The 69189-nt window shown below is 50.7% G+C and overlaps 12 protein-coding genes across 12 annotated transcripts in view; 7 read left to right on the forward strand and 5 right to left on the reverse strand.

Annotated features, from left to right (window-relative positions):
• BBK36DRAFT_1118502 (hypothetical protein) overlaps positions 1-577 on the reverse strand; it is a gene marked incomplete at both ends in the record, with an annotated part of 1118 nt that extends 541 nt beyond the window's left edge. The window contains 4 exons of the mRNA XM_024890482.1: positions 1-21; positions 89-152; positions 230-334; positions 418-577. The exon at positions 1-21 is cut by the window's left edge and continues 541 nt beyond it. Of these exons, the coding sequence (XP_024749645.1) occupies positions 1-21; positions 89-152; positions 230-334; positions 418-577 (350 nt within the window). The remainder of the gene's footprint in view (positions 22-88; positions 153-229; positions 335-417) is intronic.
• A 2751-nt stretch (positions 578-3328) lies between these two features.
• Positions 3329-5822, reverse strand: BBK36DRAFT_1200739 (hypothetical protein). The gene is made up of 2 exons (XM_024897143.1): positions 5760-5822; positions 3329-5694 (listed from the first exon to the last, which is right to left on the reverse strand). Exons 1-2 carry the CDS (start codon positions 5796-5798, stop codon positions 3370-3372), a joined length of 2364 nt encoding a protein of 787 aa, XP_024749646.1. The 5' UTR covers positions 5799-5822; the 3' UTR covers positions 3329-3369.
• Positions 5823-11938: 6116 nt separating this feature from the next.
• On the forward strand, positions 11939-13837 carry BBK36DRAFT_1168938 (basic-leucine zipper transcription factor; the record flags this gene model as incomplete). The annotated part of the gene is made up of 4 exons (XM_024895244.1): positions 11939-12130; positions 12737-12953; positions 13027-13532; positions 13568-13837. The coding sequence occupies 4 exons, from the start codon at positions 11939-11941 to the stop codon at positions 13835-13837; spliced, it is 1185 nt and encodes a 394-aa protein (XP_024749647.1).
• A 1738-nt stretch (positions 13838-15575) lies between these two features.
• Positions 15576-16838, reverse strand: BBK36DRAFT_1141183 (glycoside hydrolase family 16 protein; the record flags this gene model as incomplete). Its single annotated transcript, XM_024893434.1, has 1 exon — positions 15576-16838. One exon carries the CDS (start codon positions 16836-16838, stop codon positions 15576-15578), a length of 1263 nt encoding a protein of 420 aa, XP_024749648.1.
• Positions 16839-17860: 1022 nt separating this feature from the next.
• Positions 17861-18712, forward strand: BBK36DRAFT_1118673 (hypothetical protein; the record flags this gene model as incomplete). The annotated part of the gene is made up of 1 exon (XM_024890500.1): positions 17861-18712. One exon carries the CDS (start codon positions 17861-17863, stop codon positions 18710-18712), a length of 852 nt encoding a protein of 283 aa, XP_024749649.1.
• Positions 18713-19180: 468 nt separating this feature from the next.
• Positions 19181-21586, reverse strand: BBK36DRAFT_1200759 (hypothetical protein; the record flags this gene model as incomplete). Its single annotated transcript, XM_024897144.1, has 2 exons — positions 19181-21172; positions 21239-21586. 2 exons carry the CDS (start codon positions 21581-21583, stop codon positions 19181-19183), a joined length of 2337 nt encoding a protein of 778 aa, XP_024749650.1.
• A 561-nt stretch (positions 21587-22147) lies between these two features.
• On the forward strand, positions 22148-25478 carry BBK36DRAFT_1135380 (hypothetical protein; the record flags this gene model as incomplete). Its single annotated transcript, XM_024892628.1, is given in 4 exon segments — positions 22148-22219; positions 22232-22433; positions 22498-22609; positions 22687-25478. Coding segments are annotated over 3 exon segments (2910 nt in total), but the record flags the coding sequence as incomplete, so codon positions are not given.
• Positions 25479-27149: 1671 nt separating this feature from the next.
• BBK36DRAFT_1135381 (Xpo1-domain-containing protein) lies at positions 27150-30896 on the reverse strand (the record flags this gene model as incomplete). Its single annotated transcript, XM_024892629.1, has 4 exons — positions 30828-30896; positions 30504-30757; positions 28727-30260; positions 27150-28664 (listed from the first exon to the last, which is right to left on the reverse strand). The coding sequence occupies exons 2-4, from the start codon at positions 30513-30515 to the stop codon at positions 27151-27153; spliced, it is 3060 nt and encodes a 1019-aa protein (XP_024749652.1). The 5' UTR covers positions 30516-30757; positions 30828-30896.
• Positions 30897-40657: 9761 nt separating this feature from the next.
• Positions 40658-41633, forward strand: BBK36DRAFT_1159372 (RTA1-domain-containing protein; the record flags this gene model as incomplete). The annotated part of the gene is made up of 2 exons (XM_024894193.1): positions 40658-40958; positions 41029-41633. The coding sequence occupies 2 exons, from the start codon at positions 40658-40660 to the stop codon at positions 41631-41633; spliced, it is 906 nt and encodes a 301-aa protein (XP_024749653.1).
• Positions 41634-42218: 585 nt separating this feature from the next.
• BBK36DRAFT_1200780 (peptidase M18-like protein) lies at positions 42219-43856 on the forward strand (the record flags this gene model as incomplete). Its single annotated transcript, XM_024897145.1, has 3 exons — positions 42219-42276; positions 42372-42644; positions 42703-43856. 3 exons carry the CDS (start codon positions 42219-42221, stop codon positions 43854-43856), a joined length of 1485 nt encoding a protein of 494 aa, XP_024749654.1.
• A 15286-nt stretch (positions 43857-59142) lies between these two features.
• On the forward strand, positions 59143-61899 carry BBK36DRAFT_1118816 (hypothetical protein; the record flags this gene model as incomplete). The annotated part of the gene is made up of 4 exons (XM_024890519.1): positions 59143-59694; positions 59761-60177; positions 60325-60861; positions 60934-61899. Coding segments are annotated over 4 exons (2472 nt in total), but the record flags the coding sequence as incomplete, so codon positions are not given.
• Positions 61900-64191: 2292 nt separating this feature from the next.
• On the forward strand, positions 64192-66971 carry BBK36DRAFT_1141192 (hypothetical protein; the record flags this gene model as incomplete). Its single annotated transcript, XM_024893435.1, has 7 exons — positions 64192-64270; positions 64528-64840; positions 64891-65100; positions 65150-65204; positions 65280-65673; positions 65728-66655; positions 66689-66971. The coding sequence occupies 7 exons, from the start codon at positions 64192-64194 to the stop codon at positions 66969-66971; spliced, it is 2262 nt and encodes a 753-aa protein (XP_024749656.1).
• Positions 66972-69189: the final 2218 nt, after the last annotated feature.

A 69189-nucleotide genomic window follows, 5' to 3' on the forward strand; every position in this document is an offset into this window, starting at 1 on the left:
GCAGCCTGCTTCTCAGAGCCACTTGAAACAGGAAAATCAGTCAACATGGTACGAACAGATGAGGAGGCAGCCAAGAGCAAACACTTACGAGACGGCACCGGACTTCTGGTAATGTCTGTCGTGCTGCTCACGGGGGAATCGTCCACCACGGCCTTGTCCCAAGTTAGCTCCAGTCTTATAACAAGGCTACAAACCCTTCGACAACAACGTGTCAAGGCAAGTTACTCACCTCCACGGACGCGGGCAGCCTGGCCACCACGAGGACCATCTCGGGGAGCCTCATCGGTGGGACGGTTCTGGTTGCGCTCACGACCAGCGCCGCGATCACGGAAAGCTGCACGACGGCAATCAGCATCAGGACGCTCACAGCAGCCGGACAGCGGCACCGAATCAAACAGCCAAGCAGCGTTCACTTACCGCCCTCGTTTCCGCCGGGGCCACCACGGCGGTTGCCGCCAGTCCTCACAGGGGCCTGGGGGGCCTGAGGCTCGACATTGCGCTTAGTAGTGCGAGGGGTAGCCTTGTCGACGGTCTTAACGGGGACGACGGGCTTCTCCTCGCCGTCGGAGTCGTTGCCTGCAGTGGGTAGGAAACTCGGTCAGTTGGCCTGCGCTTAAAGCTTCCCATCGCGGCGGGGTCCGTTGGAGGGGTGAGGGTCAAAAGGTAAAATTTGCGGGAGGGGCGGCAGTACCAAGGTAGGCGAACCGGTTCTACAACGAGGCGATATATGTCAGCAACCAGCAGCACAAAATTGATATCGAGAGCAGCGGGTATAGAGTAATAAGCAGTAGAAGAAGGAGCGGCGGTCCAGCTTCCGCTCTAACTTTCCAGCGAGCGAAATACTGCGACGGCGACGACGACGACGACGACGACGACGATGCCACCATCATCATGATGGCGTGTCTGTCCCATTGACCAGTGCGAGGCAGAAGCAGCGAGGCTTGTCGACGTGATGCACGTCGTTCGCAGCTCGAAGCCTGGCCGCAGCACCGACGTGGGCCAAGCCGCGAATTGGCACAGAGACGACGGCAGTTCGGGCATTGTTGCTTCTGCGAGGAGGAAGGGCATCAAGGGGAGGGCATACCTGGGAGGCGACCTGCGATGACATGGTCGCTGAAGGGCTGAAGAGTCCTGGCGGCGCTGAGGGTAGAGGGTAGTCGTTGCTACTTGGTGGGGGAAGACGTGAGCTTAAGATCGCATGGCCCTCCTGTCGGACTTGTTGCGGTTTGTCTTCGGGATGGCGAAGGGGAGGAGTAGCACCAGAGGCGAGGTGCAAACCTTGAAGCTTGGGGTGTTGTGCTGCTGGTGCAGTTGAAGAAAAAAATGCACTGGGCTGCACGATGCAGGCCTTGCTTGTTTGGGGGGGCAGTTCCGCTGGCTGCGCTGCTCAATTGCGGGCACTGGAACTGTGTGTGTGTGTGTGTGTGTGCTTCTGTGTGCTCTTTCGCTGAAGCACCGGGGCAGCGCAAGCCCACTCTCTCCCAGACAAGAAAAAAAAAAATACCGAAACTGGCGCTAGTCACCCTCGTTTTTTGGGGGGCTCGCTTAATTCCCGTGAAATATTTTGTGGTGACGCTGTTAGGGCTCCGGGGCGCTGGGCCGTTAGTGCAGCAGGTACCGCGTCGTCACAGCCCGGGGCTACTAACACACAGCTGCTGTAGCCCAGCAAATTCGCAGCAGCAATTGCCCGGCATTGCGCGCCTCTCCGATGAAGCCGGCTTCTGTGTAATTCATCTATTCTGCTCTCCTACAAGGTGACCGTTGGACGAACGAGCTCCAGAGGCGGGAAGTATGCCTCTTGCGTTGCGCCATTGCATTCCCTTGCCGCATCCGGGGGCCTGCTCTGCCGTGGCTCTTGTCGCTGGCGCTACAGGGAGATACAAGCTGAGCTACGACACCGCACTGAGGGCGAGCTACCTTAGGGCTACCGCCCGCTGGAACTTCACTAGGCGCAGAGGTACCGGTACACCGTGCTTGCGCTGCTGAGAGCTCATTCGCCCGCAGCTCATGTGGTCGCAGCAGGCAGCCCAGAGCTGTCTGGTTGCTTGCGTTGAATGGGCCGGCAGCCTCGTGGCCAGCAGGAGGTATCACTGTATCATGACAACGTCATCAGTACGTGCCGTCAACTGCTCAATGTCCAAGTAGTGATGCTCTCCTTGTAAAGTGCTGGACGCTTTCAATGCTGAATGCTGGATTACATAAGGTATTGCGCCTGACCTGCTAGACTGAATGGTGAGTGATGGTGTCGCCATTCTGGGGAAGCTCTCTTGGTGCTCCAGTCCCGATATTAGTCACCATCGAAGTCTTACTAAGCCAACCCTACAGCGACGATATCCTCACCATCTGATGGACCTGTGGACGCCAGGATGTCTCCAATTTGGACAGGATGACGATTCAGTAGTCTTCTGACTTCATATGTGCTAAAAGATGCCATGTACCTTCGCTGAAGGCCCTGGTGTTGGCCCACAGCAAATAGCAACTGAAAAGCAATCTCGATAGCAGAGCCTACGTCTGGAAACCTTGGGTATGAACCCTTCCGCAGAAATGTATCATAATTCCACCCGGCATATACTAGAACAAATGTTAAATGTGAGAATCAAAGCCCGATAACAGGGCAAGATGTGGCCCGGCCAAGGAAGCTTCAAGAGGCTCAAAGGGAATTTGATCCTCTCATCTTGGCCGATTGTGAGGCTTTCTAAATCGCCTCCATTGCACGTCTCTGGGGCATGCAAGCAAACATCGCTAGGAACTCACCCGTACCTCCACCACAAACGCACATCACGGTTTCGTCCGCAGGAATACGCAAGCACAAAGGCGCTACACGATTGACTATCATAGATAAAAGGTAGCTCGGGCATTAACAACAACTGCGTTACTACTTGTACACAAGCCGACATCCCGTCGCCACATCTCAAACAGAAAGAAAGAAAACAGTTTTCCCTGACCACCCCGATTCCTGTCCAGCGCCAAGCCAAGTCTGAGATAGAAAAGACAGAAAACAAAAAGAAAGACAAGTGAACACGGCTCTCATAACAGAGGCCATATATCCAGCCGCATCGGGGCTTGCTAGGTATAAAACATTGTGGGTGAAAGACACCAGTGGTCCGAAAACCCGGAAACCATCATGAATTGTGACATTCCTTCATCATGAGCAAAAGCATCGAACAAAAAGAAGGCCATCTCCAACGCCGAACCAGCAACACAAAGAGAGAGAGCCACCACGTAAACCGGCCTCGAACAAAGCCTGACGAGTTGTACCGATTTGCCAAGGTGGAAAGCAAAGAGAAAAGGGACAAGTTACTGCAGCCGATCGGGAGCATGTCTGATTGGGAGCTCCCCCATTTTCCTTCGTAACGCCCATCTGGTTACCTAACCACGGTTCTTTGGGCGGGCGAGCATGTTGAGGCGGCTCATGCTCAGCGTTGGTCTCTTCTTGGAAGGCGACGCCGAGCTGACTTTCCGGTTGATGGGGCGAGCTCCAGGCGTTTGGCCAACGGTGCGAATCACACTGGGCTTCTTCGTGGTGGCACTGGGAGTTGTGGCGAGAAGACGAGGTGCCAGCAGAGCCTCTCCCTCCGGAACGTGGCTACTCTTGGCCTTCTTTCCGGCACGATCAGCTGCCTCCTTATCCGCATCTCCTTCATCCGTGCCGGCGCGATGACGCTTCTTGTTGGCCATGCCGTGAGGAACCCCGGGGAGCATTTTGGGCGGAGACGGTGCCGTGTTCTCCTTGTTCGGGTGGGAGCTCGGAGAGACGGGATCCGGAAAGGCGCCGGGCATCTCTGATGCAGGCTTGATCGAGTTGCGCACATGACGCACGCTCGACTGGCCAGGAGAAGCACCAAATCCAGACGGCGATGGGTTCCCAAACTTGATTGTGTGATCGCTGCGGAACGTAAACTTGCCTGGAACGGAAGGGGTGGGGGATTCGACGCTCTCTGGCTTCGACTCGAGAAGATGCTTGTAGCTGGACAAGTCGGGATATGTTATGTCGCCTGAAGACTTTGATGCTGCTAAAACTTCCTCGGCTGGAGAATAGACCAGAGCCCTCTTAGTAGTGGTCGACTTGAGAGGCGAAGGCGTGTCTGGGTCAAAGACGGTTCGCGTAACTTCCGGCGTGAATGTCACATGCTTGGCAAGCTTCCTCACAGGCTGAGTGGCTGCGAGCCGCGTAATGTTCAGATTGGAGAAGCGAGTCGGAGCTGGCGGTGTCTGTGCAGTGGTAGGAACAGGCTGCGGGATGGCACTCTTTGCCTTGGGCGAGAATGGGCTGCCTCCAAACACAGACCGCATCAGCGATCGCTTCATGGCCGAGTTGCTTAGGCCTGCATCAACATTGTCGGTTTCTTCGGGCTCCTTGGCTTCCTGGAGCTTGGCTTCCTTGAGCTCCTTGGTCTCCTTGAGCTCCTTGGCTTCTTTGAGGCCCTTGAACTCCGTGAGGTCCTTGACCGCTCTGATGGATGCCTTGAGTTCCTTGAGCCCCTTGGGCTCATTGGAATCCTTGACGACTCTGACGGACTCCTTGGGCTCCTTGGGCTCCTTGGTTTCTCCCTGGTCTTTGGAGACTGATTTCGATGGCGGTGCAGCAGTACCAGAAGCCTTGGGTTTTCCGGGGCTCGCGAGGAAATCAAAGACCGACTTCCTTGGGCTCACTAGGCGGGAAATACTAGGCCGACCGATTCTGGAAGCAGTAGGTCTCTTGGGGCTGGGCATCGGGCGAGGAATCGATGTGCTTTCTTGAGCCGCCGGTCGAGCTGTCGAAGCATCGTCGTCTGCGGTCTTTTTGAGTCTCTTGGCAGGGAGCGAAGGCTGCTCGTCCTTTGCAGGGCTTTGAGGTTCCTGGACAGAAGCCTTGGCTGCCGCCCTCCTGGCAGAGAAACGTCCAAAGCTGTCCGCCTCCGAAGCGCGCTTCCTCGGTACAGTAGATGGCGCCTCCTTTTGCAGTTTTGAGGGACTCGGCTTCGCATTTTTCTGAGGCGTGTCGAGGTTGGTCTTGGAGTGAGATCGCTTGACGCCAGATTTGACGGGGCTGAATCTTCCGTTCTGCGCTCTCCAAGCCGAGGCATGGCCTTCAATAGAGTCCATCTTCTTGAACTCAGCCATATGGGCCGCGCTAAACCTTCCGGACTTGCCCTTGGGCTTGGCAATCGTGCGGCCATTGGCGTCGGTTGCGGCGGACGAGGGATCGTTTGCCCTCTGAGCGATGAGATCAGCCTTGTATTCGGCCGCCTTCTCCTTGAGGCCCTCCAGGACGCGTAGGGCTTCGGGCCCCAGTCCCAATTGGTTGGCATCGATGCCGTGAGGGACACGGAGGGTGAATGCAGAAGATGGCACGCCGCCAACTTTGGACGGGGTGGATTGAAGGCCTGCTCCATGGGAGCTGTCGCGTCTCTTGGCGACGTCGATATCGGTAAAGCCCAGTCTAAGAGCGGATGACGGTTCGGCAGTGGTGGGATGGAATTTGCTGGGGTGCATCTCTGTGCTGGGAGGCTTCATGGCGTGGGTCGCGGGCGTTGCGGGCGGCGCAAAATCGCTCAGCTTCTTGGGAGTCGTTCTGCTGCCGCTGGCGGGCTCGACACGTCCAGCCGCTTCTGGGAGCTCTGGCTCAACATGCTTGTTCCTCTTCTTGCGCTCCGGCTCAACATGTTGGACAACGTTGAGGGAATCCTCCTCAACAAGCAGCTCCGGCTTGACCTGTTCCAGCATTGTTAGGCCACGACAGCTTTGCAGAGCGTGTCGAAGGTGCGAAAACTCCTCACCTTAGCAAGCCGCGCCGAGCGGCGGGGAGGCGCAGACATGGTCTGGAAGGGCGCTCGATTCTGATTTAAAGACTGCAGGGTAATTTGGTATTGGTAGCGGTACTCGTTGGCCGACGCAGCTGCTGGATGAAGTGTCTCGAAAGCGCAGACAAGGAATGTCGTGATGCGATCTTGCCTGGTAGGTGGTGGGTGATGGTATGAAAACAAACGGCACCAAGGCACGAGGGGGTTTGTTTACTTTCTCATGGCCCAAGCTCCGAAGGGAAAGGGCACGAAGTGGAGCTGACAGTGTGTAGTACAGTTTTCATGCGCGGAACGGCCTCTCAATTGACACGGTATGCTGATGCTCTGGCAAATGATGGCCAGATAACATGATTTGAAGCTCTCCGGCCCTTGTATGTTTTGCTGGCTGCGCATCCTTTACTTGAGGTCATCAACTGCTAGATCAGACCATTCTTCTGTCTGTACGAGATACATAGAAGCCCAGATTTCGCACGGGCGAAATCGTGTATCTTACAGCTGATGACGTCTAAAGCTACCTCATTGATGCTGGCTGCTTTCATAAGCATGCGAGCGCTACCCGATTAGGCGCAACCTAGGCAACGGGGACCCTTGGGCTACAGCGCAAGCTTCCCATCCTCATGAGAAAGAACTGGAAGAAAGAGAAAAAGAATGCCAGAGCATATCCCCTCTGCGAGACAATGAGAATTTCAGTTCAGCAGTAGCAAAATAATCAAAAAGACCATGTGCGGAAGGAGTCAATAGACCTTCCTGGAGCAAAGGGGTAGGGGGCTTGAGATTGATCTCCTAATCACTCTCCCCAGATCAGCTCCATTTCACCCTCGACCACATGACATTCGCCATGGCAGAAATGTCTGAAGGGAGACGGTATTCATTCACGACAACGCCGTTGGGAGAAGCAGACGTCTTTGGCCGCCGTCGAAATGCACCACACAACACACAGCCGCACGCCAAGTCCCAAGCTCTCTCCCTCTAGGACTTGTCAACCCTCTCCATCCAGCGACTCACCCAATCACATCCCCAACCTCCCTTGCCAAGGGATCACAAATACCAGTCACCAAGTTCACCTCTCCAACAAATGGCAGCAGCAGCAACGACGTCGAAATCCTGCATGTGCGGAGTCCTCCGTCCTCCGACCCGAAAATCGGAGCGGCCTGCGCCTGAGGTGTGCGCCGCTAGAATCTTTCCAGAAGTCGGGGCGGCCTGGAAGTCGCCCAACCCGTGATGACGAGAATGACACCATCGAGGTCGGTACAGTAGAGGTTCCAGTTGGAGCGCCGTGACATCCGCCGTACCCGATGCTTACCTACTTGTCACCGACTGACTAGATTTGTATGCTCCGGTATTAGGGCCATCACAAAGGTTAGGGCAGTGGTGTAGTATATCCAAGTTTAGCACCCAAGAGGGTCATCGGCGAAGGAGAGGGATCTGGGTGGGATGCAGTAGAAAATCCCGTCCTTGTGCGGACGGGCTGTGAGGGTGGCGTCAAGTTGCCCGCCAAGAGTAAGAACCAGTCTGCATGATCTTCGTGCCATGCGCATCGATGATGGCCGAAGAAGTTGAACAGACGTCAAGTTGGTCTACCGTTTTTCTTGTTATTTTGGATGGGCGGTGAGATTGTAAACTCGTTTCGTCCTGAGTTCTTCTTGATTTTCATGTATATGCCAAATGCGGTTGGGAGAAACTCTCATGGTCTTTCCAGCTTTGTGTCACCATTGAAGCTGAGATGATTGCTGCACCTGGCTGCCATGAGTTGAGTTGTCTGGAACAGGAACAGCTCGCCGCTTTACCATTAACTCATACTGTATTTGGGTCGCTGGTTTCATCGCCTGACACCATCATTATATCACGTTCAAACCATGATGGGAAATCGATTCGCACTGGACAAATTCTCATCCACACTCAACAATTTCATCACGCCGGACAACGTTCTCACACAATGGCTCTGTGATTTCTTGCGTTAGCGGCGAACGCCTTCCTGGAGCTAGCCCCGACATCCGAGAGACAATCTTGCCCAATGGGGATGCTGATTGGCACATCTCCGAGGAAGCTGGGGAAGACGGGTGGTGGCGCTTCGAGTTGGCAGGACTTTTGGCTCTTTGGGACCTGGGTTGCTGGGGAGGGCCCGACGGTTGGGGAGCTGAAGTTCCATGGGATGGGCATGGCATATGTGGCGCTGACGGCATGTTTGAACGTGCAAAGAGCCCCGTACAGTATTGCTGTATGTGTTCTTGCAAGCGAGGAGAAGTCTTGGCTTTGTGGGTTGCCGTTTGGATGCAACGACGGGAACGAAGTAGTAATACGACTGGAAGCATTTCGAAGCATTGGGGAGGGTAAGAGAAGATGACGGCCCGGGCCAGAGTCGCTTTCCTCCTTGGGCATCGACTCGGAGTGAAATGCATTTGGAATCAGCTATTAAAACTGCTGGCTTCGGCAGGTTGAGACGATCCAGACAAAGACATTCATATCAGCATCCCCTCTGCTTTCGCCCGCTGCCGAGATCACGCGGAGGCTTATAAGCTTTCAAGGGCAAGTTGAGGACTCCCCGGAAAGCCACCTCGTGCACCACATGACTGCGCTATGTCCACCGTCGTCTCATCATGAATCACGGTGAAAGGTCCCGAGGCGATCGCGATGCTGTTCAGCGCCCGTTCCGAGCTGAGGACGCCTCGAATGCTCCATAGCCCGTCCAGGCAGCCCCAATTGCGGAGTTTGCTTGCATGTTGAGCGATGGTTGGCTGAAGGATGGTCTCGTGTCAGGGGAACACTGCATACTTTCCTGCCCCCGTAGTTTGATGTCGTGGAGTCCCCAGAATGGGGTCGAAAGAAAAGGGGATTGAGCGATCGACTGCTTGGTGGGAAACTAGAACCACGACGGCACCAATTGGCCGGTATGGAGAGAACAAGACGCCTCGACCGGACCTCCGGCACAGGGACGCATGCAGACTCGCGCAGCTTGGTATGTAGATATGTGCATAGTACTCTTATATCATATCATCGCTGGCAATGCGGTTGCGGGACAACGCACGGCGGACCCCGACACCGCGCGTCACAAGTCTGTATCCGTGCATTCGTTATTGGAGAGAGCCTCGATCAGGGGCGGAATCATGGCCACATGAGTTGGCAATGGATGACGGAACGAGAAGGTGTCGGATCTGCAGCATGGCAATCGTCGGCAAAGGCCAAATGGGCTGCATGTCTCGGCTGGATGGTGGACTTTTGGCTGATCAGGTTGCTAGCAGTGCGGCTCGCTCCTCGTCCTAGCACCATGTCCTACCCAGGTACGAACAATCAAGGCAAGACACTCACAATGACATCGAGATGTGAGTGACTGACTGTTCGCCAAGGGCGTGGTGAGACCCAGGTTAAGCTTAAAACCAAGGAGACGAGCTCTGCTGTGCAAGTCAGTCGGTTTCAGCGCAGCGAGGCACGAGAGTGGCATCCATGTTACCCCAGGGCAGCCAATGCCGGGATACAGAACATGGTTGCCTGAGCACTTGGCTTCTCTCTGCTTTTTGAGAACCTCGAACCTGAAGCCAGATGCGTCCGTGGTTGTGCAAAGACAGAACCTGAACGCTTGAGATTTGCAGCTAACGAGGCCAGTTGGGGGCCAATATCATTAGCTGCGAATAGTATCACTTCGTAGCGTTGATCAATTCGTAGCAGCTACTACTACTACAGTAGCGGGTAAGGTAGCCTCGCCATGGACATCGAAGCACAACGACATGCGTTCACCCTGAAGCCGATCTCGTCGCCGGTCTCGTTTCCGCGGCAGCGTCGCAGTCCCGCCAAGTCGTCCTGGGGTCCTGTCGCCAGCCGGCAGTAGATCCGCGGTTCTTTCTGTGATGGTGGTGATTCAACGCAGCTGCTGATCAATGTCCTGTCACTTCATTTGCGTTCTTTGCTGCCATCTAGCACGATTAGCACCTTGATTAGCACGGATTGGTAGTCAATTCGCTTCTTCAATCTTGTGCTCTGCATGCAAGCCATGCTAATATTCGCTCATCCGTGCCGTGCTAGTGGGCGACGAGGCTTGCGGCTGGCTGGAGGTGAGTTGAGAAAGCTGCAGCAAAGGAGACGGGCCGGCGTTACCCCTGGCAGAGAAGAATTGCAAGCACCCAAGGTTGATGCTAGCAGCAGATGCTCCGTCGATGCCACTGCTAGCCGCCCCGGGTTGCGGCATGGCTGGGTGAGATTGAAGGCGCTGCTGGTGGATATTGGAGATGGGGAACGGGTCTGACCGGTGAAGAAGGAGAAGCTCCCCGAGGGGAGGAAAAGGGCGGAAAGCGTTCCTTCCAAGCCTTTGTATAGAGTAATACGGAGTAAAGTACTTCGCATGACGATTTCCGTGGTTCTCGTGCTTTCCGTCTTCGTATGTACTCCGTATGAAGAAGAGACAGACAAGGCCGACAGAGGGCGGCTCCCAGGCGGGGATCCACAAAGGAGCCAAGGCCCTGACTTTTGGCTTCGCGGCCGATGAAAAATTTCATCTGCAAGCCGTGGTGGAGAGACGCAGGTGGAGCGCCATGAAAAGCGCACGATGGCCATTCCCACCTGCTGTCCGTCCCCGGGGCCCCTAGCCAGTTTGCCAGTCGCTAGCAGTTCTAGCCCGAGCGACCACCTGACGCGTCGGCTGGGGAAGGGCCTCGAGACTGGTGACTGGATCGAGGCGAAAGGCCAACCGGTCGGTGCTCGCAGCCCACAGCACACCCACTCGCAGGGACGCCGTCGACACACGGTTGGCCGAATGGACATGCGAGGGCGCAGCCTCTTGAGTTTCTTGGTCGGGAGGGGTGGGAAGAGGAGAGAGGGGAGAGACTGTGCGAGGAGAGGGAGAGAAGAGAATCGAGTCTGGGATGCCGGTGGCCGTCCTCATCGAGGTGTATCGCCAGGTTTGTGACGGATGCTGTCAAACCGGCTGCTGCTCACGAATTCGCCCTCGGTGCGTCGGGTCGCATCTGCCCTGCCCTGCCCTGCCCGGCCATGGATCGTTTCCGCTGTTTCTGGTCCTCGTCCTTGAGATGCCGGTGCGGGCCTGCGCTCGCTCTGGTGCCACGGGCGACAGCGCTAGAGCAGCCAGATGCACGCCCAGCGCGGCGACAAGAAGTTGCGCGGCTCACGTCTCACAGGTACCCGCGCAAAGAGCTGCAGGCCCCGGCCCCATCGCCCTCGTACCGGCTGCTCGTCTTTTTCTTTCTTCTTCTTCGGCCTATGCCTTGTCTGGCCAGGCCAGCGCCGAGCTCGCTCGCTCGCCCATCGCCCATCGCTCCACCCCTCGCGCTGGGTCGTCGGCCGACCCTGCAGAGTCCAATCGCCAGTCTTGAGAGTGGCACTGGGTTGACGAGCCAAAGAAGACCAGACAGACAGATCCAAGCCGAATCAGCTGGGACCCCGTTTTCCCGCGAAGCCAGCCAAGCCAGGCTCGACCGTACCGTGCCAGGCCCTACTCCGTACGAGTACCCAGCCCAGCCCAGCCTCAACGCACCGCACCCATCAAAGTGGCTAGTACCGTGCCTTTGCCAGTAGAAATCCATCATAAAGAGACGGGGGCCAGCTCCAGCGCAAATGTCGCCGCCGGAGCGCTGCTGGCTCCCCTCTTTGCGCAATTCCCATTACATAAAAGAAGTCCCGGGCGTCCTTTTCCCACCAGCTTCCCACAGGTTCTGTCCAGTATCTTCGAACTGACCCTCCCGGAGCCTGGCCTGCACATTCAGGTTACTATCTTTCTGGAAGCTCGGGGCGACGGTCCCTTATCTCTCGCTGCGCTGCGATTTTTGTTTTTCTTACGTTTCCCCTCGGCCGCCCATAGGCGCTACAGACGCGCTGCCGAACGCCTATCTCTGCCGTCGACTTTTTGCGCCCAGAAGGACCCTGCAATTGCATTCGCCCGCCTGGGACTCGTTGATAACAGCCTCCTGCTGGGCGAACCAGAGCCCACGACGGTCCTGTCGGCTGGCCATCCCTCGCGATAGCCTTGCCGCCGCTCGCGCTTGTTGATTGCGAACACCAGGCGTCCCACCCGCGAACCACGTCACCGGGACGCTGAGCTGGGTGTCCTTTGGCGGTTTTGTCCTCTTGAGACCAACTGGGGCGCTTGCCGCAGCGCGGCTGTCGTCTCTACGGGCCCCCGCGCCGTCACCCAAGGCATGGCCGACATCATGTCCATCGACAACAAGCCGCCGACCCAGAACCCGGGGCCGAACCCTCACCACCGCGACGAGAGCGAGGACTCGACCGGTTCCACCCCGGAGAGGGAGCAGGCTCCTCCCATGACCGCCGGCAGCGGCAGCAACATCATCAACGTCTCGCAGGACGGCCAGCAGCCCAAGCGGAAGGGTGGCCGCAAGCCAGTCAGTTGCCCCATCTCCTCTGTCTCTGTCTTTGTCTCTCCATTGTCAACGTCATCTTCACCACACTGCCTATGGCAGACGACGACGACTTACTACCTACCTACCTACCTACCTATGCAAAGTGGTAGTAGCATCACTACTGCCCACCTTACATAGACGGTATCAGCAGTGCTGCTAGTCTCTGTCTTGCATCTCGTCTGTCTTATCTTCCCGGTGCTACCCCTCAGCCTACCTCATACCCCCTCCCCCTTCCATCCTCTGTTCCTCTTCCGAGCCGACGGCCTGCTCCCTATCGAACAATGTTCCCTTCCATTTCCTATCGCAGCTATCATGCTACCTCTCGGATAGCATGCCAGATACCCTCGCCGCTTCACAGATACACCTGCATATCACCCCATATCCAACTACAGCCAGCGATGGCTTCGATGGCGCCTCGTCTAATCAGGCGGCTGCATGGGTGGTCAAGGCGTTCTGCTGCCCTTTTGGGTAATTCGCTGCAGCTCCCGTGTTACCTCACACCTTCAGACAACGTCTTCGGCAAACGTTATCACAACTACAATCGTAACCTGTACTCTTGTGCTGACACGTGCCTCTCTATCCGACCAGATATATGCAACCTCCGAGGAGCGCAAACAACGCAACAGACAAGCCCAAGCCGCCTTCCGCGAACGACGGACCGAATATATCAAGCAGCTCGAGGAGACTATCCGCGTCCATGAGTCCAACTTGCACAACCTGCAGGCGGCGCACCGCACCGCCGCCGAAGAATGCTTGATGCTCCGATACAAGAACTCGCTCCTCGAGCGCATCCTCCTTGAGAAGGGTACGTTGCCGAGCATCTTCAAGTCGCAACTACGTCTACCTTGGCCTCTCAACTGACGCTTTCCGACTTCTAGGCATCGATGTTCAAGCCGAGCTTCAGGCCAAAACCGGCAGCCCCAACCTGGCACCCACTCATATGCCACAGAACCTGGTGCAGCCACCTCCCCTTCAACGTACCATGATGCACCGGCACCACGCGCGCAAGTCTACTTCCAGCATTGCTCCCAAGACCGAACCAGGCACTGGTCTGCCTCCGCCCTTGCAGACTCACAAGACTGCGCCGTCACCAAAGAACCGACCAGCTCCCTCTTCTCACTCCAACTCCCCCAGCATGGCCAGCTCCGCCTTTTCTCCCGCAGCCTCCGACACCATGTCCATGAGAGGGTCTATTTCTGGGATGCCTCGTCAGCAGATGACTCCCATTTCCGTCGCCACTCCGTCGTCGAGACAGCCAATGATGCAACCGGGGTCGCGGGGAGCTATGAACTCTGGCGCATCATTCTATCCGACGCCGTCATTCCAGAACCACATTGAGCAACTTGGTAAGATGGATAGGCCTCGCTGGAGGCGTGTTGATGCGGTATCTTGCTTGAACTGACTCGTTGCCGCATAGAGCAAGAATACGAAGCCGATATGGTCGAAGACTCCGAGATTGAGACGCCCAGTGGCCCGGGCCCATACCCAGGCGGCTTCAACGGGGAACAGCAACCAATGCTCCTTTCGCCGGCCTCCACCGGACCCGGACACCAGGTGACTACGGGTTCTCAGTATCCCTCGATGACGCAGTTGTTGGACCAGCAACCCGACTGGGATCCGTTTGGGCTCAGTGCCAGCATGGCTTTCCCCAACCAGCCGTTTCAGTTTGACCAGACTCACATGAGGTGATCTCTCAATCATAACGGCCTCCGCGCATGCTATCGATGACGGTGGTCATGCGACGGAGGCTCACCTGGTATTGCTTATAGCGGACCCTACACTCCCTCGAAGTCGAGATGAGCTTGGTCTTTCAAGAATGGCTTTGGAGATTACGTCGAGACCGGATGGCCCTTACGATCCACGTCCTACCTGGGTACAGGGACTCCCCAGTATCCAGAGGCGGAGGGTTAACCATCGGTCCCCTTCAGTGGGCTTAGTAGGACGGAGGCGTCCGAAAGGCCGGGATTCTAAACACGAGAAACGAGTCCTCTGCTGCCCCCCTTACTCACTCGATTCTGGGCAGTGCCTAGGTCCGAGTAAGACGGGGCTGTGGAGAAGGCGAATCGAGATGTTACGTAGAGTTATATCTTCGTAACTCCGTCTGCTCGACAAACCCTGGTTGCGCCAAGGATTCTGACCACGGATGACAGCAGTGCACAATTCCCATCTCTTACTCTAAAAGATCATCCAAGACAAGCAATATATCACGATAACCGAGGGAGTGTGCCTTGCATATGGCGAACTGTACGGCTTTGATTTCGGTCTTAGCTTTCAACCACTTATACGATTTTTAACTTGGTCTTTTTGATGTACGAAGTAACGAAGCATCACTTTAGTGGCATGGGCCATGTCTTTGGGCCTTTTTCTGTTCGAGCCCTGTCCGGAGAGGACGACGTGGTGGAGATACCCATTATACCACTGGATTGGTGTTGTTCAGCATATTAGCACAGGGATGGAAAAAAAAAAGTTAATTTTTGTGTTATGATATTGAAAAGTTGTCTTTTATTTCTTTCAACCTGTTATGGAGGCTGTCATTGGAGGTTACGGAAAACAAGAGAGTACAGAAAAACAGCACAACCCCAGCGGGAAGGGAAGCGGGAGAGCTTCCGTGGTTTAACAAGACAAGGGGGGCCCGTGGAAATATGGTAGCATGATCTTGAATAAATATACTGCATGTAAGCTTACTTTGGACGTGTGACGGAGGAGTTGCTGCTGAACGGTTACTCCTCTGTGTGTCGGTGAGCTTTTGAGTCTTTGCTGGGGCATGTTCAGCCATGGGCTTTACTCGATTTGTCTCTTTGGGTGTGAAAAGGGGGGAATATAGGTGAAAATCTAACACCGGAACGTGGCAATGGGATGTATTTTCGTATGAGATCTCGATGATACTGTGCTTGTATGCCTAGCCGTAGACTCACAGGAGGAGGAGGAGGCGCGTGTATGTACAAAGTTGCGGGGATAGTCAGATCTTGGGTAACAAGGAGGGGGCCCAGGTCATCATCCATGAGTTGAAGTATGTAATAGAATTACTACTCCGCGGTCTCGTGCATCGAAATGGGTGTTCCTTATTCACTGGGGGACGAGTGGGTGCCTGGGGGATCCTTGTTGTTTCACGGAAGGACAAGCTTACTTTACATGAAGGGTATAGGTAGTATGTAAGGTTGTGTAGGAACTGGGTTCATTTGTACAAACGATCCCATATCGAGATCAGACTTGATGTAGCTGGGCGAGAGGCCATGTGTATGTATAAGGATGATGATTACTCAAGTTGTTTGTATCATTAACGTAAGTCATGAGATGAAGATTCGTAATCCGCTCCGTACTATGCAAGGACCATTCCAACATCCGTCATTCAAGGACAGCTCAGATTTGTCTCGAGCATCCTCGTACATATCCTCGTACGTCTCATGAAATCATCAAGTCGTTCCCGTCAAGTGACCATAAGCCATACAAGACTCCCAACAAGGAGGGCCCACGCCCATGCAATGTCTCTCACGGCGTCAGCACCGGCCATCCGCGTGGCTGTGCTACTGGTATTCCACAGCATGGTAGCAACTCCCGCTTCCGTAACGTTGTCGATGCTGCAAACGACCTTGCAGCCGCTCTCGTCACTGCTGCTGCTGCTGCTGCGGAGAGACAAGTCGCGCCGCCGGGGCAGTTCGCCATGGGGCCCGGCGTCGCGGCTCCAGAGGAGGCCGTGTGTAGGATCCCGCTCCCGCTTCCGCTGGGAGGCAGAAGAGGTGTTGTAAATCATCTCGATCCACTGGATCTGCAGGTTCGCTTGGTCATACACGCTCATGTTTCCGCTCCAAGTCCCTCCGTCAGACCAGGCGTTGAAATTGATGCCGGCGCCGTCCTGGGGCACCTGGAAGGTGATATTGGCCAGCTGCTGGCCGTTTACATACCAGACGCTGCTATCAGCCGTCCAGTCGAGCCGGTAGACGGCCCATTGGCTCCAGATCATGTCGCCCGGCAGCGTGGCGTTGGTGGTGGCCTCCGGGTTCACCTTGCCGTCGCTGTCGAAGGAGGGCTGGTTCGTGAGCTGGACCCTTTCCCGGGGACCGCGCGTCAAGACTTCAAAGTCCGACTCCTGCAGGCTCGACGAGGCGGTGGCATCGCGATACGTGAACATTGCCGTCACGGCTCCCGGGCTGCCGACTGTTCGGGCGAGCATGCGCAGAGACACGAACTGGTAGTCCGACGTCTTGGTCTGGAAGGCCGCCGCCGACTGAAACTTTGGCTCCCGCTGGGTCCTCAGCGCCAGGAACGTCTGCGAGTCCGCATCGTCGTCGCCGTTCTTCTGGATGTACACGTTGGCTGGGGAGTAGGCCATCAGGACCGTCGCCGCCCCGGACAGGCCCTTTCCCTTGCCCTCGCTATTGCTCCATCCCTGGAGCTGCCAGACGCTCGTCCACTCGTCACTGGAAAAGTACTCGCTCGTTGGCGGGACATAGGTTGCGTTGGTGACATTGGTCACAATCGGCGGGATCCCGGCGTCTTTGGTCAGGTTCCGGAAGTCGAAGAACATGTGGTTGGAGAAGTAGCCGGGCTGTGTGCCATTGGTGAGGAAGCAGTCACAGACGGAGTCATCGCCATTTGGCAGAGGCTGGGGGCTACTGTTTGCGCTCTGGCTGGCGCTGGTACATTGGATGAGGATGGGGATTACGAGTTGTGACAGGGGCGGCCAATGCATGTTGGTGAACCGCTGGAGAGTTCAATATTACTTCCAAACGAGCGCAAAGAAAGGGGAAAAGGGAATGAGAACGGGAGTGGCAGAGACAGAGAGCAAGGCATGTGACAGGCGAGCGATGCTGCTCAGTGCATATACGCAACTCCCAAGAGCTCTCTGCCCTTCTTGACACGTGAAGAGAAGACATGGTGACAAGCGAGAGAAACAGAATGGAAGTGAGCGGAAGACGAAGAGAAGCCGGCAGCAAGGGACGGGGATCGACAATCCACGCTCATTCGCGACCTGGATGCATATTGTGGGCTCTTTGGACTGAGAGATGCAGCTGAGCTGATCACTGTTGGGTCGACAATGGGGACGTTCTCGTATTCTGGCAGCCCCAGCGTCTAAGAACTGCAGATGTAACCTGATGGGACGTCGGAAGAGACCAGGACAGGACAAGACAAGAAGTCAAGGTTGGGCTGTCACTGTCAAGCGACACCAGCGCTAAAATAGCAGCCATCATCTCCACGTTCCGCCTTGGTTTCCGCCGGGATCGCCCACTGTAAAATGAGCTCCCCCAAATCACAGCTCCCGGATTATAGATTTTCCTCCGAAGCTGAACCGAACAGCCCCATCACTCATCCTCCTTTGCTTGCATATCCGTCAAGCTTCCTTCATCCCTACCTCCATCGCATGAATCATTGACTGCCAGCCTCACAGCAAGTTGCGGTGCCAAAGCAACAGCACGGTTGTGATAGCGAGGCGCGCGAGACTGCTTCTACTACTTCTCCGACTCAGGTAATTATTCGCTCGTTGTTCGTTGCAACGCGAAAAGGCGCAATACCTACCAAGAGCGAGCTCGTAGCCGCAGTGCTTCTGCTTCAAGACTGCCTCGTCCCCGCCTGCTAAGCTCTAGGTGCACAAGTATCATGTCGATCATGGCGTTATCAGGATACTCACGTTTGCAGATGAACGCAGGTACAATAGAGCAAGGACAATAAGACGCAAAAAGACGACTGCCTGAGGTGCGCTGTGCTTGAGCCAACATGCCATCGCCAAAGACCACCGCCACAGATGCCACAGTTGAGCAGGCGGCTGAGTCGCCAGCTGCGGTCGCCGACTCTGTTCAGGAAGCGGCGAACGATGAGCGTGCCGAGGACTCGGACGTTGAGGCTGGGGAGGTGACTCAGGAAGACGAGTCTGACGGATCGCGGGACGCCAGCTCTCACGACAAGTCGCCAGAAGAGTCGTCACGAGCCGATGCGACTGCCGCTGGAGAGGCGCCACCGCTGCCGAATGAAGCCGTTCCCGATGGTCCACCCTTGCCAGACGAGCCGGTGCCGCAGCAGCCAGAGGATGACGGATGGGACTGCCAGTGGGATCCGAACAGCCAGGCCTGGTTCTTCTACAACCGCTTCACGGGCAAGAGCCAGTGGGAAAACCCTCGAGTCCCTAGCGCAAATGGCCCTGCGGTAACCTCGCTTGTGGTTGAGCCCCAGCCGCCTTCTCACGAGAAGCCCGTTGCTGGAGGCTACAACCCGGCCATTCACGGCGACTATGATCCGAATGCGTGGTACGCCAAGACCAACGAAGAGGAAGAGGATACCACCGGCTTGGTCGGCGATCCTGCCGCTATATATGCCGCCACGGCGACCTTCAACCGCTTTACTGGACATTTCCAAGCTGGAGAAGGCGCTGAACGCCACTCTGACGAAGCCAAGTCGAAGCGCCAGATGAACGCCTTCTTCGACGTGGACGCCGCGGCAAATGCTCATGGCGGCCGCAGCCTCAAGGCCGAGCGGTCCAACAAGAAGCCTACCAAGAACGAACTAAAGGCCTTCAAAGAGAAGCGTCGCGCCAGGAAGGAAGAGAAACGCCGAGCTTGGCTGCGCGACTGAAGCATCTCCTAGCTGATCAAGGGTTCTGTTCTTCGATTTGGTTTGGCCGTCTTGCATGGCATTCCTCTTCTCGACTTCTCATATACCTAACTTTATACTGGGACATTGACTTTTATCTAACCAAGGGATTTCGGTTGTCAAATATTTCGAACAAAGGACGGCGTTGGAAAGAATATAGGGCGCGCAGGTTTAGGCATATCACCTATTGTTATCTTTGTCCCCTCTCCTTCTTATGTTGATTTGTCGTTGATTTTCTTTTTACATTTCCGTCCTGCATCTGACTCCACTGTGCTGGACGTTTCAACTGGTTGGAGATTTGGTCAGGTTATTCAATTCATTGTAATCGAGAGATAAACAAAAGTGATCATGGTGTAGACTACATCTTACATCTTATGCAGATATATCCAATACACGGCTCGTGCCACTTCTCTACAGCTTGATATTCTTATCCCCGCCCTTGGTACAACTCTACTCTTCTTCTTCTTCATCTTCCTCCTCTTCATCATCATCCAGCTCCATATTCAAGTGCACGCTTCCCTCGTCGTCGTCGCTATCTGACTCTTCTTGCTGTCCACTCTCCTTCTCACCCCCTTTCGTCTGCAGCGCAGTAACCGAGGCCGAGGCCGCGGCGGGTTCCGTCTTTTCGAGCTCCTGTCTCTTGGGGTTGACCGGCACGTCCGGCCCCTCGTGCTTCCTCTTGGGCGGGGAAGCTGCCCTCCCGGTGCTCTTTGAGGCGCGAGGCTCGAAGGGGTTGGGGGCGGTGACGGTGCTCTGAACTGGGAGGTCGATCTTGGTGTTGGATGGGGAGGCTGCTGCTGCTGCTGCTTCCTTCTCCGACGATGGATCTTGCATTTCCTCATCGGATTTCTTCTCCTCCTTTCCTTCTTCCTGCTCGGCCTCCTCCTCCTCCTCTTCATCGATCTGCTGCAATTCAGCGACCTCGCTTAGCGAGGCAAACATTTCGCTTCCGGCGCCCTGGACGCCACTAGTCCGCAGATTGCTGCGCAAAATCTCCAGCCCTTGATCGTGCGGGAACTGCTGCACCAGATGGGGCAAGATGCTGGGATACATCCTGCCGTGCTGGTCCCTGTACGGGTTGAGCACGCTGGCGAGCATGGCGTCGCGGCTGCGCGTCAGGATGGCCGTCTTGTCGAGGTGGCCGCGGAGGGCGGGCTTGAGGTGCGACTGCGGGAGCTGGGCGAGGATGGCGGCGAGAAGGGCGCTGGCGGCGTTCCTGTGGTGCGGTTCCAGGGTCGGGGGTTCGGTTGCGGCGGCGGCGGCGGTGGGTTGGAGGAAGAGGTCTGTGTTGACGGTGGCGGCGCCGTTCTTTGGGCCTTTCTGGGAGGGGGTTGCAGTGGTGGTGGTGGTAGGTTTGTCGGCGGGCTTGAGGAAGCCGGCGTCTTGCTGGAGGTCTCGGCAGCATGCCCCGACGAGGGGGTCCAGCATGTCCACGGCAGGCTTGGATAGTGTTGGCCCGGCAAGCTGGAGGATGGTGTTGAGAGTGGTGTATCCGGCTACGCGGACCGAGGGGATGCTGATGCCCGACTTGAAGACACGGATGAGGTGGTCCAGGATTTCGGGGACCAGGGGTAGCATGTGTCTTTGCAGCCTCTCAAACAGAGCGATGACGAGCTTCATTGCTGCGACGTGGATGTCGGGCATCAAGCTCCATAGTTCCTCCTTTTCTTCTCTGCCAATGGCCGAGTTGGTTTCGACGGCTTGTTCCCAGGTCTGGGACTTGGACAGCCGGGCGATCAGGCAAACTCTCGATACGGTATCGACCAGGCCGCTGATGGGGATGGTAACAGCAGCCTTGGTAGGATAGCTGAGCAGGTCGGCGAGGAAGTGGAAGAGCCCAATCAACCGCTCGGCACCGGCCTCGAGACCGGACCAGGCAGGCAGATTGTCGACAGAGCTGCCTTGGCCATGAGGCTCCCCATCGACGTCGACCTGGGATCGTGAACGACCACTGGTTGCCTCCCACGACTCGTCGACGGCTCGAAGGACCTGGTCGGCGGTGGTGTGGAACTCCTGGATGATTCCGTCGACGAGCTTGGCCCATTCTTCGCCGCCGCTGGACTTGGCCGCAACGAAGTGAAGGGAGGCGACGAGACGCCTAGCAGCTCGCTGTAGAGACACGGGGACGGAGATTTCATCCGAGCAGGTAGGCGCCAGGTAGACGCCGACCGCGGTCCGGATCTGGGAGCTGAAAGGGCGGAACGTCGGCGGGTACAAGGGGATCAGAGTGGAAAATGAGCTGCAGATGGTTTCAACCAAAGTCAAAGGCGCAGAGGTCTGCGCTTCGGCTTTGTGCTTGATGAGCTGAAGGCATGCCGTGCCAAAAGCAGGCAGGAAAGGCGTGGCAACTTCTCGCACGAGGGTCTGATAAGGGTGAACGAGCATGAAAATTTTCGTGAGAGTGACAACAGCCAGTTCTTTGGACGCCGCAGGGTCGCCTTTCTGGGATTGATATTAGCATTTGGACTTTACAATAGCAGAGCATGATAAGGATAGATGAGATTGTACCTGTATAATAGAGAGCAGTCCGCGCACCCAGGCCTCAGAGCCGCGCAGAGTCTCCCAGCCTCCAACGTCGACGGCTGCCTTGATCAGGCCAATGGCGGCGAATCTGCCCTCGCGGCTCCGGCCGTTCAAGTGAGTAGTGATGCTGGTCTTGAGCTTGTGCACAAGCATAGACGTCTGGGAGGCATCGCCTTTGAGCTTGGGATCCTGAGGCGCGGACAGCGCATCGCGGCATCGAAGGACGTGGCGGATGAGGGAAGGGAGAGCATGCGGGAGCTGCGCCGGCGGGACGGAAGTGAGCTTCCGGGTGAGGACGCGGAGGTCCGTTGTTGAAGCTGAGGAGGACATTCTGGCTGAGAGAGACTTGACTGGATATATGCGTGGCCGAGGCTGAGATGACAAGAGTTCTCACGAGATGTCTGTAAAGAGGCGTCGGAAGGGAGAGGACTCGGTGTCGACAAGTGAGAGCTCGGCCCTGCCGAAGGCGACGCTTGCAGTGTAAAACAACGAGCTGATTGAGGGTTGATACCCCAGAAATTATCACCAATTGGTCTTTGTATGCATCACCGCCGTCAATATCTCATTCTTCGTCTTTGCTTGTCGTGGTGAGCTTACTCTAACTTTTTTTTTTTTTTTTTTTTTTGCCCTTTGATGTCAAATCCCGTCCACTTTCCCATACGGGCAAGGTTCAGGTACGTGTAGTGCCTTGTCGGCGACCGTGGGGTTCCGTGTGGCGCCGCTGATTGGCCCACTGGCCCTCGTGTGCCAGGGTCTCGACGCCTGTCCGGCGCAGCAGTGCCTCGTAATAGTGCACGCATTACTGCTGTTCAGCGCTGTAGCTGCACTAATCTTAAGCACTACGTCAAAGGGCCCCAGGCGCTGTGCTGCCACATGCTCCAGCCGCCTCCCTTGGACGTCCATATTTGATTGTTCATCTCTCAACAGCCTCGCCTCGCCCCCCCTTTTCGCGTCATCGCGACTCCGGCGCTTTTTGTGTGTGTGTTTTTGTTTTGGGCGTTCGAGGTGGCTGGCCGTTTAACGCTTGAGCTGTCACTCGTCAGCGGCACAAGCAGCTTCTGTTTCCGCGCGTTGCGTCGAGCTACTGCTTAGGAGCTGAATCACAGCTGCGAGCCACTATTCCCCAGGGTCCCTTCTTTGTCTCCCCCCCTCTTTCTCCTGAGCAGGGCGCACAATGGCTGCTGTAAGAAGAGCTGCAGCTGCAACGATGGCCGACGACTATCTCTAACTCACCGTGCTTTTAGGCAAAGGCGGCTCGCTATGCCGACTCGCTGGACGACGCCCGATGCGAGGGCAACTGGCAAGATGTTCCGGAGCTGGTTCGCAAGGTCCGCAAACACGATCCGGCGCGAGAATGTATGTCCCCTATCCGACGCCCGACGGCTCGACGTGTACACATCGGAAGCTAATTACGGGCACTTGGTTCGTCACAGGCCTCACGTTGACCGCCGAAACGGAATGCGCCATCTCCAAAGTGACCGCCGCCGGCACGCAGCCGTCCGACCTCGACGTTCCCAACCGACTTCCGAGGCTCATGGCCGTTATCGAGTCCGAATCCCGCCCCGAAGAACGATTCCAGGCCCAGGTCTGCGTTGGATGGCTGCATTGGGTGGTCGGCGAGTACTCTTTGGCCCTGGAACGACTGCCCAAGAGCCTCACCGCAGAGATTCCAGACATCGACCCGGCGAATACGGCATCGGAATGGACCAGCGTGTGCGCGCTCAAGGCTGCCTACCTCAGGGCGAACTGCCTGATGCGAGACGGGCTGAGGTTGCCTGCGCTGGCTGCGCTGCAGGAGGGCCTCCCGTCATTGGACCGCGTCTGGAGCGGTCACGGCATCCGCAAGCAGCTGCGATACTGGTCAGAGCTGTTTCTTACGGAGCACTGCATGCTCACCAGTGAGGCACTTCACAACAGCGAAATCTCCCTCGACGACCCCAATTCCATCTCCAGCTTCCGATCTTGGGCGAGATACTGGAAAATCATGTCAGCCCCTGTCACGGGCGGTTTCGGCTTCAAGGGTTCCGTACCCCGGAGGAGGATCTGGAACGAGTACTATCTGGCGTTGTCGCGAATACTGGAGAACGATCTCCCGTATCCGACTGGGCAAGCTGAAAAGATGGTGGACGATATGTCAGCTCGAAGCCAGTTGAGGGTAGAACTCCAGCGAGCAGAGTCGGCTTATCAGGCCCTCCTGCTCGGCGAGACGACCTTTCCCCGAGCCGACGAAGACCGCGTTGAGGTCGAGACGTTTATCAAGCAAGTCATGATGAACTGGTCTATTTTGTGCGGCCGTGGATGGAGTGAGCAGGATCTGGGTCAGGGTGGTCGAGATCTCCTGAGCCGGAGCGTTCTCGAAACCCTGTACAACGCCGCGACAAGGACATACCACTCAACAGCTATCCTCCGGTCTTTGTTCACCGTTCACTTGTCCGTGGCCGAATTCGACCTGGCCTTCAAAGCCCTCGACTCCTACCTGGACATTGTGAAGAAGGGCAAGGCACGAGTGGCCAAGACGGGACACCCTGAGCCGAGCTTGGACGACGACAAGGCTGCTCTGGAAACTTTGTCACAAGGCGTGATGACGCTGTGCACATACGGGCACATGGAGGCCGCCGAAAGGGCCCGGCAGCTGGGCGCTGAGCTGGAGGACTGGCTTTCCAAGCTCCCGCACGTGAATGCGCAAGAGAACGGCACTCCTGTGATCGCGGAGGATAAGGAAGAGAGCCAGGTGCAGCCGGACGCCCCGCCGCCTCAGACCGTGGCTCTCGCGTGGCAAGCCATTGGCCTTGCACATGCTCACTGGTCCCGGGTGACGACCGAAGCTGGGTCAAGGGCTGAGATACAGTCCAAAGCCATCAGATGCCTTCGAAGATCCTTGGCCCCCGAATACGGTCGGTCAAAGGACGTGCGAAGCTTCTTCGCCCTTGGTCTTTTGCTGGCTGAGCGTCGCGAGCTTGCTACAGCTATAGAGCTCGTTAGATCGGCATTGATGGCCGTACACGGGTTTGAAGAGGACTACAACCTGTTTTACGGGCCTTACTGGCAGGAGAGGTCTCTTATCCCCCTGTGGCATCTCCTGGCCCTTCTTTTGAGCGCCCGGCAAGACTACACCATGGCAGCGAGGGCCTGCGAAGGTGCCTTGGAGCAGTTCAAGGACCCAACCGTTCTCTTTGGTAAGGCGGACAGCGGGTTCCGCAGTGAGCACCTCAACGACGCCGAAAAGGCCGCGCCCCCAAGAGGGCTTGTTGATGATATGAGTGATGAGGAGAAGGTGGGAATTTTGGACGTCAAGATGACACAGCTTGCCTTGGTAGAGCTCATGGAAGGGCCGGACGTCGCCGTGAATGCCAGTTATGAACTGCTGACTTTGTTTTCACGATTATTCGGTAGCATCGACGTGCAACAGCCAGCGCTCAAGCCCCCGGTTGTGAGAGAGCCGCCCAAGACTTCGCACACGTTCAAGGGAAGCATCTTTAGATCGCGCGCAGACAGGTCGAGACCGCCCACCAAGCAGATGAGCAACGCAACGCTGGGCGAGAAGACAGCAGCGCCAGATCGGCCTGCGACATCACACACCACTGCCCCTAGCATCGCCCCAACAGTTCAGGTCACGGCAGAAAACGGAACCCGACGGTCACGGAGCGGCAGTCTAGGGGCCCAGACCCAGAGGAGCGAATCTGGAAGGAGAAACAGTTTGAAAAAGAAGACGACTAGAAGCGGCAGTCAGCGGCGTAGGTCGTCGAGCCTGGGCGGCCTCTCGCACCAGGCTACTGTTATCGGAGACGACTCGACGGATCACGACTTCTTTTCAACCGCTGGCAGGCGTCTACAGACTCGGATTACAAATTCCTCCAGGGGAAGGACGCGCTCCTCTATGAATTCCTATCTCTCCACGAATTCCAAGTACGCCGACGATGATCTTTCGGGCGACGTCAGCTTTACCCTACCTCACCTTCTACCGCTGATCAAGTTCCCGAAAGACAAGGAGCGAAACCAGCGGACGGCGATTCTCATCAAAGTGTGGCTGATGATTGCCGGCTTCTATCGCCGAGCAGGGATGCTGGAAGACTGCAAGGGCTCCGTTGCCGAAGCGCAGAAGCTGATCCAGACGCTCGAGAGTGATGTAGCAAAAGACCCGGCCAGCGGGCCAGCAACTACCAGGGCTCCGTCTTGGGGTGAGAAGAAGAGCATAGATGAGCTCTGGGGCGACATTTACTCCGAGGTAAGTTTCTTGATTGCGCGGCTACCTAGTGCAAATGGCTAACATGATATACAAGCTCGGTTTCCTGGCGCTCGCCAAGGAAACGCCATATGCCGCTCGGACTGAATTCGAGTCTGCCTTGGCGTACTACCCCGATCATCCCGCAGCGATCGTGGGACTATCCAACATCCTACTTGACATCTACAGCGAAAAGCTGCTCCCTACGCCGTCAATCCCCCCCTTGGACGGACATGAGATCTTTGATGATGCCGGTAACGCCCCGTCTGGATCTTCGCCAGCCGCCCTCAAAACGCTACCATTTACTCCTCTGGGACTCGTCTCCGACCTGAGTACGATTGAAGCCAATGCTGCCGAGGGCGACGAAAAAGATGCCGCCAAAGCGGGAAGCTCCGGCGACAAGTCTCAAGGTGTGGATGCGCTTCCCCAGCCCTACAAGGCTTTCCGTCTGCCCCTTATCGACCGGCTAGCCGCGCGTGACCGTGCCTTTACGCTGCTGTCGGGACTCACCCGCCTCGGCACCGGCTGGGACTACTCAGACGCGTGGTTCGCGCTCGCGCGCGCCCACGAAGAGAGCGGGCAGGTCGACAAGGCCAGGGAGGTGCTCTGGTGGTGCGTCGAGCTCGAAGAGGCCATGGGGGTGCGTGACTGGCGCAGTCTCGCCGGCGGAGGCTACATAATCTGAGCAAAGCGGAGAGACTGAATTCACACCATTCCAACCTTTTGTCTTCTTTCCCCCCTTATATGCATTTTTTCTTGTTTCTCCTGTCTAGTCGGCTTCTGTGTGTGAAGAGAAGAGGGGGAGGGAAATTGGTTTTCCTACGACGAAAGGTGCGCCGTATCAAAGAAAGAGGAGGAGAAATTTGCAATTACAGGACCGTGGGGGTGGTTTACATACATAACGAAAGGTATACAAAAGAACTTATCATCATTAGAGTCAATCAGGGCACTTTATATTTTTTTTTCCTACTTTTCCTTGTCGCTTTTATTACCACCATTCTTTGTTTGTGCTGTTGTTGTTTGACATGGCCTGAGCGGCGGCAGCACCTTTTGGTTGAACTTCTTTTTTGGTTATCGCTTCCTTTCCATGTCTTGTTGTTTTGAGATATTCTATAGACTTAATTTTGATGGTTGGCTGGTTAGCGAGTTTCTAAGACTTCATCATTCTCCTATTTTCTATCTTATTTCGTGTGATGAAGGTACAAGAGGAATAAGTGTCTTTCTCGTTAACAACCAGCGCGTTTTTACGACGTTTATTACACTATATACGCTACCTAAGTCTTTTCCCTCCCCCTTACCATAACCAACAGAGTCCTACCCGATGGACAGCTCCCCTTTCCCACCCACCGACACACGCGCCTGGAATTCAACAAACGAGGAATCCGTTTCCTCTCATATTTCCCCCCTTTCGTATTTAGAAAACTTTTTCATGCAGATAATGAGAAGAGAAATATAGAAAGAGATAAGTGGTCGTATGATGGGAGGTTTGGTGGTGATGGTGGTGGCGGTGGTGTTGATTCTATGATATGCCCTCGTCGCTCTCTCTTTTACCCTGCCCTGGATATCCATCCTCTACCCCCTTTTGGGCTTCAACCACTACCGGACCGAGCCCCACTATCCCGAATGATGTAGTATATAAATTTTCAATGCTTCCACGTGTATCGTCTGGTCGCTGTTACCGACGGCTTAGCAGCTGCTGGAGGTATGTGGAGAACTGCCTCTTATCAGCCGAGGTGGTCAACGATCGCAGAAAGTCGTCGCCGTTGATGCCCAGGCTGGGAAAGACCTCGCTCTGCATCTGCTGTATGAACATGTCGCCTGTTTTGGTGTATATTGTCTGCTCCAGCGCGGCAATTTCCGTCAAGACTTGCTTCGTCTGTGCGTCGCTCGACGGCTTGAAGTTGGGATTCCGCATGACCTCCCAGCAAGTAGAATGGAACCTCTCCATCATGAAGTGATCGAATCCAGGAATTGCCGGGCTAGGGCTGCCGGTCGGTGCCGTCGGCGTCTTTGAGATGGTAGCAACATCAGGGCCGCCCCAAAGCGAAGAAATTCGACCCATGATGGTAAAGGCCAGGCGGCTGGGGCCGAGGTTTCCGTCCAAAGTCTTTGCCAGCTCGAGAACAGAAGCAATCATGGGCTCAAAGAAACCCTGGTTCGCTTCGCTGATGAGGACACCCTCCAGCCCGTTGTTTAAGATGATTTGGATGAAAGAGAGATACTCTCGCCTAAGCTCTGCCAGCTGTATCTCGTCATCCGTGCCCGAGATGGGCTCTCCCAGACCACCAAAAATTCGCTGGAGAAGAGGCGTCAACAGCATGTTGAGGACGTCGTATATTTCTCCCTTGAATCCAAACACCACTTGATCGAGAAGCCGCAAAAACATGGCCATCTCATCCTTGGATGAACTTTGAGAGAGCAGCCCTTCGATCCACTTCGGAAGCTGTGGGAGCACGGCGGCACCCAGAACGCCCAGCAGTTTCGAAAAGGCAGATCGGCAAGCCGTCCTGATTTCTGCTGACGAGTTGAGTTCCCGAAGCGCAATGAGGATCGCCTCTGCTGCGCGAGAAAACTCATCCGACACGAGCTTGTCCGGCGGCCCATGCTGATTCGTTGCGGCGGTGCCGGGAGTCCAGTCAGAGAAGCCATGGGCAAGGGTACCGAGAGCCAAGACGATGTGATGGATCTGGAGTGTCGCCTGTGCGTCGCCCGCCTTGGCTCGAGGAAGATGGACCTCCATATCCCGGAAGAGGGGATCCATTACCGATCGAGCATACAATGCCTGGTTCTCTGCCGGCGTGCTGTGCGTAGAAGAGATACATCCAATAGCCTCGAAGAGGTAGAGCTGGCTGGTAAAGAGCGCGTCCGCAGAATGGTCAGATTCATCCGAAGACATGTCGTCATCAGCATCCTCTCCGGGCACTTCCGCTTTGATGGGCAGCAGGTCTCCAATCGACTGTATGACGGTTTCGGCGACATTCCCAACGCGAGATCGAAGGTGCTTGATGAACCTGTGGAAGAGATACCAAGACCGGGTCTTGATACGCACATGGTTATGGTGGACGAGGCGCACGAAGTTTTCCAGGACTTGGGGGATATATTGGGAGTGAGACTCGAAGACAACACAGTACCTGACACAGATCTCCATGTATTGAAGGAGGATAGCGGGATGAGAGAAATTGGCGATACCTGAAGTTAAACTTGTCAGCTGGGTGCCCAGGTATAGACTGCTCTTCAAACGTGAAACATACCTGATTCAACCATCTTCTGCATCATCACAACCAGTCTCTCCGACGCTTCAGAAGACGGCTGATTCTTCGTGCCGAGACCTTGGTTCGGTAACGCAAGCTCTCCGAAGAGGTACATCTCATGCAGTGCGAGGTCGAGGTCCCGCCAATCCATCTGTGATCCCGCCTGATCCAGCGTCTGGAACGTGGTGGCCACGAGATTGCTAAGTGTATCCATATAGAGGCTCTGGTCGATGGCAGCAATGGTCTTTTGGAGATACTGCAGCCGCCTCCTCAGCTCTTGGAATTCCGCCTCGTCTGTCTGCTCGTCCTCATTGCCCCATGATGTTGTCTCGTCGTATCGCATTTTCCGAATAATCGCATTGAGAATCGGCGAGAGCATGCCGGAGTATTCTTGGTTGAGCGGACCCAGCTTGCGGAGGAAGGTGAGGAGGTCGGTCAATGATGGGATGACAGTTGAGCACACTTCGTCGTAATCATCGGAGAAGAACCGCAAGAGAAGTGGGAGAAAGCCGTCCAAGTGCTGTTTGGCCCGTGTCCGTGTCTCTTCGCTGGCTTGAGTGTCGTCGAGAGCCCTCACGATATCCGACACTGTGGTATTCACGAGCTTGGCAATGGCCTCGGCAAGATCCGTGTCGTACTGCGGGGTGCCTTTGAGGTCGTTCAGCATGGGGCTGGCAACCAGCTGGCTCACTATATCCTGCAGGCTAAGGAACGAAATCATTTCCATCTTGTCCGCTGATCGCATCTTCTTGCCGCAAATTTCTGTCAGGGTATCGATGGCGGTATCTCGCACTTTGTCCTCGCTGCCAGTCCGCCCGACCACGGGTAGCAGCAGGTTCAGCATGTCCTGGCTGACGACGAGCGATATGTCCATCCAGCTCACCCACTTGCCGATGACTTTCAGGACAAGGTCAATCACGACATCGTTTCCGCTGTATCTGGAAAGCAACTGTTTCCACGACTCGGCGACTTTCTGCATATCCTGGGCCCGCAGCTGGTCTTTGAGCTCGGTATTCCGCTTCGAGTCACTCGTCTGCCGTGAGAGAAGCATATCTGCAATCTCATCGTGCACCGATGACAGGACCCGCAGGTAGAAGAGGACGCCGGCCACGTTGTCGACGTTCTGTGGGAGCCCGGTCAAGTCGAGGAAGTCGTCGAGGAAGCTCTGCCAGCCGTCGCGGTAGAGGAAGACGAAGAGGTATGTCAATGTCTGTGTGAGCTTGTTCTGGAGGTGCGCGGGATCCGGATCTTGCTGAGCCCCGGGGCCATAAGCTTGACGGACATATTGCAGCAGTGTCTGCTTGAGGAAGGCCAGACTGTCGGCATCGAGGCCCTGTGTGTGTACGGCGAAGTTGACCACCTCAAGACACACCATGCGCACGACCTCGGACGTTCGGGGGATTCGAGCAAACAGGTTCGTGCACGCCTGCCATCCTGATGGGTCGGTCCTCAGGTGGTTGAGATACTCGAATGCCTGTTCTTTCACAGACTGGTCGGAGGCGGGATTCGACAGAATCTCGACGGCATTCTCGACCTGAAAGCAGATGAGTGTTAGCTACTATCTAAGCTTCGAGCAGCAAGTGTGGTCATCAGACACCAGAGACACGTGCTCGCCGGAGGGGGAAGCAGAGTCTCCGTTGCTTTTTCCCATTTTTCTTTTCCTCTCGTGATGGCTTCAGCGGGAAATGGCCGATAGCGGGGCACCAGAGCAAGAAAAAAAAACGTAGAGGAAAACAGCAGCCGGGGTCTCGTGTCCGAGACATGCAAACTGACGTACCTGGCTCTCCATGCTTGAAGAATAATATCAAATGTCACAACGAAAAAGAAAAGGGAATTCCAGAAGAGCGTGTTTGCTAAAACGGGGTGCTGCTATAACTCTGGCAGCCTTGTGAATGCAACATGCAGCATGCTTAGACTATTAGGCGGCACGAGGCTACCGCGAAGGCATGCCTGGGTCGAAATGCTTTGTCGTCGTTCGTGTTCTTGATCTATCGCAGAAAAGGTCGAGGTGACGGATGTAAAAGTTTCGAGGATCGATTCGTTGGTGGAGGCGTTGAGGTGGAAGAAAGCCCACAGCTATCAGAGGCCAGCCTTCTACTTTGTTCGTCCGCTCGGACACAGAAATGTGCGTCTTTATTCGCTGTTTCAAAAGTCGGTGCAGGCTGTGGGGTGGTAGATACACATGGAAGAAGTTTGGAGGCGGATGATTTTCGGGCAAAACCTAGCGCTGTGGGCACGGAGTCCGCACTGTCCCTCTTCAGGGCCTTTTGGGCGCATGTTTCACAGTGCGATTTCGACCTCATTCGGTTATCGAGATGGGCACATGAAGCTGTGATAACAGAGGCTTCATCCAGCCTCCGGGATATTGTATTCATACCGAATAGTATAGCCTCTGACGGCTTCTTCCTGTGCTTCCATCTTCAGCAACCCACCAATCCGTCATAACAGTCGAATGATTCCCTGCCTAGGCTATGATACTTGCACCAGCTGTCTTGTGGCCGAGAGCGCTGTAAACTCCCTGCTCACGTGAACACCCAACGCCCAAAAAGTGCAGGCACTGCGGCCCAAGAATGAGATAGGTTCACTGGAGAAACTGGGAATATGAGATTCTGTCAGAATGGATACAGCTGTGAAATCCTCTTGCCACGCGCATGTTCACCGAGGTTGGGATTTACAAAGCGTGTTTTGAGTTGCGTTATCGTGGGTTGCAATATAGGCGATATAAGTCCGAATCGCCTCTTGTACGAAAGATTTCGCAAGCCTCGAACTTCCGCCTTGACATCGTTGCTCGGTACGCGTAAACGGCCATGGATCGAGCAGTGTGACGTAGGCCGATCTGCCTTACCCATCGTTCTGGCTCCAGTGACATCAATAGGGTGGTTGAGTCACGCCATCTCATGAGGCCGACTTTGCAGGACCTGTTGGTCATACCCTAGAGCATGAACAAACATACTGCGTGCCGGTTTCCTACATACAGCTTCGTCAAAGAGCTGAAAAAGTTACCTCAGCATTCCAATGCTGGAATACATCACTCTGGACCTAGTATCTCATACGAGTACTGCGGGTCAATGCCAGTCGAGGTCACATCGTTTGGTCATAAGCCTGCCCATCGAAGCATCGAGCGAGGAAGCTCAACACTCAGTTTCTGGAATCGCCAAAGAACCGAGGAGATCGAGTTTCAAAAGAAGGATTAGACAACGTCATCGAGAGCCTCAACATACAGTTCGCCGTTGATCGACACCAGGAGGCTGAAAACCAGCAATGATATGGACTCGAAGCTCTACGGAGTGGGTGGGACGCCTGGAGCGGAGTCGAGAACGACCGATAGAAACGACGCCACTGGAACGCTGAGCAGCTTCGTCGCTACAGCGGGCGACTTGACCTTTCACAGAACAGGAAGAGAGAAGGTGCGAAAGAGAGCTGTGCTGCTGTAATACTTCGTACTACTCGCTGTGACTCGTGTAACAATGGCGACAAATCATGCCATGCAAATGCGACCAGCCGATGATTTAATCATTTCGTCTCCTGTTTCGTGTCGCCGGCAAAATAAGCTTCATTTCTTGGCTTATAAGAGGATGGTATTGCATCGAGTGCTCGCACACAGGAGTCGGATAGTAGTACTCCGTAAGAGCCACGAGAGCTCGAGGTTGCGGATAGTATGGCTGTGATGCCCTCTTATCCGCTCTCATGGGGAGACACAGACGCACGCACCGGCGTACCTTGAGAGGCCGGTGGAGGGCTGGACGTCATTGAGTCAAGAGAGGGAATGAAGAGGGTGGAAGAGAAAGAGCAGGATATGACGCAGAATGAGGCGAAGCAGCAGCAGCAGCTCAGCGCCTGATCGACAGGAGCCGTTTACGCGCCGCGCAAAGCTGAAATGAGGTGCGTTTGGTGCACACTTGGCAGTGGCACCAGCTTCCGTACTTTCAATATGCACGCGCGAAGCATCACGGACAGCGCCAATGCAGCCACCTGGGTCTATCGGCGGATAAAAGCAGCCAGCCAACGAGCCGACGCGGCGATCTATGGAGAGGGAGTTTAATTGAAGGAAGCTGGCAGGGGAGCACGCGGACAAGACGCATCCTGCGCGTTTTCTTGCCCTCACCGCCATCACTCACTTTGACCAGCTCGCTCCGTCCCTGCAGTAGCATCACGGAGATAGTCATGTTCCCTGTCGATACTCCAGAAAATGGAGCAGTTGCCCGGTGCCAAATCCCAGCTAAACAGCGCCCCCCTCGTCTAATCTAGGAGCAACTTGGAACTTCGGGGCATCTTGACCACCCTCTCAGAACAGAAGCAGGCAACCTGTCTGATGAGTACATAGCATTAGCAGCTCCGTAGCTTCGGGCTAATCAGTGGACAACAAGGTGAAAAGGTAGCATCTTTGCCTCCCCGGCGCTCGGCCGCATAGTTGAGCAGCGAAATGCCGCCGATTCACCTTCTCAGAGCAGTTTGGCCTAGCTCTTTCGACCACGCCAGTTCTCCGCGGCTAATTTGATGGCAGTGTCTTCCCCCCATCTGGTCTCTTTCGGTCCCATTGCAGACGAGACGGCCTTTCTTTGGGTGACTCCACCGAATGCGGGCGGCGACAGAGGAGCAGAAAGATTGGCTCGGATTAAAGAGAATCAGCCACAGAGGGAAGCATCTCCCCAAGATTTGAAAGTGAGATGGGCGGATGGAGGGCGGTTCCTGCATTAGCGCACGCGTAGCGGCAGCCTACAGCCGTACCAAATTTGTAGGTGGCGTTTTGTGTGCTGAGAGGCTGGTTGGCTGGCAAGCTGATCATCGTTTCTGCTGGATTCAGTTGGTGACAGACACACAATCGACTGCTGCCGTATTTGCGGAGTCAACTGGGAGACCACAATGCTGTGGTCATATCGCTGTGACATCCATATTGCGATTATTATGGATACCTCATACCTCAGGCATTCACCTCCAACTGCGAATAGGTACCTGCCTTATCTCCTCTGTTGACGCAGGAAGGAGCATACCTAACAACGTCAACACTAGTACAGGTAGCAACTGCCCGGCCAACTCCGCGTAATCGGACAGCATCGGCTGTCACCGCCTGGGGGGGTTCTCGCCCCTCTTCATCCTTGCCACAGCTCTTCGAGAAACAACAACTTTGCAGCGAAATCATTCCATCCCCTTGGTACCTGTTTGTAAGGTATGAGATATCAGCATGAGGACCGATACGGAGCACGACTACCGACAGTATTCCGCGGATGATGCTAGTCGCGCTGTCTGACGACTCCACCCAGTCAGCAAAGAGACCTGGCCATGCCCTGTCGTGCTGTTACCACTACAACTACTACTAGTAGTAATAGCACTACTGGTAGTAGCACAATTACGGGGAATGAGGCCAATGCAGAGGACCTGAATGGCCTCGTTGGCCCTGTTGCTCGTCCTCTGGTCCTCAGTAACGTGCCAAGTGCGTTGGGCCAACACGGTGCACGTGGGCGAGCTCCCCTCCTTGTCGCTGTTCTGGATCCTGTCGCGACAGGGGCAAAGCAACTGAATCTCCCGGCATCAGATGGTACCTGAGCTTTTTGTTGTTGTTCGGACAGATCTGAGCTTTGTCGGGAAATGGTTGGGTAGACGTTCATAATCCGTAATTCGGGGCATATGCGTTACATGCTCCTAAGATATATGAGTATGGGTAAAATGGAGGTCTACTGACACCAACAGCTGATTCTTCGGGTCTTCCAAACGGACGTGTTTACGAAACATCCTGCCAAGAGTCGAACCAAATTGCACTACACATAGCACTGGCGCTTGAAGGAAATACTACTACGCACATTCTATCCAGTGGCAACTCCATATTGGCGAGAAAGTCCGGGCTGGCGACAACGTCGGAAATCCCCTGCTGCTATAGACATGTCCATTACAGGAAGGTTGGATGGGTCAGCCCGCCGGATACCCTGAGCTTCATCCCGGCAACACTGGGGTCCAGCAGCTGCTATAGACTGCTCGTCCTCTAGATGAGATGTTACCTTGCCCGGCGACACGGACCAGCGAACGCTCGGCACTGCTGCCACTTTGCCATGACGAGAGTGATTGAATGGGATGGCCATGGCTGGCATCAGGATGAATGCTTCACTGCTCAACCATACGTAACAGAGGGAGGGGACCGACTTCGCCAATCTCGTCAACCTCATGCAGGTCCCGGCCCTCTGTCACCTCCTTGCGCATCTCGCTAGGCTCGTCGCAGCCTCGACGGTACTCTCATCAAACGCCGCCCTTTTAGAGCCCACAAAACATATCGGCTTGAGACCGGCAAAGAAAGAGAAACAAAGAACGAAACAGAAGCAGAGGCCCGCCTCGCGAGTCGATCGGTCAAGATCCTCAGCCGTGCCACTTCACCTTGGAGCCGCGTTAGAAAGCGATGCCTGTCCATGGAACGGCGCACAGAATGCTGTATACGAGCTTAGACTATTGGTTCCAGATTAAAATGCAAGCATGATCAGACATGTAACCAGCGGAACGATGAAGCCGGCAACTAGTTGCACATGGTCGACGAGGTACCAACTCGCGTACTCCGTCCTTTGCTGTTCATGGACGGCGTTGCTACCGAAGAGGCTCCAGTCACTAACGAAGGCCAATTTGGAAGGTTGTTGGAATAAGGGATGCATGTGCAGAGTACGATATCATTCATTTGCATGCATGTCTTGGTTGAAATAACAAGGACGGTGAGCAATCTATAGGTCGAGATGAGCGGTTGACATTGACAATCTATCTTCAGATACTCTGTACACCACTGCTACTGCGGCGATTATCAGCCTGATCGTGCTTGTTGGAGTGAGGACGGACAAACTGAAAGGGAGAAGAAGAAAAAGAGGACGAGGACATGCGACTCCTCTCTTCTGTCTCGCATTGACTGGCGCTGTTGCTTCAGCCGTTAATGCCTGAACTGCTCACCAAGAGGATTTGCAGCTCAATTGCCTCGTACGGCAGACTCGCACAAAGAGGCCAAGAGAGACAGCAGGGATTGTGGCCAATAGCGAGGTGGTGTGTTGCCGCTGCAAGCATGCAACATGGTGAGGCCATCGCTCATTCGTGCGTTCAATCAGGGCCGTTTGCCACACGGTACGGAGCGATGTTGTACCTGCAGGAGTCGGAGACTGGGGTTGGCTGGCCTTGAGCCCGGCATGGTTCGTGGGCCCTCCATCTTGCCTCTTTGCGAATTGGCGGATGAAACTGGCGCGACAAGCATCTCCACCTCGACACCCACTTGTGAACCCCCTAGATTGACGTCCGCTCTGGGACGCAATTTCCCGGGGTATCCAACGGATCCAATGGGGCCAATGGATGGATGAACGGGTGCGAGGTCGACGTTGGACGTGAGGGCAAGCCGTCAAGGTCGATATGCGCCCACCATCCAGAGGTGGTGGAGGCGGTAGTAACAGCAGTATTAATATGCGGCCACGCTCGACTCGGAGAGCTTTCTCTTCTTTCTCCTTCTTTTCCTCCTCAGCCCAACAAGCACAATCGCCAGCTCGCTCTTGACTTCGGTCGTCCATTCTTTCAAACAACCAAACAAACGAAGCTTTACGCTTTCATCCACTCTTTCTTTGACCAATCTATACTTCGTTCTTCAAGAACCTTTTACAAAAAACCAAAACAAGACAATCAAGATGCGTTTCACCGTCGCCGCTGCTGTCCTGGCCACCTCGGTCCTCGCCCAGGAGCCCATCTCCACCGACTACACCACCGAGTTGGTCACCATCACGGCCTGCCCTGAGACCGTCACCAACTGCCCGGCCCGCCAGCAGACCACCTCCGTGGCCACCAACACCATCCCCCTGACGACCTCCACCGTCTTCGCCACCTCCGTCCACACCGTCGTCTCGTGCGGCCCTGAGGTGACCAACTGCCCGGCTCACAGCACCGTCCTGTCCACCGAGACGGTTGCCGTCTCCACCACCATCTGCCCGGTCGAGGCCACCCAGACCGCTGTCCCCGTGCCTACCACCCAGGCCTGGACCAACAGCACCGGCGTCTACCCCACCGGCCCTGCTGGCGGTGAGAGCTCTGCTCCCGTCTCCGTCCCCGTCTACAGCATCCCCGCCGTGTCTTCTGCTCCCGTCTACACTGCTCCTGGCGCTCCCGTCACCCCCGTGACCAGCGGCTTTGCTGCCCCTACCGGCCTCGCCCCCGTCAGCTCTGCTGCCCCCGTCTGCCCCGGCAGCTCCGTCGTTGCCGTGACCAAGAGCTACACCACCGTCCTCACCTCGGTTGAGTACCAGACTGTCGCCGTCCCTTGCGCTACCGGCCCTGCTGGTGGTGCCCCCGGTGCCCCCGCTCCCTCTGGCACCGGTGCCGTTCCTCCCCAGCCCTCCGGCCCTGCCGGTAACGGAACGTGAGTATTTGATCTTATACAAACATGACCCAAATCAAGCAGACATGCTAACTATTCATCCAGCACCGGTGTTCCCCCTCCCGTCAGCGGCGCTGCCTCTTTCGCTGGCTCTGCCGTCTTCGCCGCCGTCGCCGGTGTCGCTGCCCTGATCCTCGCTTAAACGTCTCCTTTTCTTCTCTTGAATTAAAGGCCTGCGGGACATGGCAAACGCACACACTCACGACAGGGCGGAAGCCTCCTGAGATCTGGTTTAGACATGTACAGAAGTTTGATCTAGATCTTTATTTTGCAAATAATAACTAGAGCTTTACGGCAACCATCGGGATACCCTCAACGTTTTCGGGAGTGTGTACTTAATATTCTAATTGTACGGGCGTTCGCGGGGACGGATCTCGTCAGACAGCCGACTGCGGGTCTTAGTCCTGGATGTCTTTTTGAACGAAGCATTTTTTGGTCACGAACTGAGATATCACTTTTATAACGACTTTTGTGCTTTTCAGCCTTCTCAAATTTACTCTTTTACACATCCTTCATATTGCGTGCTGTATGTGCTTGGTGATACTATTGCTGTCTTCAATGGTGTGAGGAGTTTTGTCTTCGACCCTGAAATGACCCTGAAATGCGTTCTCTTATTAGCTCAAGTGTTGTATCAAAATCGAGGGTCTTCAGCAGGCAGGCTTTTTACGAATCCACTATCGACGTTGATTATTTCTCATTTCCCGAAGCGCCAGTGGTTTCCTCTTGCGGGTAAGGCTGTGTCTTTTGGTGGGCACGCGCTCATCCACACACACCATATAATCCCTACGGAAGTATGAGAAGTGCGTATTAGCCCTCTTCGGCGGTCTTGCCTGTTCGAGCGGGGGGACCTCGTCGACAATAGCACCGGCTCCGGCTGATGGGATGCTTGGGGTTTTGGTTTCTAGGACAGTTGAGCGGTCATGAGGGCTGTGAACGAGGAGTGAGGATGTGGTTGATGTTAATGATGGGCTGGGATAGGATTGAAAGGATGGTAGTGTGGAGCGGGCATGTGTTTAGATGCCCCTGGTATATAAGCTGTAGCTCCCTTCTTTATATAAGGTAAAATATGTAGTGCTTGCTGAAAAGGGGAAACAGATGCTATTCTGGGCTGCTATTGCTACATACCCAGTATTGCTTGCTTCAAAATTCTGGTTATACATTCGATCTATTCTCTTCAATAAGGGTTCTTGCAACAGCTGGTTCATGGTGCTGAGTAGCCAGCCACTCCTCTCGTCTAAGGGTGAGAAGAAGGACCAGACAACAGTATTAGCTATTTGGTGGATGAAGGAAGCTGGTATACCGTTTAGATGACCTGTGTGGTCTTTCGCGGGTAGATGTGCCGGCGAACTCTTTTGTGGCGAGAATGCGGAGATGGGAGGGCTATCGGTCTTTGTATTGATCCTTTGGCCAAGATTGCGTACCTAGGCAAAGAACGCCAGTCATTGGTTGAGTGAATTTTGTAAGGGCAGTATGAGGAATGGCGAGAGCTTTGATTGAATAAGTCATGGCGACTTCCTGGAGCAGATAGCAAGAGCCAAACTCTCCCCTCATCTAAGGTCGAGTACCAAGTCCTATGAACCGACGAAACTTACTAACAGAGCACACTCGAGGACCTCTTACACGACCTCTGACACCCAGTCCTTACTTTCAATCTAAATTTAGACAAACTCTGGAAGATTTAGCATCATTCCTTCAATCGCACATGAGGCAGTCTTCTCCTCGTCCTCGTCCGAGTACAACTATAGCCAAAACGTCCGCGCTACTCGTCCAAAATTGTACGGCAGGAAACCGACTGTTTGCCTTTCCCTTGATACGCCGGCAATATTGTATTTGAGCGGGTATCGAGCACCTCAACTTAGGTAGCCGTTCGATATCTTGGTGACACCACTGCTCTATCTCTATTACTGCTATGATTGCTATGTTCTCCTCCAATTGCTATACGTTGAAAATGCTTGATAGCTAAACTGGGCTGCTACGTACATGAATTCGCTCGCTTCTGATCTGTCTTGGACGTTTTTGGTCCTCCATTCGAGTTGCATGTTGTTGTGCTCCACAGTCGCCTGAATCTCATGCATGCTGTTGCTTATTATTCCTTCATGTTCAGGATGAAAGTCTTTCGGGCAGTCACCGAATCACGCTCTCTGCAGGAAACCGGAAGAGTCCATCAGCCCTTCACCTTGTCGATCTTACAGTCGGCTGTTCAGCTTGCTTGGTCAGCAAACATCTCCAAGACTCCAAAAAGACCAGAGATGATAATCGTAATACGACAATACGACTGCTCGCCAAGGCACTTCCATCTTATCAAACAAGACATACGCTCCCTCTAGTCGTGCGCCGCAAAGTGAAAACTGCAGTGGCTCAGTGTCTGTCCACGTCAATCCCGTCCCCACCGGCCTTCCCATCCAGCCTATCGGCGTCACCAGGAAAGTGAGGCTGGACAATGCATCTCGAAAGGATCGAGGCTTTATTTCATCGCGCTGACTTATAGTATTCCTTCGCACTCGCTAAACATCCTCCTTCAGGCTCACGCATGTATCCGGTACCCGAACAGCACGAGACGAAACGCAATGCCGCGAGGCTTCGTGCTGACGGGCTCCGCTTTGGCTGTTGCTGACGGAAGCGACCGCGTCACTGTCGGATCCTCTTTATGCCCTGTCACTTTTCTTCCTTTGACTTCAATTCTTTGAGTTTGAGACGAGAAGATGAAAAGCGCGCCTTTGCAATTGTTGAGAAGCGATGAGTCTGTTCTCTACACAAGTGACAAAACTTTCTTGCTAAATAGCAAGATGGCTGATGATTCACCAGGCTGAAGAGGCTCGATGGAAGGAGGGAAGAAGTGCAAGTTCAGCCACCGGGCCATAGCCCCATCGAGGTCCTCCTATGGCGAGACCGAGCACCACGTTTTCGAAGCCGTCTCGAATCCTTCGTCCCCCTTGCTTCATGCTAGGCATAGCACATGGCATCTCCATAATCGCTATTGCTACTGCTGGGAAGTCCCCGTATCCACGTACCTGCTATCTGCTTAGTCCCAAGCAGGCCAAAGCTAAGCCACGAAACAGACGAAGCCGGTCGCTACGGCATGCGTGTCAAGGTGTTCTCCTAAAGAAAACGACAAGATGCCGAGGACTAGCGGCGCCACTTGAGCATGGATGCCCAGGCGCTTTTTGTTGTCTTTCCAGCTCTAGCTTTTGAATTAAGCTTGTCTGGCTCTCAGGGATGACGTTGCATAGGCTGCGGCTGTTCATCTTTGGCAGTTGTTCGGCCGTGTGCTGGAACGAGAGCGAGTGCGGCTGGGGGAGCGATAAAGGGCTATCCACTGGGCATGGATATGGTTGAGATGTTTGGGCTTTGTTCGAATTATGATAAAGAGAGCCTCGCCCCCCTGGGAGTTGACAAGTTGAGAGACCAGGACAAGACGAACGATTTGGCACAAGGATTCTTTGTCGACATATATAATCTCGGGTTCACGAGCAGCAAAACAGCCAAGCCAACCACCTCTCCCATCCTTCCTGTACACAAACACAAGCCAGGAACCAACAGCCAACACCATCGCCATGTCTCAAGACCCGCCCCCTGGCACCATCACTTTTGGTTCCGATACCACGTGCAACCTCCACAACTGCCCTGTGGAATGGAGCATCCTCGGATACCGTCCCTCTCTCGCCGCAAACGTCACCTTTGCCGTCCTGTTTGGCATCGCCGGCATCGTCCACATGTATCTCGGCGTACGGTGGAGGACTTGGGGCTTCACTATCCCAGTCATCATCGGCTGCATTACCGAGATCATTGGATACGTCGGCAGGATTATAATGTGGGACAATCCGTTCTCTTTTAACGGCTTCATCATCCAGATTGGTAAGACACGATACTCATTCTATCCTCGCTGTACCCCTTCTCAAGGCTAACGGGCATTCGTTTCATCCAGTCACTCTTACGATTGCTCCCGTCTTCTACACGGCCTCCATCTACGTGACGCTATCGCAGTCCATCATGTTCCTCGACCCGAACCTCTCCCGCTTCAAGCCCCAGCTGTTCTACTGGATCTTCATCCCCTTCGACATCGTCTGCCTCGTCCTCCAGGCCGCAGGAGGCGCAATGTCCGCCAACGACACCGGCTCCGACCAAGCCGGCGTCGACATCTCCCAGGCAGGCCTCAGCCTCCAAGTCATCGTCCTGGTCGCCTTCATCGTCGCTTTTGGAGACTACATGTTCCGCTACATTCGCTCCGGCCGCGCCTCCAACTGGGGGTGGCGCCTCACTGCCTTCTTCTCCGGCTTGACGACGGCGACGCTGCTCATCTTGGCCCGCTGTGCTTACCGCGTGGCTGAGCTCAAGGACGGGTACGATGGAAGCCTGATCAAGGACCAGGCTACGTTTATTGTGCTGGAGGGTGTTTTTGTCTTTCTGGCGGCCGTTGCGCTTTGTTTTGGGCAGCCGGGTCTGGGACTGAAGCGAGAAGCCGTGGAGGGACGGAAGCTGGAGACGGAGAGCGACTATCTGGAAATTAATCCTCTTGAGCGGCGCGTTTAGCTGGTTGGAGTGGTGACGACGGAGTTGGAATTGGTCAATGACTACATGTAGATGGAATATCCACGGTGTTTCTTGTTATGGTTATGGGATTTCGATAGACGGGCATGCTGGAAAGGGGGCACTGATTTGTCTTTTATATATCCGCTTTTTTTTTTTCCTTTTCTTTTTATTATACAGAGCTATATACATAGATTTCTTGTCTAATTCTTCCCTCTTGAATCTCCCTTTCATTTGTTGTGCTACTGTACTTCATCAACATCAGCATCGTCAACCCCGTCCCATCGGCCCCACCTTTTCGCTTCATGTGCCGAACCCCGGAATTGGAACTTTTGACGTCGAGACGCACCTTCCAATTTGCTGCTCCAGCCCCTCCAGACCCCTCCATTACTCAACCAGAACAGAACAGAGCAGCTTCTCCGCACTCTCAATCTTTCTTCCCTTCTCTTCCTCTTCTTTCATACCACTTCCTGCATGATCCCCCATCGAGCAGCGAGACAGTCAAGGACCGCAATCCAGTCTTTGGCATCATCCAGCAGACTGAGAATCCGCACCGCATCATCGCCGTTTTCAACCACCGCCCTCGTCATGGCGCCCCCGCAAGCTGCCCTCGACTTTGTCGACTTTGTCAATGCTTCTCCCACCCGTACGCTGCATCTCCACCCAATGCTTCCAAGATCTCGGCCCCAAGAATCTGTTCAGCTTTGCCGTCTACAATACTAACATGTCATTCTTTCCCAGCCTACCACGCCGTCAAATCCGCCGCGAGCCTCTTCGAAAAGGCCGGTTTCACCCTGATCAAGGAGCGCGACTCTTGGGCATCAACCCTCCGGCCCGGCGGCAAATACTACCTCACCCGCAACGGCTCGTCCATCGTCGCCTTTGCCATCGGCCGCAAGTGGCGCCCTGGCAACCCCGTCGCCATTGTCGGTGCCCACACGGACTCGCCCTGCTTGAGGGTCAAGCCCGTGTCCAAGAAGACCAATGTCGGATACCTGCAAGTCGGCGTCGAGAGTATTACCGCCCCCAAAATCCCTTTTCTTCCTTTCTTCCTTTACTAACCCAACGTCAGTGTATGGCGGAGGTATCTGGCACTCTTGGTTCGACCGCGACTTGAGTCTCGCTGGTCGCCTGCTAGTGCGTGAGGGTGACAACATCGTCCAGAAGTTGGTCAAGGTTGAGAAGCCCATCCTGCGCATCCCGACGCTCGCCATCCACCTGCACCGCCAATCCAACTTTGATCCCAATACCGAGATTGAAACACTCCCCATTGCGGGCCTCGCCGCCGCCGAGCTGAACAAGAGCAAACCCGCCGAAGAGACCCAGGATGAGACCACGCACGACGGCAAAGACGAGGATTTCAAGCCCCTCAAAGAAATGACGGTGCGCCACCACCCAGCCGTCCTCGACGTGGTTGCCAATGAGGCCGGTGTCGACGTCGCCTCCATCGTCGACTTCGAGCTGGTCCTGTACGACACGCAAAAGTCCGTCATCGGCGGCATCAACGATGAGTTCATCTTCTCGCCGCGCCTAGACAACCTGGGCATGACGTACTGCTCCGTGGAGGGCCTCATCTCCTCCGTCAGCGCCTCTGACGCCCTCGACGATGACTCGACCATCCGCATGACCGTCTGCTTCGACCACGAGGAAATCGGCTCGCAGTCGGCTCAGGGTGCTCACTCAAACCTTCTCCCATCAGTCGTTCGCCGCCTCTCTTCTCTCTCTTTGTCGACCGACGCCGCCAGTGACGGGAGCTACGAGCACGTCCACCACGAGGCCGACAATGCCACGGCCTTTGAGCAGACGCTGTCGCGCTCCTTCCTCATCTCTGCGGACATGGCTCATGCTGTCCATCCCAACTACATTGGAAAATACGAGCCCAACCATCAACCGGCCATCAACGGCGGAACGGTCATCAAGGTCAACGCAAACCAACGCTATGCCACCAACTCTCCCGGCATTGTCCTGCTACAAGAATGCGCCCGGAAGGCCGGCGCTCCCCTTCAGCAGTTCACAGTTCGCAACGATAGTTTGTGCGGATCAACTATAGGACCGGGCTTGGCGGCTAGGCTGGGAATGAGAACGATTGATGTGGGAAATCCGCAGCTTTCTATGCATTCGATTCGCGAGTGTGGAGGAACGGGAGATGTCGGTAATGCTATTAAGCTCTTTGCAGAGTTTTTTAGGATCTATGGCGAGATTGAGCCTAGAATTATAGTAGACTAGCAGAGGCTTACTGTTTTACTATCTAAGTCTGGTTTTAGAAAGCTTTAAGAAATGAGTATTGCTGCGGGGGCTGTATAAAATTGCTAGGGGGGCTGTAGTCTAAGTACCTTACTTCTTTCTCTTATATACTATAGTTTTATAAGACGTTTTCTATACATAATAAAACTAATAAAAATATAAAAAAAATATCTATAAGTTATTTATTAGCTTAAAATACTATATAATTTTTAAAAATATTTTTATTTATTTTTATAAGCTATATAATAGTATTAAAAACCTAGGCTAAGTTTAGGTTTAGTTCTTTATATATTCCTTATATATTTTAAAGTAACTTTTTATATATTCTTATAAAGCATTTTATAAACTATTAATATATACTAAATGCATGCTTATATAACTATATACTAAGTGAGAAACTAGCTTTTAACTTTAGGCTAGATTTTCTAAGCCTTAACTAGGTAAAAATTAAATATTTTAATAAAATATATAATTCTATTTAATAACCTTTTTAAAAAACACTTTTTCTTTTTTATAGTATTTTTCTAAAATTAATTATAGATTTTTAAAGTTAAAAGAGGTTTCTGTGGGTCCTTGTGCATAGACCCTCACTAAGCCACTTTAGGCTAGTTACAGCCCCCCTAGCATTTTTATACAGCCCCCGCAGCAATACTCTAAGAAATTTAATAAAATGAGTATTGCTATCCGGGCACTGATGGATTGCTATCCGGGCACTGGTGGAAGTACCTTGGAATTTTCCTCTAGGTACTATGTTTTTAAACTGCTATATCTATACTAAGAAAAGATAAAAAAATATATATAAAAATACTATTAGCTTAATTATAAGCTATAAAACTTAGTAATATTTTTTATATATTTTTTTATATTTATTTAATAGCTTAAATCCTAAGTAAAAACTTAGACTATTTTAAAGCTAGATTTTATATACTGTAATATCTATAAATTAGGTAACTTTTTATATAGCTATATAGCTTCTTACTTAAATTTCCATATTCTAGAAAGTGCATGCTTATATAACTACTATCTAGTAAAGAAATGCTATTTTAAGAAAACTATAGTTTTTATAGCTAAATATAAGCTAAAAAAGAAAAATATAATAAAATATATATAATTTAACTATATAAAGAAGCTAAAAATTAAATTAGTTTTTTAAATATATTTTTTTAGAATTTTTTATAAATTTTTAAAGTTAAGTGAAATTTCTGTGGGCCCTTACGCACAGACCCCTACTATGCCTACTTAGGCTAGTCTGTAGTGCGTTAGCCAAGGGGCAGGCAGTTAGTTAGGCAGTTAGTCAGTTAGTTAGAGAGACAGGTAGGCTGCTTAGTTAGCTATACCTATATAAGCCTAAACAGCTTATACTAAATACAGATTAGCTTTCTCTTCTTAAACATACCTAATAACTGGTAGTAATTGCACTAGACAGTCCTGCAACCTATTACTATTTTAATAAAAACCCTGGCCTTAAGTCTGCTATGCAGATGCATATTAAGATAAAGGATCCTGTTAATCTTTACTGTTTATTTATTCCCTATATTATTAGTTTCCTTAGCATAGTCTCTAACCAGCTTCTGCAAATTACTAAGCAAATAGCTTTATTCTTACATTTAGGACATTATTATGCAGCAGTACTGATAGATAAGGATATAGTCTTAATTACTTTTATTACTAAGTTAGCTACTCTTATAAATAATAGTGATAAAATAACATTCCTGCTTAACTAGGTTAATAGACGAGGTTTATAATAATAATTTAATAAGGCATTACTACACTAGCAATAACAAGCTATGCTAGAAAGTTTAATAGACTAAGGGTTTAAGAATTAGCTTACTATAGTCTAATCAGGCATAAGCAACCTATGCATTTAGACTCCTATACCCTCCTAGCATATACGGTTTAACCTTTTATTTATTTAACTATTATTAATAACTTTAATATGTCTATTGCCTGTCCTATTATTATTAACGCATCTGCTGCCTGTTTATGCATTATAAGTAGCAACTGCTGCCCTGTTATTTTAATAAATTACTGCGCTAAGCGTAATATTAATATTACCTGCGCTTAATAAAACAGCTACCCTGCTCTGCAGATAATATCTAGCAGTAAGCATAAAGCGCACTGCTAATAATATTTACTATACTAACTATCCCCCTCCCCCTCCTTTACCCTAAACTTAATTATCTTATGTTTATAGGTTAGTTAAAATATAAGTTAATCTTACTATTTATCCTCCTTTAGGCTAAACTCTAGTTTAGACTAACCTATATATAGATATTGCAGGATTAGGTCTTTTTGCAGACAGGGTATATATACTGTTGCTGTTACTAGTACTAATTATAGGCTAATACCCTTAAACTCTAAGCCTAAAGTCTTCCCTTATCTAATTAAATACATCCCCTATTTAGTCTATTTAGTTATTAACTTACGCTTTAATACTAATAGCTAGTTAGGCTTTATCTAGCTAAGGCTAAGGCTAAGGCTAAGGCTAAGGCTAGACTAGCGCAGGCAGTTTGCAGGGTGATATAGGCAGTGCAGCAGTTCCCTTAATTATACTTTTTAATATCTAATTTAATTACCTTTTCAGTCGCTTACTATAAGCCTAAACCTAATCCCTTTAGCCTAATAACGCTGCAGGCAGTATTAAAGACTATTAAAAGATCGCCTATATTAGCTACTTTAATCCTAATGCAGAGGATAATGCCGTTAGTAGTAATGCTATAGTGTAGAATGATATTAAGCAATTTATTAAAAGTATCTAAGATAATATAATAAATAAGGAATAAGTCTGATATATCTATGCTAACCTCCTATAACTATTAAGAGGACCTGCCCTGCACTAGTAAGGCGCTGTCTTATTACTATAGGAAAAAGACCTAATTAAACAGTCTATCAATTTATAGACTTAGGCATTGCTTTATTATTTCTGTCTTAATTAAGTTAAGGCTGTTAACCTATTAGCTAGATCTGCATATACTAATAGCAATTACGCTACTAGCGTAGATATATAAGCCTAGGCTATAAAATTCTTCTAAATAGCTAAAGCAGCTGGCTTTATTACCCTAGTATAATAGCTTAGCTAACTCTATCTCTATATTAGTCCTAGATTGCATAAGTTAGTGGTTAAGCTATACCTAACTATAATAAAAAGTAAGTACCTTAAGCACTTAAGGGATAAGTAATAAGCCTGACAGGCTGCTCTTAATAAGGGAAAGATAAACAGACCCCTATAGGCCTTAATGCTGCTGCCCTTAGATAACTAACAGGCACTCCCCTCTAATATGTTTATAAACTAAAATATAAATGATAATAAGAGTAAGCAGACTAAGGGCAGCGCCTACTATAGCAGTAATTAAAGAGGCGGTAACTAGCAGGATTAGGATGTAGAGAAGAATAGAAAGGATAGAAAATACTTCTGGCAGGGGGGTAGCTAAGGATATATATATAAGGACATGCGTTATAAGAGAATTTAGCATAATAGCAAATATTAGAATAGATATTAGAATAGCAATTAGCGTTAATTTTGCTATTAGATAAAGTATTTACAGAGAGCCTTTACTAGCTAATTAGATAAGGTATTAGTGGCTGTTAATAACCTAGGTGCTAAGACAGTTAAAACTAATCTTAAAAAGCAGGGATATTACTTAACTAATAAATATAAAGAGTCTAACTAGGACAAGAAGTATATAGACAATGCCACTGGTTTTTACTATATAACTTCCCTAATAATAATACTTAAGAAACTAATAAAAGGCGTAAAATATATGCTCTTATTTAAGACTAGTAAGAGATAGATAGTTAACTAAGAGCAGTCTGCACTAAAAGACTAACATGCCTATTATAAATATTCTTAAAAGTTTAATAGCCGATTAAGGCTAATGCAGCATGTCTATTTAAACGCCTGCAGGCACTAGAATAAATAAACAGTGCTAAATCTGCAATTTAAGATAGGCTAGGTGATTAAGGCCTAACTGCATGTTAATAAGGACAGTTTTATTACATATACTTATGCTAAGATAGATCTTTAATTTAATCTAGATGTATTAATTACTACAGGAGCTATTAATACTAGTTATTCTAACACTATAGTAAATAAAGATTAGTTAAATAAATACTTAACTAATATAGTATAGATAGAGGTAAATAAGCTATATGTTATAACATATGCAGATAGAGTTATAATAATAATAAAGAGGGCAAGATTTAACTTTTATATTAAAGCTAAACGCTAGGGAATAGATATAATAATACACTTTTAGGCAGACGCATAGGTAAAGAAGAACCTATACCTAAACATGCTTTTTAGCTTAGACTTTCTGCATAAATATAGAATTAACCTGTTAATTACTAAAGACTGTTTAGTTATTAAATCTGCATATAACGCTAGGGTCTTAATTTACAGCTAATAAAAAAGGAAGCGTATAAATAGGCAGGTGGTGGTTAGTTAAACTACTATAGTCTAACCTAGAACCTTAGCATAAATCCCTGTCTATTACAGTAAATTAGAGAGAAATAACCCTTATAATATGTTAAGAATGTATTATTTCTAAGCCCTTAAGCTACTGTTAGTAGACTATATCTATACACTTAATACCCTAGGGGTAAGGCTAGACTAAAGTTAGGTGCTAGCAGTTAATGCGTTAGATAAACTAATAACATTTTATTAAAAAGAGAAAGTCAGATACCTATCTAACTATAATGCAGAAGCATATGCTAGTATTATATAAGAGCAGGCATATGCACTATAAGAGTGTATAGCAGATAATAAGGATATAGAATAAAAGGAGGACAAAATACTCTAAGCTATCCTAGTAATAACTAATAAGGAATTGCAGAAAATAAAAGCAGATAATAGCCTTAAATAACTAATATACACTTTACCTAAAAAGCAAGGAATAACTAAGAAACCTATAAACGTTAAGGAATAACAGTTGCCTAACAGGGTCTGCATTTACACAGAGAGGGAGGCAGAAGCTAATATATTCTAAAAGATTATTAAATAATATAATGTCTAAAGAGATTATAAAGTTATTCTACTCCTTAAGGAAGAAAAAATAAAAATACCCCTAGTTAAGAACTGGCAATTATAAAAGACCCTTACTAGGCCTTACTTATTAGGAGTAGATAACTAATAATTCCTAGATAAACTTATAAATAACCTATATAAGCAAGGCTGTGCTATATAAATAAAACAGCTAACCTTATTAGCCTTGCTAGTCTTTATAGTCTAGCAAACAGTTAATAGGAAAAGAAAAGGCTGCATAATTATTAATTTAAGGGCACTAAATAAAATATTAGTGCCTAACATCTACCTAATACTATTATAGAAGGAGATAATCGCCAGTCTGCAAGGCAAGTAATATATCTCTGTCCTTAATACATTAGCTTTCTTCTATTAACTCCTAGTCTATATAGACTATAAGGACTGTATAGTCCTTATCAGTCCTTATAGCCTTAAAATGTCTTATATAGTTATTATAGGATATAAAAATTCCTTACTATTTATATAAAGGTTTATAGATTAAAAGCTGTATCCATTCTAAGAGTTTGCCAGGGCCTATATTAATAACATTATCATCTTTAGTAATACCTTTAAACAATACTATTAATATCTAGAAGAGGTACTAAGGGAATTCTCCTGTCTTTAATTAGTAATGCAGCTAATAAAATCATTTTATAAATACCTATTAGTATAACTCTTAGGCTTTAGAGTTAATATACTAGGTCTTTTTATTATAAAAGAATAAATAGCGGCTATTATAAATATTAAGATGCTATTAAACCTAGCAGACTTAGAGGTATATCTAGGAATAGCTATATTCCTCTGCTAGTTTATATACCTTTTTTAAATTAAAGCTTAGCCCCTAGAAACTTATAAGGCTAAGATATTATTAAAACTGCATAAGATAGGCTAGAAAACTAATAAGATTAATAAAAAGGCTAGAAACTATAAGCTATAGCAGTAAACCTTTAAACCCTTACTAGCTAAATGTAAATTATTTAAGATCTTATAATAACAGCTGATAAATAGCATAAAGTTATACTACTATAATCTAGTAAGACAAACCTTTCTAAAATTAAATATAAGCGGCTAGAGGATAGGCGTTTTTATTTTTTACCTATAAGATAATAAATAAACGCCTCTGAATATTCCTAAATAGCGCATATAGCTAATTATATTTCTTAGCAGGCTGCTGTCTAAGGCAGAGATGCAGTATAAGCTAATAGAGCTAGAAGTAGCATGCCTTATTTAGTTAGCCTGAAAACTAAGAATTTTAATTTAGTCCTATTATTAACTAGTGATAATTCTAATAGACTATCTAGCTATAAAAGGGATTATTAATTATACTACTATAAAGACGTCTGACCTTATTAAAGTAAATAAAAGACTAATAGCAGCTTTAATATATCTTAGTTAATTCTAATTTAATATTTATTATATTACTGGATAGACTAACCTAGTACTAGACGCACTATTATAGCTTCTAGTATTAGAAATAGAATAAGCTAAAGGGAATAATAAAAAAAGCGAACTAGATAATATATAAACACCTAAAGCATGCCTAGTAATAATAACTTTACAGATGCTAAATAAACTGCAGAAGAAAATTATTATAAGGTATAAGGAAGATAAGCACTATAAGCCTATTATTTAAGTCCTTAACAGGAATGCATAGCAGATAGCTAACTTATTTAATAAGATTTAGGAAGCTAGAGAGAAAAATATTAATAATCCTAACTAAAGAGAATAACTAATCTGCACACTATTTATTAGATAAGGGGAACTTATATATTAAAGAGACGTAAATAGCTAATTATACCTATATATTCTAGTAAATAGCCTAGCAGATATATTTTATATAGTATATAATAACTAAGCGCATGCAGGTTTAAAAAGGGCATTAGCTATACTAGACGGTTTTAGCATACTGCAGGTTACTAAGCAGCTCTATTAGTATATAATGCACTGCCTTATATATATAATAAATAAGACAGACACTTAAAAGCTATTAGAAGAATTATAACCTATTTAAGGCCTAGCACAGCCATTCTATACAGTAGCTATTAATTTTATTATAGCTATGCTATTAGTAAAAGGGCGATTATTCTAGAGGCTCCTAGACTATAACTACCTAATAAACGCCTTAATAACTGTAACTTGCAAGTGGTTATATTAAACCTTACTAACTCTAGGATTAACGCAGTATATAGCTGTATAGTAAGCGTTAGTGTTCTTATAAGGATTATTACTTTATAACTAGGGAATACCTAGCGTCTTAATTAGCAATAAGGATCTAAAGTTTATGTCTAACCTCTAGAGATCTTTATTCTAAGCCCTAGGAATAAGATTAGCAGCTAGCATAAGTTACTATCCCTAAACTAACAGAGCATTAAAAAAGAAGAACTAAATAGTAGAAATAGCTATATAGTATTATATAGCAGTATTAGACATACCTTAGATAGAAATCATCCTATCGCTCTAGTTCTAACTTAATAACACACTTACGTTAGTTATTAGCAGGATACTAAACAAACTAATTATAGGCTTTAAGCTGCAAAACCTAGTAGATATACTAAAGAAGGAGCAGCTCTTAAATTAAGACGCGATTAACATACTCTATTAGCTTTACTTAAAAGACGTAAAGCACTTAACAGAACACACAGCCATAGCTGTAAAAAGAGCATATAATAAACGGCATAGACCTGTTAAGTTTAAAGTAAGAGATAAAGTGTATTTATGCCTCTACTATAAATACCACCTGCTAAGAAAGCCCCCTTAAAAATAGTCTTAGCAAAGAGCTAGACTATTTATAATTAAATAAAGGGTTAGACTGCTGGCTTATTAGCTTAATCTCCTATCTATATAGAAAATTCATAACATGGTGTTTATAGTCTATCTATTCCTTATTCTACAGCAGGAGGACCTATATAATTAACAGAAACCTCCTCTAAAGAGAGTGGTTATTAATAGAGAAGACTACTATAAGATAGACAAGTTTATTAGCTAAAGGTTAAATAAAAAAGGTAAACACCACTAGATTAAATACTTAGTCTGCTAGAAAAACTGTCAGGCCTATAATAATAAATAGATTAAGAGACGCAAGCTTATCTAGATAGCAGAAGACCTTATAAGAAAATATAAGGCAGACTACCTTATAGCGAGATTATATCTAGAAATGCCTAAAACTATAAAGGTTTGCAGGCGTCTTAAAACTAATATTTAAGTTTAGCTACTAGAGAGGAAGACTGCTAGTATATAAACACTAAATGCTAGGAAAATAGGTAATATGCAGTTTGCCGCCTAGCATATTAACACTATTAGCTAGTGTTATAAAGACTTTTTAGTTTCTTTCTGCTTATTTAGAAATTCACTTTCCTCTTATATTTATTTTTTCTTTCCTTTTTTTATCTACTTTACTACATTTACTTCTAATTGCTTTCCTTTATATATGCATATTAGTTAACTACTATTATTAACGTCACCCTTAAAAAAGTATCTTAATATATATATAACCTAACTGAAATTCCCTTAGGATAAAGGATTATAGCCGATCTAAAGCTAATAAACGCAGTGGCTATCCCTCTCTATAAGGCGCTATTAAACCTGTTAAAGGCTAATATTAAAGAGATTATAAAGGACTATTATAAGTACTAGCAAGGATATAATAAACATAATAAGCTAACGGCTAATATATCACTAAAGGAGATTAAAGACTATTATAAGGACCTTATACAAGGTGTTTTCTGCCTAGTATAGATTAATCCTAATAACTACCAGGAGTGCTTTAAAGCCTGCGTTAATAAATACTATAGGATAAACGTCCTAAAGGGCAAGACGTAAAGTAACTAGGGCGGTTACTGCTATTTTCACAAGCTTATTAAGGATGCTGCTAACTATATTAAAGAGACGTATAAGATTCACTTCTTATATATACTATCTATAGTTACTGCTATAGCAGTGCGAAAGCTATAAGCGTTTAAGCCTAAAAAAGATAATATCAGTCTACTTATTAAGAAGTATAGCATGTTTAACCACCTGCAGGGAGCTATTAGGTCCTGGACTTAAGACATAAAGCCTATTATCTACATAAACTTGCTATACCTAGGCGCTAAAAGCCAGAAGAAGGAAGTTAACCCTGCTAGAAAGGCTAAGACTAGAAAGAAGGTTATTATGCAGCTAGACGACCTAACTGTAAATAAAGCCACCCTTCTAATAAAGGCTTAGGAATTAGACAGTCTATAGGCATAACTCACTAACATAAAAAAGAAGACTATTATAAAAAAGGTAGTAGTCTAGCTTATGCATAATAAGATTAAGCAGAAAGTTTATAATAAGACAGCAGAACTTATGCTAAGCGGAAATCTAGAAAAATCCTAAGACTATCTTTTAACATTAGATAAATAAATAATAGCAGTGCTCTCCCCTAACCTAAAGAATATAGTTAGCATTTAGGCTACTATTGCTAAATGCCCTGCTATAGTAGAATAGGTCACTAATAATAAGGAAGACAGGATAGATATTAAATAAAAGGAAATAAGAGAACTCCTAGTCCTAGAATAATAGTCTAACCTTAAACCTATTAATAACTTCCTAAAGGAAATAAAATTCCTTAGCTATAATAACATAGTTAAATCAGGACTTAGACGCAAGCTTAGGTTAACTGCCTAGAACCTGCAGAAATGCTTTACTAATATTATAAAGAACGCTAAGATTAAAGCTAATGCATCCCTTATTAAGAAACTTAACTACCTTTAAAAGCAGATAATAGCATTAGTAATAAGGTCAGTTACTTAATTAATCTTTAAGGATCTGATTAAGCATATTAACAGGAAGTTCAAAAGGCTTCTTAAGGCAATCAGTTATAGCAATTCCCAGAAAAGAACATATCATAACGCTTTTACATAAATAAACAACCAGCCTAAAAAGAAGCACTAACTTAAAGAAGAATTCTACAAGGCGTTTAAAGACGGCAATTTATAAGAAAACGCATTAATAAAGAACGGAGAATAAGACAAGGTAATAAATAAACCTCTTAAAGAACGCTTAGCTAAAGATGCTAATTAGTAAAGATTAGAGACATAATAGGAAGTCAGGGCGCTGTTAATTTTAATAATTAAGATTAGAATAAATAGAAAGTCAGCGCAATATTACTCTCTGCAATTAAAGTTAGAATAGAATTTAGATATATACATTAAGATAATAATATTTTTTTTTACTAGAGGGGGAGTTATAATGCATTAGCTAAAGGGCAGGCAGTTAGTTAGGCAGTTAGTCAGTCAGTCAGAGAGACAGGTAGGCTGCTTAATTAGCTATACCTATATAAGCCTGAACAGCTTATACTAAATATAGATCAGCTTTCTCTTCTTAAACACACCTAACATAGTCAGTGCCTGAATAGCAATCCATCAGTGCCTGGATAGCAATACTTAATAAAATAGCTTTATTTATGCTAAAAGAAAACGAAGCTATATTATTATATACTTTATTTACTTTAGCCTTAAATATAGTTTATAAGGTATTTCTATATAGCTTTAAAATATAAAATTTCTCTTTTATTATTTTAAATCTTTTCTTTTATAATAGCTTTTATTTAATTTATAATTAAACTTAAATTATATGCTTTTTTTTTCTGAATATTTCTTAATCATAGGATGAATATCTTTTTATATTTTATATTACTTAAGAGAGATACTTAGCAATACTTAGCTTAGTATTGTCTTCCATTCTGACTAACATTCAGTTTTGCTGCTTCAAGAATCTCATCATTTCTAACGCCCTCAATCTGCCACTCTAGAGCGCTGGTGAATCTCATCGCCGTCGCCTTTCTCATCGCCGTCACTTTATTGCCTCGTCAGTTACCGCAACTCTTCCCTTGACTGATGGGAGACTCTGCTAATGACATGCCTGAAGGCCACGGTCATGTTCATGCTCCTGGACCAAAGATTTATGACTCTCTTTCGTTGCCGCCACGATCAACGTCATGGATCTAATCAGCGCAACTTTGTGACGGTTGACACGCGCTGCATCACTTCTTGCCCGCCGCCCTACTGTTCGCGGAATTTCTGAAATCCGTCAGCTATTGGGCTTCTCTGCAGACATTGGGTTCGCCTTCCTAGTGCAGTACGTTAGAGACCCGGGGCATACGAGCCATGAAGTTATGTGATTTGTGCTGACGATTCCTTCCTTCTAGGCAATGTTGCCTTGAGTCTCTTCAATCAGCTGGCTGAAATCCCCCGGGCGAAATGCGTCAGATCGTCAGGCCTGATGATGGTATGCCACCGACCAGTCCCAGTGCAGTTCTCAGCCGCCCTGGAGACCATACCAACCCGAGGGTGATTGAGGAACCTCTTGCGGGAAATACGTCTAGAAAACCAGATGGACACTGAGCCTCAGGGTGCTGTTCTTGCAAATACAATCTGTTATCATTCCACGGCCTTCGTTCAGGACTGCGGGGCGTCCTCACCTCGACGGCCTCGCCAGTTCAGGTTCTCTGCGCCCGACGAAGAGGCACTTGTTGGCAGTTGTCCCACATGGCGCTCTACCTGTCGCAGTGTTCCCTAGCTGCAACATCGGTCTACTTTGGCACCTACTTCCAAGGTCACTGAGCCGAAGCCAAGACGGCCACAGTACCGAGGAGCGGTCGGATGTTCGTTTGCAGTGCTGAAGCCGCGCGTCCGTGACCGTGCTCGCCCCAGTCTACGACTACATTTCCTCTTTGGTGTCATCACTCGTCTATACCCTCATGGTTTCACGCGTCACTGGAGCTTCACCTTTCAGACACTCTGCAAAGGGCAGACGCCAGGAGAACTGAATATCGACATTTTGCAGTTCTCAAGCTGCTCCTTGAGGTAAGCTGAACTATTCCATTCTTTCGGTAGCACAGACGTCTGACGAATTTTACAGAAAACTCCATGTGCCAAGGCTGAGGGCACAGTCTGCTTCAAATCCCTCACCCGATGGGTTCTGCTGCAACTCACGTATCCGAGGGCCATACTGAAGAGGGCACGTTTGATCACCGTGGCAGGTACACAGTTTTCACAGCCGTACAGTTCTCCAAGGCCACCTCTGCTCCTCGTTGTATCCTGGGTGACAGCGTTCTCGCCTTAAGTCCTCGCTCAACTGAGGATTCTTCTCGAATTCCTCTGGAACTTTCCCCAGGCTGTCGTGCATCGCCTATCAGATTCCACTGAGCACTTCCTCATCGGCCCAAAGACCAGTTTAGGAAGAATGGACATCGATATGTTGCAGTTCTCAAGCCGCTCCCTAACGCGGACTGGTCCATTCCCATCAGGTCGTTAGCAAAGGTCTAACCTACATTACGGAAGTTTTATATGCGGGTTCCGAGATTGTTTGGCTCCTCTCTTGCAGTCCGCTCTTTTTTTTTCTTTGCCATGCGCTGTCTGGGGACGTGACATTGCCAGTGTTGCCAGCAATACTTGAGATTACCCGCCTTTGTCATGGGGTTGAGCTACAGAATCTTCATGTGCAGAACTGGAGGCACATTCTGCCCCGGATTCTAGGCTGTGCCACTTCTGCTGCAGAAGGACTGTTCCTTGACCATATGTGCTTCGAGGGCGTGACGAGTCCGTCACATGGAAAATGACGGCTCTCACGGGAGGGATATCCGGATTCAAAGCAAGGAGCCCGTTTGATTCGCATTCGACTACTATGTTACGAAGAAGCGTTGACCGTGGGATCCGCAACACGAAGCAGGCTACTACAGCATGGCTGCTCTGAGCGTTCGGCTGATCAAACACTGGCAGAGTTTGCAACTCCACAGTTCTCTCCCACGCAAAAGATTCCGACTCTGCGTCTTTCATCCTAGAGCCTCAACACCAGCCCCATTCTTCTACTTCTGGTCTACGAAGAGATTCAGTATCAGAATCAGAACGACCTGACCCCTCAGGCGTCACTTTGAGCAGGCAGTCGACAGGCAACTAGATTGGACGTCGCGAACATTACACTCGAAAGTGTCGTATCGCCGACAATGCCGTCACTAACTTCTCCGCACCTGAGTCGCTCTTGGTCGATACACCAGCCAAATCCTAGGCGTCCAGACCCTTTTCGGAACTGCAAAGGACGTCCCATCCGAAGTCCAACGAAGATCAGAAAGCAAGTCATGGACGTCATGGACGTGGCAGTTGCTCGCGAGTCCCACAACTGCACCTCTCCACTCTTCTGCATAGATGATTGCAGGGATTGTGTGTCGTTGCACCGCAGATGGAGCTGACAAATCGTGGCACCTGTCTGGAAGAAGAGTTGGGCAAATGCCAATCACAAGAACAAGAACGCGGATCGCGAATATTCAATGTGGATCATAGACCCCTGGTCACCGTCCCAAGCATGGTCCATCCCAGCAATCTCCCGACTTCCCAACTTCCCAATCTCCGTGCTGCACCCCTCTTGCCCTCTCTTACGGACACGGGCCGAGGCGTAAGCAACGGCGCCGTGTGGCGACTCTTGCCTTTGTGCGAGATGATTCGATTGGAGCCTATCTATCAGCCTCCCGTGGCTAGATCACGCAGCGCAGCCCATCGGCCACACCACTTCATATCCAAGTCTACAACTAAGGTAGGTACATCTTGATGCACCGCGTTCCGATACTGAAAGGTTGTTTCACGTTTATGGCGGTCACTCTGTGGGGTCGCTAGCTGGGCACTAAGACCTTCGTCATGAATAAGATGGCAAAACCGAAGAGTTCCCCGAGCCATTCAAACCGAAATCTGTGCACCCAGAGATTCCGGTTACCATGTCAGCGAAGAGATCGTGGCCGGCGAGGACGGAATTGAGTTACATTCCTGAGCCGGCCTCGCTTATTCTTCAAGGAATCTGGGGGCTTACTTACGAACTTCTCATTACCATCGTCACCTGATCTTGCCGAATCCTCATGCGTTAAATATGATCACACTGTGAAAAACGTCATCAGCCGGCAAAAGAACAGAATAGGAGAATCGAATCTGATTTCGCTGGCTTGTGGTCAGTCCTGATCCAAGTTAGATAAAACAGCCTATTGGAGAGATATCTGGCCTACGACACAAGCTAGAGACTACCTACGAATTCGCCTCACCGTCTCGCTCATTCCATCAGGAGTTTGGGGACTTACTGACGATTATCGCACTATCTTCACCTTACCAATTCACCGCATCGTCTCGCTCATTCCATCAGGAGTTTGGGGACTTACTTACGATTATTACCTTATTTCCACTTGATTTCACCAGAGTTAATCCAATTTTACCGGATTGTTGCCTTGTGAGCCCTAGCGCGCTTTGTTAGCCCTGGTGGGGCAAAAATTGTCGCGCTAAACGGCCCGCTCACTCTTGCGCACAAAACGCGTCGACTGAATCTTGGCAAATGCCCCTCTTCCTTCGCTTGTCAACTGGAACCTCACCCTCCTCCGCTTCCCGATCGCACACCCTGCCGTACCAGATACTACTGTTGCCCGCAACTCCTGCCTGCTTTTTTTGTACCTATTCAGCCACGCCTTGTCACCAACCCTACCTTACCGTGTTCCCCGCATCATGTCCTCTGAGGATCCTTGTGAGGACGCCCCGACCGGCGAATCTTGGGGTACCATGCAGCCCTCTGGCTCCTGGGGCACCAGCACTGAAGGTGAGTTCGCCAAAACCACTCTATGAGCCTGTTCTAACTCTATCTTCAGGTGACACTCAGCATGACTCTACAAACAATGAGACGGACTCCTGGGGAGCTGAGCTGCCTGAGGCCTCCGGAGCCTGGAATGACGCTTCAGGCGACGACGTCACTGCTCCAGCTGAGACGGCCAATGTCGCTGCTGATGGAGCCAACGCCGATGAAGACGATGGCAAGTCCCAGAAAAAGGCTCGCTTCCCTGGTACTGTGGACTGCTTTCTCTTCATGAACGGAGAACGCCTGCCTGGTTATCATCTTGATCACATTCGCCGCGTTGCTCAGGGTGTGGAACCTGGCTTACACACCACCGTCGTCCCGCACATTGGAGCCAACTCGGAAACGACACTCAGCGTCTACTTCCAGCTCCGTGATGGCGAGAAAAACCACCTTGTCGCAATCTGCAATGTTGCTGTCGCCCAGTTACCTCAACTCATGACAGCAGACCAATTTACTGTCACTGAAGACTTCGTCAACGACCATTTTGCCAATGTGGTCTCCCCTCAGGGAATGATGGCCAACGACCTCGGCGACAAGTACAAGCAGCACTTTGCAGAAATGGACCCTGCTGCCCCGCTGGTGGACTACATGGCTCGCGACTTCTCAAACGCTATACGTATCAATATGGAAGCCACTGGTTCTTCCGTCACTATTTTGTTCCCTCAGCGATTCTGGAAACAGGTTGACTCGCTGCCAGCTGATGGACAGAAGATCGCCTGGTCCATCCGCTATCTTCTGTCTTCGCTCCAGCCCAAGACCTCGTTCACCTGGTGGCTGCTGTTCCCGGAACCCAAGGATTCTGATTGGAAGACGCGCTGGCAAGCCCTTTTAACGCCAGACCTGAGACGGAATCCTTATGCCCTTATCGCGAAAGACGCGCGTCGCGGCTCTCCCAACGATCTGTATTATGACAATATAAATCTGGAGACAATCGAACGCCCTGATCCCAGACACACGCCAGCGGTCAATGTTTTCTGCTCCAGAGATGAGAGAACGGTCAGTTTACTCGGCGGTGCCGCTGACGAGGGTCGTTGGCTACTCACCAAGGGCCTCGAATGCGAGTCAACGAAACTCCCCGCGTACGTGCTTCCACTTCCTGGGTCGGAATGGAAATCTCAGAAGTCAGACGACGAGTTGTACGGTATCAGAGGAACTGGCTTCCCTACAGCTTTCCTAGTTTCTGTTCCGCTGGACTCTGTTGAAGACCGGGATATCTTACCCGATGTCGGCACGCGTGTTCAGATGTACACGACCCTGAAACAACACCGGCATTCTGCACCTCTGAGACGTGTAACTGCTACGCAGGCAGCTACCATGACTACGGCCCTTTGCGAGGGACTAGCTGTGGCTGAGAATCGAGCGTACAACGCATTGCGTGATGCCGAGAGGAAGCTGGCGAAGATGAAGGAGCAGGAGGCCGAAGATGAGGACGGCGACGACATCGCAGAGCAGGAGGAGCTCGTTGCGGGCATTCATGAGCAGAAATTCCTAGATGTCGCTGCGCCAAAGATCCTCTCTTACATCGCAACCTTCTCCCCTGAAGCCGACCGAGAAATTCCCGACGCAGAACCCGACGTGAAACGACTTTACGACGCTTACAACTATGCAAAGGAACTGCGCAGACAGGATTCGGAAGATGAGATTGAACACCGCACACGCGTTATGCTCTAGATGAGCAAACAGTCGGTCGTCTCTCACGCGGCTCTCGATGAGAAAGACGGTCAACCATGCCCAGGTATACGAGTGCGTCTCCCCCCGGGGGTACTCGCTGACGTCGCCGTGTTTGTCATTTGGGCTCCGGTGCAGACAAATTGGCCGTTTGGCTTGAAGCGCCCGCCCGTCAGACTGGACGTTGCCCAACCCTTCCCTTCCGACCTTGGCGCGTATTTGAATGACCTCTCCAGATTCAAAGGCAAAACTACCATTCGCATTCAGTATGATGTGGACGACAAATCCTTCCAACACGAATGCTCGGGCATTAGCGAAATGAACAGATTGGCACTGGACTCCCCCGAAGCCCAATGGTGGAATTTTGTGGTAGCATTCGATCGGAGTCTGATGCCCACTGTCTGCGACCTCACGGAAAGGTTCACCGGCCTTGGCAAGGCTGTCAAACAAGGAAGATTCATTGGTCAACACGCTCAGGCAATCAAGACCTTCAAGGAAGCAGTTTTCGGCCGGGTCAGCCTTGTGGGAGGACCTGGATCTGGGAAATCTACTTTGGCAACCAACGTCGTTGCTGCCATGCTGGAAGGCGAGATGGCTGAGGTGCCCAGCAGACCTCGCAAGGAAGCCGACTACGACGCAAAGATGAGAGAAATGGGAGAAGCTGGCCAACTCCTCGTCAACTACTCGCCTCCCGATCTTCAAGCGGATGACACCGCGCGCAATCCTGCTCAATGGGACGACACCCAGGAAACAGAAGGATATGCACCAATGGCGGATGACTCCACGAACCTTGCTGATTTGGCCCGCCGCGCACATGACGTCGCCCAGGCAACAGAAGGACAAGCACCAATGGCGGATGACTCCATGGATCCCGCTGATTCGGCCCGCCGCGCACATGACGCCGCTCTGGACATCCTCATAGATTCGCTTAGAGTGACCGATGCCAGCAACACACTGAGTCCCTCCGATTCTGATTCTCGGGACGATTCGTCACTGTCGAAGCTCACGCCTATCGTGTGGACGGCTCCCCAAAATACGCAGGTGGGAGATGCGGTTCTCCGCCTTCAGGCCAAAGTCCAAAACAAGCGCATCATCCGTATCTACCCTTATGATGATGAGTTGCGTGTTTTCATGGCCGCAGTCTTGCACGGTCCGGAGGACATGGCCATCGACGAAAATAGCCCACATTCTGCGAAGCGACTGATCGCTCACATCAACGGCTTCCGGGCTGCGCTCTACGTGGAGAGAAATCCGGCTACAGACCCCTCATCGCTTGCTATGCAGCTTCGTGAAGAAGTTGAGCAAAATCCCGATGCCTACCCAGAGATCAAGGAAGCTTGGGATTTGCAGGTGTCAAATCCAGCCAACTACATGGTGAACAAGCGCGACTATTTCGACTCAGCTAGAAAAATCATCGCCGATTTTGTTTGCAAAGCTGATGTGATTGCGGGCACCCCGGTGGCCCTCCGCATGTTGTACAACCACGTGCCTGTTCTCAAACCATGCTTCGTCGTGATAGACGAGGCAGGTCGGCTCACAGAGAGTATGGCTGTTTTACCCATCGCCCGCCACGCGGATGTGCCAGCGCTATGGATTGGTGACGTCAAGCAATTTGGCCCAATCGCCGCAGCCGAACAGGATATTGAGTACAACCCTATCTTTACGGCTCAACGAAAGCGAAGCCTACTAGCTCGAATGGAAGGCGCTGGGCAGATCGACTTCGTCCTGTCGGAAAACCACAGAGCTTTTGGCGATGTGCACGATTGGGCTCGAGAACAATTCTACTCTGCCGACATGACGATCGTGAATCGAAGGAACCGCTATACCAAAGAGGTCCATGACTGGCTCACGGACGAATGCGCCCTCAGCCCGGGACAGCAATCACGTCCAGGAAGCAATCTTGTGCTTGTTAATGTGGACGGCGGAAAAGAACAACAACTCGGCACCTCATACGTCAATCACACCAACGCGCGATATGTGGTTGAGCTTGTCTCACGCATTGTAGCCTCCGCACCAGCCTGGTCGCTAGACAGCTATCTGCAGAATCCCCAGGCCGATGCCTCCACCTACCAGTGGGCAAAGATTCTCGTTATCACTGGCTACAGCCAGCAGAAGCAGCTGTTACAGCAAATGTTTTCAGCCATCCCGGCTCGAGAGATACCGCAGGGCATAGTCGATATTCGGACAATCGATGAGTCCCCAAGTCATCAGGGTGAATTTGTCATTTGTGACCTCGTGCGATCTGAGAAGCCCGGGTTTATGACAGACGACAAGCGTCTCGCGGTCATGACGACCCGAGCACGTATGCTCACCATTCTGGTCGGACAATCTGCTATGTTTCCACAGAGAGGCAAAGCCCTGGGCAATCTGCTGCAGTGGCTCAAGACCCGTGACAGCGTGATTACTACCCACGGATGGTCGACATTTTGTACGCATTGTCTACGTCCGGGACACGTGCGAAGCAGATGCCAGGAAGACGTGGCATGCGCTTTTTGCGAGGGCACCCATGCCGGCCGAAATTGTCCTGGAAAAGACCTCGATGAGCCTTTGGACAGAACATCCATCCAGCCGCTGGATAATGTGTTTCGGACAGCATTCCCCGCCGACAAGTCCAAGGACAAGAATCAGGAAACAAGGATCAAGCGCAAGACGCAGCAAAAGCGCATGGCGTACAGGGAATCATCCGCACGACAAGAGGTGAAGCGTTTGGGTTCGGAGTTACGGAAAGCAATGAAAAAGAAGATTGAAGTGGGAACAGAGACCTCTAACGCTAAGACTCCCGCCGCTGAGACTCCCGCCGCTGAGACTCCCGCTGCTGTTGAGACTTCCGCCGAGACTCCTGCTGCTGCTGAGACCCCCGCTGCTGCTGCTGCTGAGACTCCTGCTGCTGCTGCTGAGACTCCTGCTGCTGCTGTTGAGACTCCTGCTGATGCTGTTGAGACTCCTGCTGCTGCTGTTGAGACTCCCGCTGCTGCTGTTGAGACTCCCGCTGCTGCTGTTGAGACTCCCCCTGCTGCTGTTGAGACTCCCGCTGAGACTCCCGCCAAGACTCCTTCTGCCGCTGTCAAGTCTTCTGCTGAGACTCCCGCTGCCGCCGTTAAGACTCCCGCCGTCGAGATTCCTGCCTTATTCGAGACTCCTGCCGTCCAGTATCCCATCGAGGCCGTTGCCGAGGAAATTGGCCCGTATGAGTTGTGGTAGGGCATGACATACGTGGATACTAGAGATATGGGATGGATATCCAGCAACTGGTGAGGGCTTGTGATGGATATCATACGTTTTGCTTACGCAGTGCTTATGCGTGATTGTTATCGTGTCGGGATTTCTTCCATTTTTCATTTCCTTTCGGTAATACGGAGACTTTATGCTTCAGGGATGATTATGCATTTCAGGCACGGTCACCAGACTCATCATCCTGCATTGAGAAGCCCATAGCTAGCTAGTTCTTTCGTGGCCATTCTTCAGTTAGTACATCCAGTTGTTGTTCTTTTGATACCTCTCGCCTCCGTGCAACCCGATCAGCCAGTTGCAACATGCACACCTGAACCGCCCGGACTCCTTCGACCCGACGGTTCAGAAAATTAATATCGAAGGCATCATCAACCGACGACCGCGGGATGAAGGACTGGTTACATGTTTGCCGGCTTGGGTAAGCTTGGTAGGCAGATCCAAGACTGCTCATCCAACAGCCTAGCTGGTTCCAAAGGAACCTGGGGGCTTGTTTACGATTCTAATCCCTTTTTTTCTTCGCCTTCTTCCCTCAGTTCATCCCACCTACCCATAGAACCTCACTACTCTGACACTTTGGTACATTACCGCTTTCGATTCAGCCTCAAACACCACAGTCGACTACCGCCTAGCGAAACGATATGCAAGGTTACAGCTCACGATCAAAGGCAAATCAGTTTCCTGCACTACGTTCTACTACGCCCATACCTCATTACGAAATCGCAATCACCTCGATCCCAATCTCGATGCGTGCCTTGAAGAGCCAAGACGCCCCCGATGCCGTGCGTGGAAGAGGTGTGGTACTCCTTCCCGAACTACAAGGACTCCAAGCGAATACGAATGTCGGCCACGGGGTGTGTGTCAGTAGAGAAGGAGGTTGAGTACTCCTTCCCAAACTGCAAGCGCTTGCAAGCGAGCACACAAAATTCTCTTCCCCAGGTATTCATTTCGAAAATCCCTCTTGAAGACAGTTGAATGCAGTCATCCCGTCCACCGACCGATGATCGGTATTGCATCCGATGGGATCAATCCCGCGTGGGACCGCCATTGACAGCATGGAGCCAGAACAGCATGCAGTACCGGACGCTATGGGGGCGGAAATGTTACTCACAGGTTTATCGCCTTCAATGATCTCGATCCCTCCAGACATCGTCATTGACGGCACGGGACAACAACGAGATGCTGCTCTGGATTCCGGAGAAGCGGAAGTGGTACCCGCTGATTCGCTGCCTTCACCAATGCCAACTCCTCCAGAGACCGCCATTGACAGCAGACAGCAATCACAGGATGTGCTTCGGAAGGCCCTAGAAGAGGGAGAGCTGCCTGCGGATTTGTTCACAGCCGATCACCATTGGCTAAGCGTACTCCTCAGCAAAGCCGACATCAGCATGACGATAAAAGCAGCCATCGAGGAATTCCAACACAGGTATGTGCTTATCCTTTCATTACAATCTACCGGCACTAACTCCACTACAGCATTCAAGCACAAGTCTTCCCGCAGTCCTCCATTGATGTCATGGCCTTCAGCAAAGACGAGAAGCGACAATCCTGGCATTCACACTGTCCTACTATTGATCAGCTTTGGGACCAATATCTTGAAGCTATCAAGGCGTGCGACGATAAGTTAGACACTTCCTTTATGTGCAAACCATCTGGGCCATATGGGGCGGTCCTCTACACCCAATGGTATGTGCGTTTCCGCTTCAATACTTCAAGTTGTACTAACATGTAGTAGGCATTATCCGACCTTCAACACCAAGAAATCACACTTGAAGTTTGGTCATGTGCTGGTATGTTCTCTCCCGCGCATTTTTGAGTCTCGGGCGCCTAATCCATTCCTTTCTTTTCTGACTCTTTTATTACAGGATACGAGTAACAACAGTCTGGCCCTCCAGTCCGAAAAGATTGGAACTCCGTCCTCCATATTATGCTCTGATATGCTACCGATCAGAGAGGATGCCAAGGACCCAGGATGGGAGACTCGCTTTCCAAAGTGGAAGAAGATGGCTAAACTCAGCATTGAGTTTAACTATACTTTGATGAGAGCCTCGCCAATTGTCTTACTTGTTGGCTCAAGCTGCCTCGAAACGTTCGACAAGTGTCTTCAAAATGACAAGAGCATCTCCCTTACAAAAGTGCGGCTATTTGTTCCTGGCGTGTTTCAGATACAGCCATTCTTCTATGTTGCATATCGGAAGAACACACAAGATGTCCAGCAGCTTATCTTCTTCGTCCAGCATTCCAGCCACTTTATCTACGGTGCTCCCCTGCCAGGAGGGCTCTATGCTGATATGGTGTAGAATACCACAGCAGCTATTGCGAATATCCAAGTCAAGCGGAGCGATCTCTTCACTACCAGAGCAATCCAGAGGCCACACCGCGTCTCACCGGAGCAACGCAGGAAGAATCTCGAACTGGCCCGCAAGGCGCAAGCAGATGCCGGCTGGCCGAGTCTTGTGAAGGGCCGCCAAACAGAAAAGGAGAGAGGGTACCCATCGCTGAGACAAGGCACCGAGACGCAAAGGCAGAATGGCTTTCCAAGTCTTGTCAGAGGACGTCAGACAAACAAAGACAGAGGATACCCAGAACTCGTCAAGGGCCTCCAGACGCAAAGAGAGAATGGCTTCCCAAGTCTTGTGAAGGGCCGCCAAGTCAACAAGGAGAGAGGCTACCCAGGTTTTGCAAAGAGCCGCGAGGCGTTCAAGAAGGACGGTTGGTCAAACCTCAAGGCGGCCCGGAAGGCATCGGCGGAGCAAAATTATCCAGGTCTCGTCAAGGCCCGGCAGGTCCTCAAGGAGAAGGGGTACCCAAATGTCGCAAAGGGTCACCAGACGATGGCGAAAAGCGGGTACCAAGGTCTCGCAAAGGGCCGCCAGACGATGGCGAAAGGCGGGTACCAAAATCTCGTCAAGGCCCGCCAGGTGCATATGGAGAAAACCGCCGCCTCTCGTTTGGCACGCCTTCGCGCTCTCTGGGAAAGCTTCGAGGTGCAGACCCTTATTTCGAAGCCACTGGACTTTTTCACTGAAGAGAACGTGAAAGAGATGTACCTGCAGTATACGACGTTTCACGGGTGGGCGACACCACCATGGGAGGATCTCTCGGGCTCCAAGAGGTTCGCGCTTACACGCACCCTCAAAGAAATCTCTCGTGACTTCCGGGACTTTGAGGCCCTCTGGGCAACGTTTCAGGGATTTGAAGCAACAAAGAAAAGTCACTACCTCAAAAGATACGCGATCTGGTATGACGCTATTACATGCTTGTCCGGGCTTAGGCCTTGGGAAGAAACGAGCGTCAGGAGCCAGAATCCGAATCCCGCGATAACCATATTCTGGCCTGGTGGTCAAGCGGGACATCCCAACCTTAAGGCGCTCCTGAATCGCAATGAGCCCACCGGCGACTTGTCAGCTGCTGGCCGCAAACGAAAGATTGCCATAAGCGATGCGACAGTGACAGAAACGCCAGCCAAGCTCTTGAAGACCGAAACGGAGCCCGAGCCGAATTCCGACACTCAGGCTGACGGACTTGGGACCGGACTTGAAGACTCTGATGGCTGAGATACACCTCTGACAAGGCGTGCGAAGCTACGATTCCCTGGATGAATCATCGGAAGAATGTGCCTGGGATCATCGACTGGCTCCCTCGAGCGGGGACGCATTCGCTTTGCCAACCCGGGGGTATCGCAACGATGATCATGACGGAGGACTATTTGCGTTGACAATGTTGCCATTTTCCTCCCTTTTCGTCAATTACCGTTCTACTTGATGCAATGTGCTTCTTCATTTCTGACCGAGAATGATTCTTTCTTCATTTCTTCATTCTTCTTTTATGCTTCTTTGCTTGTCTTTTCTTCGCTTTCCTTTTTACCTTGCCTTCCAGTTCTTCACAAGAGTGTTTCAATTCCTATTCTTTAATCGCCCTCGACGGCGCCGTAATAGTGGAGGATTGTCTCCAAGATGCGCACACTCTCTAATTAGTCAGTGCAATTGATCCAGTCTCATTAATCTCTCCGCTTGGTCTTGCCTCGCAATTACAGCCCGTGATAGCCATGAATCAGTCTAAACCAGTCGCAACACCGACTTCAATTCATACCAGTTCGGAAAACACGACGTGAGTGTCAAGGTCATCATTCAAGCAAGAAGGAGAATTAGCAACTGGTCGTAGTAGAAAGTTTAGAATAGACGTAGCGAAATTCCTGCATCCGAGACCACCACACATTTACCGTTACGCCAGACGCCAACATTGCTAGCATGGCCTCACAGTGAAACGCGTATATCTGCCCATCCAGTTTTTCCCTGGGTTTGACGATTTCACCGAACCCGCCTTTGCCCAAGCTTCCCTCTCCTTCAGATGCTGGGCCTGACAACTTCACTCTAATAACGCACCAGCCAAATAGCAGAGGACGAGAGCTTCAAGCGCTTCTTCGCCCGCGATACGGTTCTCAGCAGAACACTTTGGGTGAGATCAGCTCCAGGAATGGTAGCGCGGTCGCAGGACCGAGCCTCAATGCCCAGATCTTGATTGGAAGCATCGAACAAGACAAGCCTGATATGCCTATGCCTGATGAACAGTAAGTTATACACTGGTTAGACGAAGGAAATGGACATGGTGTTCTGATACACGCTACAGCTACGAGGGCTAGAGCTCCAAAGAGCTGCTTCAGTAGTAGCAGCCGCCTGGTGCAGCAAAGGCGAAGGCGAGCAACAATGGAATGTTTAATGTTCACGAACCTCGCTAATGGCCCACACATGTGGACTGAAACCCGACCACGCCGACGGAAGATAAAGGGAAGGCCAAGCTCACGATGCCGTGAAACCCCTACGAAGACGGCGAATGCTAGGCCCCGAGCCTCAATGCGTCGAGGGCCAAATACGCCAGACGTGTCTTCCGAGCGAAAAGCAGAAAGGTCCCCAGCAAAGTGGTCGATTGCTTCTATTACCTACCTGCGACGCCATGTGGACAGCGAATGCCCACCAGACGTGCACTGCGGCAAACGAACAACGACAGTTTGTACCCAGATGTTGGCAACAGTCGCCATCAGCGACCCAGACGGCATAGATGTCAGTATGCTGTACACAATAAGGGAGGCGGTCTGAAGCTTATCAGACTTCTCAATAAGGTACAAAGAGCACTCCGCCAGGCCTACAGTTTCTCAAAGAGGCGAGACCAAATATCCAAAATGGGTGCAGCAAGCATAATGGCGCAAAGCGCCCAACGCCCCGCTTCGATGCACTTCTTGGTAAGCTTGACGTCCATAACATGAAGAATCAAGTGCTGTGGGTGCACTCTGTTACGCGTTCATTGTTCGGTCTTAGAACAATCCTACCAAGGATCAGCCATGGATAAAGTATACTCTATATGCCCTAGGGTAGAAGGAGGTGGGCTTGAACATAAGCGTTGAATGATGCCTGGCCATGTTATTCCCAAGCGGAGCTGCGGAGCAGCGGAGCGCAGGTTTAACCAGAGAGAAACACTACTTCCAGCTTTGCTTGGTTATCAACTCAGCTGTTCCTGAATAACTAGGGAGGTTAAAGAAAATTCGACTGGCGATTGGCCAGCAGCAGCAAGGCCAGCAGCTTCGTGAGGCCCGGCTTCATCAGGGCCAGCAGCTTCCTCAGGGCCAGCAGCTTCCTCAGGGCCAGCAGCTTCGCCACCTAGGCCAGCAGCACGGCCAAGGCATCAGCAGCAGCTTCGCTTGGGCTCCTATGAACGCTTGAGCGGGCATCAGGGTTGTACAGAATGGTCAAGGTTCCACAGAAGTCCATAAACCTGCTA

This window comes from Trichoderma citrinoviride, assembly GCF_003025115.1.
Source record: "Trichoderma citrinoviride strain TUCIM 6016 unplaced genomic scaffold BBK36scaffold_7, whole genome shotgun sequence".
Classification (NCBI taxonomy): domain Eukaryota; kingdom Fungi; phylum Ascomycota; class Sordariomycetes; order Hypocreales; family Hypocreaceae; genus Trichoderma; species Trichoderma citrinoviride.

Bases quoted from the DNA above. Each gene is read 5' to 3' on its own strand.
- BBK36DRAFT_1200739 (XM_024897143.1), bottom strand. From the start codon at position 5,798: ATGTCTGCGCCTCCCCGCCGCTCGGCGCGGCTTGCTAAG. The intron at 5,695-5,759 runs GTGAGGAGTTTT...ATGCTGGAACAG, and splicing joins GCTCGGCGCGGCTTGCTAAG to GTCAAGCCGGAGCTGCTTGT.